At 42.1% G+C, this 71,667-nt stretch overlaps 3 protein-coding genes across 6 annotated transcripts; 2 read left to right on the top strand and 1 right to left on the bottom strand.

The window, feature by feature from the left end:
* The first annotated feature begins 25,006 nt into the window (after window positions 1-25,006).
* Window positions 25,007-31,478, top strand: hnrnpa3 (heterogeneous nuclear ribonucleoprotein A3). Of its 4 annotated transcripts, none has more exons than XM_084544878.1 (11): window positions 25,007-25,184; window positions 26,354-26,476; window positions 26,607-26,753; window positions 26,840-27,050; window positions 27,140-27,229; window positions 27,333-27,407; window positions 28,053-28,100; window positions 28,291-28,422; window positions 28,550-28,666; window positions 28,751-28,821; window positions 28,924-31,478. In XM_084544878.1, the coding sequence occupies exons 1-10, from the start codon at window positions 25,179-25,181 to the stop codon at window positions 28,804-28,806; spliced, it is 1,005 nt and encodes a 334-aa protein (XP_084401004.1). In that variant the 5' UTR covers window positions 25,007-25,178; the 3' UTR covers window positions 28,807-28,821; window positions 28,924-31,478. The 4 variants fall into 4 exon arrangements, with proteins under 4 accessions (XP_084401004.1, XP_084401003.1, XP_084401002.1 ...); XM_084544877.1 differs by having other exon boundaries at window positions 28,291-28,434; window positions 30,188-31,478; XM_084544876.1 differs by having other exon boundaries at window positions 25,008-25,184; window positions 28,291-28,434.
* Window positions 31,479-32,138: 660 nt separating this feature from the next.
* On the bottom strand, window positions 32,139-38,680 carry nfe2l2a (nfe2 like bZIP transcription factor 2a). The gene is made up of 5 exons (XM_084544875.1): window positions 38,494-38,680; window positions 35,328-35,594; window positions 34,957-35,049; window positions 34,696-34,863; window positions 32,139-33,768 (listed from the first exon to the last, which is right to left on the bottom strand). The coding sequence occupies exons 1-5, from the start codon at window positions 38,530-38,532 to the stop codon at window positions 32,536-32,538; spliced, it is 1,800 nt and encodes a 599-aa protein (XP_084401001.1). The 5' UTR covers window positions 38,533-38,680; the 3' UTR covers window positions 32,139-32,535.
* A 4,736-nt stretch (window positions 38,681-43,416) lies between these two features.
* Window positions 43,417-70,999, top strand: agps (alkylglycerone phosphate synthase). Its single transcript, XM_084544153.1, has 20 exons — window positions 43,417-43,634; window positions 47,085-47,174; window positions 48,288-48,378; window positions 48,478-48,598; window positions 48,699-48,773; window positions 49,748-49,819; window positions 51,364-51,443; window positions 52,935-53,015; window positions 54,133-54,258; window positions 54,546-54,654; window positions 57,798-57,925; window positions 58,727-58,778; window positions 60,194-60,270; window positions 60,355-60,467; window positions 62,055-62,124; window positions 63,087-63,148; window positions 63,990-64,079; window positions 65,252-65,351; window positions 65,449-65,506; window positions 69,349-70,999. The coding sequence occupies exons 1-20, from the start codon at window positions 43,447-43,449 to the stop codon at window positions 69,468-69,470; spliced, it is 1,905 nt and encodes a 634-aa protein (XP_084400279.1). The 5' UTR covers window positions 43,417-43,446; the 3' UTR covers window positions 69,471-70,999.
* Window positions 71,000-71,667: the final 668 nt, after the last annotated feature.

The raw sequence follows: 71,667 nt of genomic DNA, 5'->3' as shown, positions 1-71,667 counted from the left end.
AGCTAGACGGTTGAACTTTTGATCCCACTTCACTTTACAGTAAGTTTACATTCATGTTTGACACATGTATATGAAGTATGCCGACAGTCGGCAGTCTCCCGGTCCCTATTTTTCTTTCAGTGCTCTCCACTGAGGAAAAGCCACACCGGTGGTAATCCGTGTGTGTCCTCACCTTCGACTGCTTGCCTTTTTTTGACTGTAATAGTTCAATCTGAACTTTCATTTTCGGGATGTTCCACAGAAAACTGTCCAGCGAACCTCAAGAGCAAGTCTTAAAGGTTATCGTGCTGTCACAGTTCCAAGAAAAACTGCAAATAATCCCTCCACTGAACGGCAAGTTTCTCGTCTCAAGCATCAGATATTTTTCCTGGGTACTTTCAAGGCTGTGTTTTTAAGCATATAGATGCTTAGAAAGATAAAATACAATAGAATGAATTCATAGAACCTAAGTTACATCAATAACTCCTGTTTCCCCTCCCTACTTGTTGCTGTCTTCATCACTATGATCCAGCTCTGGCAAACCAGTCACGACTGGTTGATGTAAAAACTAAACCAGAGCACCAGCACTGAATGTTATCACAGAAAACAAATCTAAACTCCTGCAAAATACGGAGACGTTTGCTTGGCACAGATTACCTTAATCAGCATCGTATGAATTTATTTGGCAAAGGCTCTAATGTAATAGATGTAGATTATGCATGAAATTGCGTGGTACCAAAATATCTCTCTCTAAGGTCTAAATCATCCTTTTCCAGTGTAAAAATCAATTAAAAGATATTCATCAATTATTTCCTCCTCAGTGGTCATTCTCTTAGCAACAAACTATTACCATTAATTGGCTTTAATAAATGTCGTTTTATTCTGTTGCATGTTGGAACAGGAAAGACGTTTTGTCTTCAGCAATCCTCATACATCCTTATAGTCCTTATAAAAGGGTCACAGAAAGCATTTTTCATGAAACGAGCCAAAAGGAGTCATTTGCACCAAATACAATGTGTGAAATAATGGTAACATGCCCTGTGAGATTTAGTTGTGAATGTGTGGCAACCTCAGTGTGACAGAACTAGAATGGGGCGCTCCGGATGCCCACATGTCATGTGCTACACACCCTCATACAGCAGGAGCTCCTGTTAAGGTTATTTTTACTCCGGCACCTGGAGGTGTTACAGACTTGCTCCGGCCTGCACATTCTTTTCCCTCAGCACAATCAGGTGTGAGAGCAAGTGATCTTCGTTCACTGCAATTAAGATTCTGCCTTCATCTTCTCCTGGTACACAATTACTGCTCTGCCGCTGTTTGCTCTAATTGCTCTTTCTGCAGGGATTGGTGGGAAGCCAGTGATTGTGATGGGTAGGGGATTATCTCCTTTCCTTTACTCTGGCCCCTTAAAAAAAAATCATCTGTAAACTCCCCGGTGTAATTACGCAGCCTCATGATTAATTGTCTATTGAAATTAGCGCGGGTCTAGCTTTCATTTTTACTGCAACGAATATTAATTAATGTTAACTCTCCCACATTCTTTTTTTCGCCCGTTCTAAAGCACACCTTTTGAATATTCATTGTGGGCTTGAAAAATGAACAAAAGCCGGGACTTTGAATCAGAGAACTGACACTTGGCTATCACAGAAAAATACAGATCTGGAATTAGAAGATGCTTTTTTTAGGCCATTAATAATATTTACAGGAGGTCGACAGGTGAGGAAAGCAAGCTCTTATTTAAATCACATCTCATCTGTTAGTCGAGGGGGTGTCAGTGACTATGCAAAGCGGCATCTCGGCTTTTGTTTCCGTTTGGAGAGGGAAGACTGGTCACATTTAATTCAGTTTGTATTTATTTAACCCTTGTGAGAAATGACAAGTTGAATAAGTGCCGTGTAATCACATTCAGCATATTGTCGTGCAATAATGCGTAGAAGACAATGTCACCTTGAATAAAGCATGCAGTAGGAGGATGCATTTGCGTAATATGGAAATTTACACTAAGGTCTGAATCAGATTAAAATTAGAATATCTCCATATTCTATCCAGTAGGGAGCGCTCCCATTGGCTCGGATGGAGCATGGCTATATGCACGCGTCACATATGGGTGCAACATAAACATTCATCGATTGAAAACATTGATATTCATGTCAAATTACGTCTTTTATTGCTTTTAGCTATGTGCACTACTCCCACTGTTTGGAGCTTGTGTATTTAGGACATTTTTTTATATTGTGTGTTGTGTTTGAAGAAGTTTATCAGCCTGGCCTTGTGGGATGCTTCACCAAATGTGAGCCTGACAGAACATCATGTATGGGATACTCATTGGTCTGAGCCCAGTTCGTTACCGTATTCACACCATACTGTTCACACGCATGACACTAGTAAATGCATATCTATGGCCATTCTCAGGTTAGTGTTTTAGTGATTTAATTACATATTTCTTCAGTAATTAACCGACTTTTTCCATATCTCTGCTTTAGATTTGAGTCAACCATCCCCAGTATGGTAACTAATGTGTGTAACACTATTCAAAACGTTGCACTTATGCACTTTTAGATATGTACTTAGGTGCAGAAGACCATCATTCTAGCTTGAGCGCTTGCATGCTCAACATTATGTTATGCTGTCGTCAAATCCAAGCGTCGCCAGACCTTGACACTGTTTATTCCTCGTGCCTGAGAGTCCTCACGTTCTCCAAAAACTATTAAAAACACACCAAAGAGTCACACTCGTTGTTTATTACAACGAGCGCAGACATACACCATGTTCGTTGTGTTTACACGACTACGCTCATCTTAGTGGTGATTTACGTCGACGGCAATGAGAAAGGGAAGGCACGGAAAAGTCATTAGTTGTGGTCTTTGCACGGGATTTGTTGACAACGAGAAAAATATGGAATAACACCAAAGCAGTGCTTTAATTTGGCTGATCACATCATTTCAGACCATTTTGTCTTTGTCTCCCTTGACTTGCTCTCTCCAATTACAACCCCCCCTCCTCCCTTGGCCTCTTTGTCTGCGTGTGCACTGAGAAATCCGGTCGACCTTCATCTTGCCTTGCTCAATCCACATTCAGATAAAGGGATCATACCCGGTGGATCAAACTAATGTCTTCACCCCTCAGCGTCTCCGAACGGCCGCTGAATAAAATTGCAGCTGCTGTGAAACGGCTGTGACATAACTTGATCCACGCAGTGACGGCGCACACCACCGCTTGCTCCCTGCAATATATCAGTGCCAGGAAACAGTGGACGTGGAGACACGCTGATTGAATCAGGGGCCACGGAGGCCCTGGGGAGGGTTCATCTATACCAAACCAGCAGCAAACGCACAAGAATCCCTCCGACTGTAACGTTGTTTAAGGACTTAGAGGTCATTCATTCATTCAACTTCTTCCTGACTAAGCACACAAAAGAGAAAAGTATTTTTACGGTCTTCAGATGTTGCAAGGACTGCAAGCCAAATTATATCAATTGAAAGTTCATGGTGCTTTGTGTTATTTTTGCGTTACAGTTTTGTGTTCCTGAGTTTGAATGGCATGTATAAATTTAAATGAAGCAAATAAAAAGTTGTTTTGACTCGAGAACAAACATTAACTTCCCACCTTAGCGGTTTAAAAAGACATTTGATTTACAAAAACGGAGCCATCAATTTATTTTCTACGAGTATAAACAATCTGGTATTTATGACCGTCACCCTATGCTCCTGTCTTTATGTCTTTATGAGTCACCGACAGTTACGCATTTCACTGTGCTCCCCGAGGATAAATGACCAATAACTTTTGACAAATGACAGTAGAATTGCCTTTAAGACGGAGATAATAGAAATCTGACTCTCAGGTTTGGCAGGTCATGCTGTGGGCTTCAGCATTTTTAATATGAAGATTGCGTTATTGTCCAATAAAAGAGTGTGATTGCAAAATTGACAGCGGTATTTTTGCTTTAGATTTCGCTGCTTTGGGAGCAATAAAAGTGTTTGGCTTTGTCATAACAGCGAAGATGCCAGATAACAACATTCCTCATTCCATGACCATGAATACAAATATGCTTATTTAGAAACTGATCCTGTGTTTAAGGAATGATTCACGCTACATTTTGTTCATGTCCGGTGTGAGTTTATATGACCGCGGAGATCTGACATCAAGTTGAGGCTTCACATAAATATTTAAATCACTTGTGTATGTGTATGCAGTGAGACAAAGGGCTTCCTGGTCTGGTTACATAAGTGAGTGACGTATTAATCAATGTGTGGACGACTGAGCTGAATGTGTGGGATGAGCTGAGGATTTCAACATAATTGCATACTACTACAATATGATTTGCAGGCAGTTTAACAGATGAAGCAATTACAGCTGTGCTCTGTTCATCAGCACAGCAACAAAACAGGACAAAAGGTGATTGTTGAGCAAATTTGTATTGACTAAATCCTCATGACATTATGTTGGCACCTGCAAGGAATCCACATTTATTAAGAGTCACACTGAAAACATTTTGGAGCTGCTCTCTGAGAAAATCACATATTGATGTGTTCAATAATCTCACGCAGTCATTTTCTTTGTTTGACTTTGAGCGATACTGTAAGCCACTTAAATTAGTCGTTTAAAATTTCTGTTTTATTTTATTGGCCAACTGGTCATTACAAGCTCTGTGCAGTAGTGCATCTCTCTGAAAATACGGTGGGTTATTAAACTGCTCCCTAATATGGTAATCTGTTAATTAAACTGTCGTTGTCTCAGAAGTAATAATAAAGCAAACTGATTTAAAAGAAGTATTCTCATTTGCGATATTACAGCTGATGGAGGCTGTACATCACTCATGTTTCTGTACCTGTGTCTTCTGGCTGCGAACAAGGACAAGTGACTAATTTTCCTTACAAGTGTTCGAGCTCACCCCTCCCAAAAAGAAAGCAGGCCCATCCCATCTTCTGCACCGCTGTGACCCCGATCCTCTCCGGAGTTGCACTGCGCCGTAGTACCCTGTGTTGCCATAGTTACCTCCTCCTGGCTACTTTGTAAGGTCACCAGCTCTGGTGAGCTCTTCCCTCAGAGAACAGGCATAACTAATGTCCTGCAGGTTCAGGCTTGATGTAAATAGTCTCAGTTGACAGCCTACTGTACAAATACTCAATTACGTCTGCTTAAAGGAAATGATTTGTTGTAACAGCGAGCACTCAACTTGTGTGACATCAGCGTTGCCGGGGCAACGCCGGCTGATTGCAAAGGCTGGAATTAGGTATTGATCAGAGGAGGGGGCCCGGCGCCAGTGAGGGACTGGAAGCGATCCGCCACTACGATTTACAGGGGATGGGGGTGGGGGTGAACCTGCACACTTCGCCCCAGCTCAGAGAGCTGAAAACCCCTCAGGAACCAATTTACACACCGCTACAGTGCAATATCTGCAGCAGTCAATAATGGAAATCTGATGCCCCCCTCTGCCATCAATGTGACCGCTCCTCTCCCTCTCGTTAGAGCACCTTGAAAGTTCTAGGCCAATCCATAGACACAATAGATTTCCAATGGTGTAGGGATATTTTGACTTTGCTATTCTCCGTGTAATTACACCTCTAAGTAAGGTTGCTGCCAGAAACGCAATCTATCCTTTATGGTGCTCATAAAATAAGTCCTTATTTAATTTAATCACCATCAAAAACATTCTCCACTTACAATATTTAAGTGTACTCACAGCAACATAGTTTATTCCTTGCTCACAAATAGTATCTTCACTAAATAGCTTCAAAGCTTCATTGTAGGAGAGTATGGGTTTTACAGCATTGTATGCATTTTATGCATTTAATGTGTAAATGTGTGGTATGTTCCTGCTTATATCAACTCAGACATGGAGGAACTAGTTTGTAAATAATACCAATGTTTAGTTTCCTTTGCATATATAATTTGATCTTGTGTTACTTTAATGGTTTATGTAGCACTGGATGTCAGTAGTAGAATCAGCAGAAAAAGAAAATATCATAACATAATAACAGTATGTTAGCGTGATATAAAATGGGCATGACTCTTTGGTTACAGTTGGGTTTCAAAATTCACCACAGACCCATCTACATGTGGAGTTTTCTCATGTTCATGTTCCTGTGGTTTTCCGTGTGGTTTCCTTTCAGAAAAAAAACACATACATGTCAGGTATCACCAGAGTCGACTGTGGTCTAACAAAATGTTTCTTTTAGCCGAACCACCCCTCGAAAGAACCAGCTGTTGAAACCTGAATGCTGAAGACTGATTCATGCAACCAAGAAAAAAAACAAAACAAAAAAAAACAAGAAAGAAAAATCAGAAACTATTTTTACTTGATAGACGTGAAGCAATCAAAACATAATGTGCCACTGGCTTAATGGAACCAATCATAGTCTTGACAATAAAAAAAAAAAACTCCCTCTCCTGGCAGAGCTCTGTAATGCAATCCACAGTGTGAAGTAACACCCTGTGACATCTGAGGATGTTTAACCCTGCAGGGCTCTTGCAGCCAAATTTCCTCCGTCTACCATGGGAGACTTCTGTGCTACAAAAGATAGAGCTGTCTCTTTTACATTACGCAGACCTGGGAGATGTCATCCATTTGTCTCTTCACAGGAATCGATTATAGAATATATTTGCCATAATGTGATATATTCATATTAAAGTAAAGCCTCAAAGGCAACAGAGACGGACACTTTAATAGAATCCAGCTATCAACAAGAGTAAATTCCAAGACCTCGATGTAATGGAAAAACTGCCTGTCTGATCTTCCCAAAGCTCTTGTGAGGAATCTAAAAGCCGGATCGCTGCTGTTGTCAGATTGTAAACTGGGCCCCCTGCTACAGGGTGTTCAGCCACGATACTCAGGGGATGGGGGCTCACTTATGCTCCCTCCATGATGTCACCAAATGCTCACACGGCTTCAAAATTATGGCGCTATCATCAGCAAAGCAGTGACAGCTTCATAAACTTTGATTTAATCGGACAGGAGAAATTGAACCATTATATGGCATAATCTACAACTCTGGGAAGATATAGCTCAAATGTGATATGAAACGGCGCTGATTAGAATTCATACCTTTGACTGCAATCCTTGAGAATCTAATCTAGAAAGCAGCTTGTAACGAAAAGTCTTCATAACATGACCACCTGCTTTTTGTGTATATGTGTGTCTGTGTGCACGTGGGTCTGCATGCCGGGGCATCTATTAATTTTCTTCTGTTTGCATAGTATTATTGCACGCTGGCTGGAGCTGCTAGTTTAATATGTTGTGCATCTTTTTTTTTTGTCTCATTCCTTATAGCAGATTCAATGTCATCTCTTTGTTGTCTCAAAATGCAATCAATGAAGGTCTTCCTACCCCATCTACTGAAAGTCAAACCCAACCTATCTAGGGCCACTCTGAGCTGTTCTGTCAAATCTCAGAATCAAGCCCATATTTCTTGGAGTCATGTTGTGCTAGTCCTCACTCTAGTTTGTGTGTGCTCTCGCACCTAATATACAAAAGATCTATTGAAATATGCATGAGACCCATGATGCCTGTACTAAAAATACACTCAAATAGGGAATACATTGACAGCTCTGTTATTGAGCTCTCCTTGAGCTTTCTCTGTCACAGCAGCCACAGATCGCTCTCAGGCCTCATGTATTATCAAAAGCACGCAACACCTCTCTCTCTCTTTCCCTCTGACACAGACACACAATCTATCTCCTTCCCTCACACTCACTTCTATCTTTTTTTTCCTCTACCTTTCTGTTTCTCTCTTCACCTGCCAGTAACATACACTTGCACACTCAAGGGCTTGTTTAAAACTGCCTATGTTTTCAAAGGTACTTTTCTCCTCAAAATAGTAAAATTAAGAATGAGTGGCGCCAGCTGTAGTTCAGATTTAGCAAAGTTAGCGTTTACTGTGTGGACATATATATACAGTATAAATATATATGAACATGGTGTACCACACAAGCCAGTATAAGGAGATGGCTATTAAAGCTACAGTGCAAAACGTTTGTCTCCCCCTTCTGGCACTGAGTGTAATTACAGAGACATGGTTGACTCGTGCATATGATGTATGTGGTGAGTGCAGCAAGGTTGACATTTCTGGTCAAATTAAACAAATTAAAAGTTTTTTCAAAGGCCAATGTAAAAAGAAAAACGGCAGCTAAATCTTTCCTCAGAATACCTTAATTTAATTTTGAGCATCACAAACCAGGCGATGAATTCATAGTACCTTGGAAGTTACATTCGTTTTATTTCGTTTCTCTGACAAAATCCTTGTTGCTGTAGGCTACAAATTGCACGCAATCATTGGTGAATGATGAGAAGCACTATGCTACCAGCTCAGTTATGTCGCCACAGACGCTATTTTAAAACTGCAACAGGTACAGACTGCAAAATACTGAGATATTTACCATGGGCTCAATATCTTTATCACGATGTTTTGAACCCATTTGGCAAGTTAGCTAGTTAAACTTCATTGAATTTAACAGATTGAGTAAAAGTGCAGCACTATAGCTTTAAATATTAATGCATACTATGTACCATACGTAACTTTCTGGCAACTGACAAAGCTAATGTTAGCTTGCTAACTAGCTTAGAAAAATAAAGTACAACACACACAATATTTGTCTACAATGTATATATAAATAGATAGAAAGATTGAATTTCCTTCCTACAACTAAAAAAATTATTTCACAGACGCTTAAACTTCTTTTTTACATGGTTGTTATTGTGCAACACGATTCAGTAGTCACTGATAACTACTAAAGAAAGGACAGTATGCATACTTAGGAATGGCTGGAGTATAACACAAAATAGCTATGAACATTTTGAAATGCCCCAAAGCACCATGTGTATAAATGTAAAGAACAGTTTAACCAGCCACCTTCAAAGAACTTCCAACAATTATTCCTATAACGCAGTCAAGGCCCGTTTTTACTACCAGATATGATCTAGAGGGCAGTTTTATGCCACATTAGGCGCTGCTCTACCATAAAGAACATTAAGGGGATAGAAATTGGCCACCACTATGCACGAGCAGACACTTTTTATTTGACATAGTCTGACATAAAAGCACAAGCCCCCTTGTTTTGTTGGTTCTGTTAGAAACATTTATTTTTTTCGAACATTATCGCAGTAAACTGCACTGTAGTCGTGTCCACGTTGATAAAAGTGGGGGTGCTTTGTAGTTCGGACTAAGGGGCCAAATTGGTCAGCATCAGTACCAGCTACACCTCTGTAATTGGGCAGAATTTAGAAAGGTGCTATGAAATACGCCCTGGAAGTTTAATAAGTTCCAGAGTCCTAGGCTCCAGGTTGCTGCTCCCAAGGTGCTGGTCTGAGTTAGCCTACATTTATCACATAAACATCCAACACCACTCCTGCTAAAGCAGACAAATGCCTTCCTGCTCTGCAACCCCTTCCATGGCCATCAGAATCAGGGCAACAAATCCAGCTTTAATAGTTATCTATGGAGTCTCTCGCATGCAATGAACACCCACATTTATTTCTCTGCTTTCTCCCGATGAGGGTAAGTGGATCAATTAGTGAAGACTACAAGTTCAGCATCTTTACACATAGTATCAATTGTTAAGTTGAGCAACAGCAGGTCCCCAGATTATCTCAGATCTGTACCTCCCCTCACTCCCATCCCTCCTCCGCTCCCTCCTTCCAGATCCAAAGCTAGCCTCATTACAAATGATCCTCTGATACACACAACCTTGGCACACACCTTCGCGCTAATGGCCCACAGATTGATTTTTAATTAGTAACACTTTTGGATGGTGGCCAGCTCAAATGGACTTTTATGAAAAACTAATCACCTTTTGGCTTTAAGTGTTGAAAGGTGTAAGTAGACGGTTTAAAGCTTTAACGGCGTTCAGATATTCACGACAAATGAAAACTATTAATTATTCACCAGTTTACATTTGTATGAATTATAGAGGTAGCTGTATTTCTCAAAGGAAAGAAGCTGCATGTATTGCCACACAGAGCACAAGACGACCTTATAGTTCTTAAAGTTCTGAGCAGAGAGGACGACCACGGAGTAGGAGGAAAGTGGGTCAGGTCAGATATCGTCTTAGGGTTGCTAAAAATCTTCGGGCCAACGGGATGTCACTCCACATTACGCAAGCAGGTCAGATGAGCCCGAAACTGTGTACCCTGCGAGTTCATCTGGCATGGGTTCATTATTAAAGTGCGCCCAGCTTTTGTAAACTGGGCCAGTATTTATGATGGCAAAAAGAGACACGGACAACATCTGCAACATTTTAGGCCCAGATGTGCACACTGTGATTGCTGGGTCAAGCCCAGGGAGTCTGCTGCAGAGGAATACTCATCCTTCACAATCCTGCAGGAGCTGTATTATATTTTATGTGATTGTTGCTCCTTGGTATTATTTCTCATCACTTTTTCGCCTACTGTCAGAAATGGGTTAAACAACAGACAAGAAGAATTTACAGTCATTATGTCTCTTAATTTTATAAATGTGTTAGTTTTTTTTTCTCTGCTTTGCTTGAGGTTTCTCTCCATATGATTATTTTATGCATTTTTTAAAGTTACTGTGATTTTGGGCAAGATGAATAAAAAGATTTTGACTTGACACTGTATAGCGTCTTTCATAATTGGTCCCAAATGTTTCAGCAGTGTGTTGTGGCAGAAAAAAACTATTAGTACACCTTATGTTTCAAGACATTTGCTGTTCTTGGCGAGAGTGGAACTTTCTTTCTCGGAAATGCGTCTAAACTGAGAAGAGCGGGGCGTGCAAGCGTGAATTTCTGAAGCATGTTCTTGAAATAAACAGAGGAGACAGGGTTGTGCATGGGCAACACATGTTCCCTTCATTAACACTGCTGAGAAAGGGCGTGCAACATGTTAAAAACCTATAAGCCATGCACATGAAAAGCTGCTGGAGAACAAACGGACTGGCAGAGACTGCTGTGTAAAATAAAATAAACTGCACATTGCACTGGTTTTATGCACAAGCAGTATGTTTTCATGTGTTTGCTTTATTTGCCTTTATGTGTTTACCTTGCTGGAGGGGGGGAGTCCATAGTATCCCGGGTGTTCAGAGCTATCTCACATTTGTTGCAGCTCACACACTCACACACACACACACTAACACATCTGACCTAACAATCCACTCAACAGTAATTTATCGGTGCGATCCATCATTATCATGTTTTATTATGGCCACCATTGGAGATATAATTCACAAATAGGCACACACTGTAGAGATGACAGTGAGGGAGAGGGATGTCCTTTACCTTCGTCCTCTGCCAGGAGCCTTCAGGAGTCTCTGAGGCCCTGTATGCAAGAAACCCAACCCTAGAATAAGCAGGGAAGCTGGGGAGCAGGGGAGCAGGGGAGCAGGAGCCTGCCCTGTTAGCCCACTGCATTGTGGGCCAGCAGGACTCCCATTAAGAGCCGGAGAGAAAGAAGGAGAGAGAGACACAGAGAACCCACCGCGGTAACAGCAGAGCAGTGTCCGTGCCATGTCACATGACCACCTTTGTATTCGGTGGCCATAACTCACTGCTTGTGCACAGGGATTGATCCCAGGCTGGACACTCCCAGGAGAAGCCCTGGCACTCAGTGGAGTTTGATCCCTCAGATTAATGCAATAGGGATTCCAGGCCTTTGTCTCAAGCCAAACACTTAACGTCCCCCGAATTTGTATCCAGCAAAGGTTGAGTCCCATGTTTATTTGGGTAATGAATTGCTGTAATTAATGCACCTATTGATTCCCCCTCAGCGTCTCCTACAAAGGCCAGTCCGATTTCTAATTTAAAGGGAGTAGGGGTGTTAGCAAGAGGATGAGAAAAGGGGAGGAGAGTCCAGTATAGGCAAAACAATTGCACTGTGTGCCCGTAGAGTGAGAGTGTAATTGTTCAATGAATCACATTTGAATGCATTCAATTAAATCCTTCAAGTTGTGGGTTTGGTCTGCGCGCGTGCTGTTATATCATTTTGGTTTCCCTCTCGCGTGGTAATAAAAATGTAAATCCTTGGAGGGCATCTGAGAGCCGATGAGGACGTTTGCCAAGTGGCATCTCGGAGCTCCGGTGTCACGCTAATAACCACAATGCAATTTTCTCACACAAACAGGCAAGAGTGCATTAGCATATAGTCCCCTGGAATTATGACACTACTAATCTCCATCACTTCGTCCTCTCAGAGGAGTCCAGGATGTGCTCTCGCAAAAACTGTTACCGTTTTAAGTGAAGCACTTCAAGGACAGGAAGATTTCAATTCTGGAAATGTAATCCAGCGATCGCACCATGATAGAAATGTTACCTTCCTTTCAGATTGTGTGTGTTCCGACTTATGAGTCTTTGATCTGAGACCTTTGCATGACTCCTTTAAATGCTCTTCATGTCCTTCCCCTTGCCGTGAGGCTGTGTGGCTGTGGCCTGTGTAAACACCTGGCCACCGCCGCTGTGAAACGTCTGACCACAGAACAATGAACAGCCACCTGGTCCATCTATTATTGTTCGCTGAGGTTCACCTCAAGAATTGCATCCCTCCCAACCCCGTGAGTAATTACAACAAAATAAGCCTTTGACCTTTGATGTACATTGGAAAAAACTTTAAGGGAATATTGTCAATGTGTGTGTGTATTGATCACAGCTGTAATTACAACTAAATACCTTGACAGTCGAGGGGTGGCGGTTTGAAAGATGTTGACTGCGATGTGATAAATTACAGCACAGAAAGCAGATAACATTACTCTAATCATGAAGTAGTCCATTAGATTTGTTCTTGCTTACCATTAAGTGTGATATTTAAATAGGTTTGATATTCAAGGAGAGCCCTGACTGTGTGAGGACCAACAATGTAACAGACCTACTTATTCAACTCATTAATAATACACTTTAACTAAATCATGGGCAGCAGGTTCAGTCTATTGCTCGGTTTTCAACGTTCTAACAACAATGATGATGAATAATGATTCATTCGAACATCCTAGATATTCTAAGAACCTATGGCATGCCTTATTAAAGACAAAATAGGTAGAAGACTAATTAAGCTGACCGAATAGGAATGACGGCATGCCCAACTGCCAGAGCCAAGTAAGGGCTTGAAAAATGGCTCCTCTGCAATTTCAATTAATCAGTTGTATTTTGCTTAATTTTGTTTGACGTTGGCAGAGGAAACGTCCTCTGGGAGTATCTGTCCTTTGACCACTAATGCTTTAGTAATTCTTCCATCAGCAGAAGCCATGATTGAAACAATCAAGTGTGTGTGTGTGTTTCTGTGCGTCCGAGAGTGAGCGTGCACAACCATTCGGGGGAAGTATTTGTCCCCACTCGTATCTCTTTCCTTTTAGCCTACATACGGTGACGAGGATGGAGGTTGATTGCAAAGCCCACACAACAGAGAGTGGAACCTGATTAACCTTACAGGTGACTCCAGAAGCATGTGACCGCCACCGCTTCCCCTCCTCTCCGACCCCTAGCCCAGGAAAGAGACGTTGAACTTAACCTCTGCAACAGTGATGAATTAACAATAGAACAATTCAATGCCCCAGTAATTACAAAACACTTTGGACAAGGCGACATTTTTCAGCTCTGCCACACAGGTTTGTCGGCATTGGTGGCTTTCACCTGGAATGCTGGGGCTCTTTGCTCTTCCTAACTTTGTTTTCTCTGACGCAGATTAGATCTGCCACCCCATTACAGATTCATTTTCCTAATTTTTCATGTCTGCGCCGCGCCCCATCTGCACAGGGCTGATAATTGTGGGGACCAGCCCTGGTGATTAACATCAGCAGAATTAATTACGCCCGCCATTAAGGCTCCAGGTTGCACACAATGATCAAGAGAAATTAACTTTCTCCCAGGCCCCTAAATCATCTCACCTTCAAGTGGAGTGATGGCAAAGAGACAGGCCTAGAGTCCTGGACCCCGCTCGGCACCTTCTTAACCAAACATGAGGTGCGCATCCTGCCTCCCACCAAGGAGATTATAGCGGCGGCTGATGGGTATCAATTACGCCACCTTATGTGGTGGGATGAGCGAGAAGTGTCCAGGGTCTGGTGACTAATGGACCTGGGTTGGAGCCACCCTGCAGCTGGAGACCAGGGAGCTGACTGTTTCTCTGGCCAGGGAGTACCCGCCAGATGCTGAGCGGCTCAGTTCATCGGCCTGACACGCAGGTATATATATGCACACCACATTTGACTATGCACTCAGGAGTAGGGTGGGCATGTCATTGTAGGTTAGCCAGGGAAAAGACTTTGTAATTCATTCCTAGTCAGAAAAAAATGAAGTTTCTCAAATTAGAAGGCAACAGTATATAAAAGTTTTTTTTAACCATCTTAAGATATCATACTGTTATTGTATGTATGACTATCCATAAATGAGTGTAGTGCCTCAGAAAGAGAGAGAGTGATGTGTTTGTAAGCTATGCTAATGGAGCGGACCCCATGCCCCCGCAGCAGGGAGAACAGTGGTAATGTCAGTAGGAGATAAGCAAATTGCGTCTGTATCATATTGACTTGTCAAGGTTAAGCAGTGTGAGCAGGGGGAGGAGTAGGAGGCAAAAACTCTTCATCCCTCTCACTCCCTCGCTCCCTGACTCCTGAAAAAGATGCATGAGAGGTGGGAGAAGAGGGTGAGGAAGTGAACAAGAGGAAGAGACGATTCAAAGGAGCCGTGCTCCATCCTCCGAACTCGCTGTCCTGTGGAGATAGCAATCACGCAGAGCGGGCAACAGACACACGTTTGTATAGGGAGGGTTTGGCTCTCTGCTCTCGTTTACACTGATTTGATTTAGCTCCACAGGATCTAATTAAGCTCAGACCCAAACCTCTCCGGAGTTTCGGCAGTCATATTGTGAATGTCAGGCTTTGAGAGACAGCCATGAATGATCAAACCTGTGCATGTGTGTGTGTGTGGTTTTTTTTTTTGTTTTTTTTTATGAAAGCACATCACAGTGATAGAATAATGGCTGTCGATGGATATATGGTAATAAAAACTGACAGTTGTTGCGCGTCAGGGATCATATAAATTTTAATGACAACAAATGCAATGCAGTGTAATAAAAATAATAACCAAAACAGTAACAATAATGACTCTGCCAAGTTAAGTTGCACAAAAAAGTGGAAATTGCTGTGGAAAAAAACAAAAAAAACAAAAAAAAAAAACTCCACTGGCTGCACTGCCTGAGGTTCATCCCATGGTGATTGTCACAGTGCTTCGCTTTCCCTCTAATTAGCTGTAGCAGCTTTGCTTGAATTCGGTGTATAATCCCCTGGATGAGGTGCAGTCAGCATCTTTCCTTTTCCTAAAAGCACGAGAGGTGCAGTATCATCAACTCCATCTTCGCTCCAACACTGCCTCTGGATGATTTAATAAGGTTAAAAGACTAGTCAGCAATTACCCCCTGCTCAGTGGAGGAAAACTCTGAAACACAATTGCATTACAGCTGTAGATAAATGCCAGACACCACATCCACAAAGAAATTGGCTGCCTCCGCCTTTTGTAAACCGGGCATAAAAGAGCTTTGGATTTTGCTAACAAGTTATTTCACTTTAGATTCCTTGAGCGCGTTAGCGTCTCGATCCCAGAGCCTTGTAATGGTCCGAGTGAGACAGTCCAGAGAGTGTCATAGAGTGACATTTACTGCCTCTGCTGTGGGGAAACAGGTAAGCAGAGCACACCATCTACAAAGTAGTCCCCTTTGACACCAGCACTCTACAAATCAGGGCTGAAGGGCAGGCCAGAATGGGGGCACTGACACAGAGGTCCTTTAGAGTTCCAGCATGACCCAGGAATGTGGCAGAGCAAAGGCAGCTGGGACAGAACAAGCAGACGTCTGGGATTTGTCTGGCACCATGTTTGATTTTTGCTAACGTAAGACAACTCAAAGGCAAAGACGAGCCTGGTCAGTGCCTGTCCCACTAAGCCAACTCTTGCTTCCCAGTGATAAAAGTTTCTAACTGGGTTACTCCCTCCACCACAAGAAGCTTGAAAACTGTTCGTGGGGGGTATCAGCTCCAGTGAAATTAGTCCTCCTAGTTCCACTTATTAGATAATACTTCCTGTATTAGTGGGCCAGCGGTGATAGCAGGCAGATTTACAGCTCTCCGCGGCAGGCAGCTTACTTTAACATGGGCCGTGTTAACTCCGCTCATTAAACAGAGGATGTCATCACTCCACGCCACCGCTGCATGTTACATGTCACACACATCCTCCATAGGCCAGCCTCTGTCCACCCCCGTCCACAACATCCTCTAAATCTGTCATTGCCACCTGGGCTAGGGTCCCACAGTTGACCACACCGCCCCGCTGCTGCTTTGTACATGCATGCAGAGGGGAGAGATACACAGGTGTTTGTGTGCATGAGCGGCGCTCGGAGCACTGCACTCAACCACCCACCCATTGTATGTGTGGACGGATGTGTGGGACAGCGGTCGGTCCGTCCACATGGGGTGAGGTGTAGGCGCGACGCTCATTACAGACCCAACTCTGTACACGGGCCAGATAAGCAGAACAGGACAAGATAAGGAAGCGTGGCTGGCTATAGCAAAGTGCAGCCAGATATTCTGATGCCACCGCCAGATGAAACTGCATGCACTCGCTCTCTAAACATTTACTCTGTTGTTCACCCATGAAAGCATTACTTTAAAAAAAAATAAACCTACTCACTGCTGCATTTTAATCACTGCAGAAGAAAGTGACTTGAATGTTGCTGAATCTGCACATTTCTGTTTTTTTTACTTTAATAAAATCATGTAAAAACATTAGATACAGAAGATATTTCTGAAAGACTGTCCACTTTATCTGTCATTCTACAAATCAACAAATTTCACATATGAATCTGTAAGTTTTAATACCTCACAACTGCACTTCTGCACAGCATTTCATCATTATTTTTCACGTTCTACAACATAAGCTATATTGAACATCGTATTTAAAATAAATATTTCACAACTTCTTGGATCTTAGTTCTAATATTATTTGCTTAACATGAGAGAAAGGAGCTAATAGCAACGGGCTTTTGGATTAGCTTCAACCTCATGCCTAAGGCTCCCTCCAAAGTTCTGTTTAAGCATTGCATGTGATTTATTTCCAGAGCACCCATATACCTAAAACCATCAAACCATCAACCTGGAGGGAGTTTTCAGCAGCGAAAAGTGGTCAAGCATGCTTGAATTGCACCGTTATCCATATAAATTTTAGATAATAAAGCAATGTTTTGATCGCTTTATGATTATTTCTATCAATTACAATTCGTCTCTAACAAATGCAATAATTATTTAAAGATTTCTTTTATCATAAATCACCGCATGTGTATGTTTTCTTTTCTATTTCTATCACATTTTGTTATTCTCACATTTAGCATTCTGAATTCATTTTGATTATTAGCATGTGTTTGAATATCCTAGAGTACTTACAGAACACCATTTGTATACCTAGTTCAAATGATTTGTTCATGTCATGTTGATTGTGGACATTGTTTGATAAGAAAAAAATATTTTCATAAAATCCTAAAATGCCTTGAAATGCGTTGTTAGTAATCATTCCTCTAACTGGATAAAAGACCGTGGAGGATTTGCCTGGGTCGACTTGCAAAATGACCCATGCCAGCACTGGCTATTATACTACATTAGTCATCGACTCCTGGGACCTTATGCAGACCTTATGGTTATTCTTCTTTAAATGGAGTATCATCTAATTCATAGCATTACGGAAATGTGTGCGTCTGACAGCACATGTGGCTTCTGTTTTTCTTTCTGGGTGGCAGTGTTAAGGCTTTGGGCGTATACTGTATGAGTGTGAGCTATTTGTTGTGTGTTTATGAATCCATGCATTGGGTTTGCGGATGCATACGCTCGCTTGTGTGTGTGTGTTCGTCTCTGTAAACCAATATTGGATCACCAGGTGCAAAGGTCATAATTCAGCCGCTTCATAGATGCAGATAGCACTTACTGTAACCAAGTGGTGCCATTAGACATTGTGTCTGCTGAAATTTAGCTGTTCCCTCTCATCCTATAGATTGCACCTCTCATCATCAACAGTACAATCATTCTCGGTGATAGTAAAGCACAGGGGAGGGAAGAGGAGCCGGCCCTCCAAGATGGATGCGTGTTATTGTTTGTGGGATGACAGTGTGTTTCAATCAGGTCCTCTGTGCTCTAATCCCAGGTAGAGCTCTTAAAGTGCTGAGTCAGTTACTGCTTCATCGATCCATCACAGTGGGTTAGTAGTGGGCAGGTGTACTCCCCAGCTCCCTGGAGACTGAGGAAACACCTGCCCTGCACTGCTCGGGACTTCATCATCCCGCCATTCCTTTGTCTCGTTCTGCTGGGAGCTCAACGTCGGGCCACAGAAAACTGTGAAAGCAGCACTTTTGTGGTCGTTTGTTGCCCGTACACAAGAATTAGGAGAAGGGAGACATGGTTTTCCCTCGCCTCCCACACCTGCCCCCTCCTTTATTTCTCACCCAGGATGAAGGGACATGCACTGAATGGACCGCACACAACTGCCGTATGGCTGCACAGATCACTGAGAGCTTATGCCGCTTAAACAGAGATCATGCAGGGTAACACTACCCAAATCTTCCTTTTATTATACAGTCCCCGAGTTATCAGAATGAATCCTTTTTTTCCAGAAGCAGTAGGACAATGAATTTGGAAGTACGTCGAGAGAAAGCATAGTGGTTATTATTACATCTGAGAGAAGTGCGGCAGCGAGGGCTGAGAGTCTATGTTTCTCCTGCTGCAGGCAGTCAATTAGTGCCAGAGGGAAACACAGCACTCCTGTGTTGCTCTCTGCTGAGGAGCTGTAAATAAAGGTTTTTATTACACCACACTATCTGCGGCTGTCCTCTGGACATCAATAGGCCAAAGCAGTGGACTGTTTCCTCGTATAATCACTTCGCTCCCTTCTTTTTTTTCCCGCTAACAGTCAAAAGAGAGAGCTTAGAAACTCAAAAAAAGGGTCACGGAAATGCCTGTAATTCTATCAATGCATTCTTCATTTCTGAAAGGGATTGACAAAGCAAACCACCTAGAACACTTTATTGCTCCCTCAGAGCCTTTGCAGAAAACCTGCGATTTAAAAACTCTTTGTTCTGGCTTGTCTGACTGTATCAGTGCAGAGTGCGAGTGTGCCCGTGTATCAGGCTAGAGGTATACGTCAATATTAAAAAGCGAACTCATGTTCGTATGAACATCAGTCTCAATTCTTTGGGGTTTAAAACAAAACACACCAAACTAGAACAAGACTTATGTTACTTATTCTTAAATTATGCTAATAATAAAAACACAAAGACATCCTCTAATTTTGTAACACACATTATCTTATACAAAGTCCTCATGGGGTGTCCCTTTATTCTACAGTAGTCCTTATTCAGATAGTTAGAATACATCATAGGAAAAGGATGCAGTTTTACTTATTGAAAACCACACTGATGTTTACTACTTTCATAGATTTTGCAGTAAGTATCAGTGTCTAAAATATATTCATGTTTATTAAGAACAAGCAGACTGTACTCACTAAAGACTCTTTTAATAATAATAATGCTTCATAATGCAGCCATATTCAACCAAAATAGTGACAGAGGAGGTAATTACGGTTTATGATGAACAAAAAAACCCCACATGATTTTGATATGTTTTTGGTTTAAAAGGCAAATCATTGCTTCTTGGTTGAGCCGTGTCAATAACATGTCGTCTTTCAGCTTCCACAGCACATATACACGCATGTACGTGACAGAAAGAACCGAAATACAAGGCCACAGTAACCAACTTTAGCTCTTGTAAAGTGAATGCCGATTCTATTTATATTTGGTGTGATTTACACCCAGTTTCCTTCATGCAAGTGAACAGGAAACAGATGCTAGGAATTGTTCTGTCCCTATATTCCTCAGAGAGATTTTCAACACCAACATGTGAGGTTGGCTTTGTACTTGCATGCGAAAAGGTAGTAGACAGTGACTAAATTGACTCCCTGGCTTCCCTGCTCTGAATCTCCATTTCCTCAGAGTTTCCACTTGCGCACGTCCGTCTGCCCAAACCCAGGTTATGGCAGGCCGGCCTCCCCAATGCAACCGTGGAGCCAAGTCTATGCTTTCTCAGGACAAGGTCAAACCTTAACACCCCGTGCACCCCAGGCAGTGGGAGGTAGCGCTTGTGAAGAACACTGAGTTCATAACAATATTTCAGTGATAAATGATAAGGTAAACAGATATGACTTGTGTTATGTATTATATTACTGTAACCCCCTTAGAAATCATTGCTTTAAATGAATCCATCATTTTGCCACAGTCTCCCTAAAGTATGATTGTTCCTCGCCACAGCTAATAGGTCAATAATTAAAATAATAATACTAAATTATTACATTTATAGTTGTCCTCTGGATATCAATATCAAAGCACTGGACTGTTTTTTCATATAATCACTTCTCTCTCTTCTTTTTTCCCGATAAAAGTCAAAGGAGAGAGCTTAAATAACTCAAAAACGGTCACAGGAAGTATGCTTGTTCTTTGCAGCAGCTAATAGGCCAATAATAAAAATGTGTTCCCCGTAATTACATTCATTATGAAAACAAATAGAATCAACTATAATTAAGGTTTTGAGATTATTGCATATAATCAAGTGCCCAGACATGTGACACAAGGGGGAAAACATTAATTTAGTATCAAGGAATATTGTTTGACATTTACAAGGTGATATGATTTGAAAATAAAAGGGCCATCTTTTCATGGACCATGGTGCCATCTAGAGGACGCCGAAAAACAAGAAACAACATGGCCACTATGTGAAAGGTCATATTCTTATTTATTATTTGCCTTGAGCACATTTCACGTGTATGGGAAAAGGTGAGGTGGTTGAACCCTGGTAATGTTTTATTTTATTTTTGTATCTATATATACGTGTGTGTGTACATTTGTCAGGCTTTGAAGTTCTATTATGTGTGCTCCTGTTATGTGCAGCATTATGACATGCTGCCACCTACTGCTGGATCACCTCCTGTATGTAAAACTGATCTGAGGAGACAATCAGTGCAGCATTCCTATCACCATCATCAAATAAGGATGATAAAAAAGGTCAACTGCGCGGTTTAATAACACCTGCAATAAGGTGAGCGTGTGTGTGCGTTTTCCTGCATGCTCCTGTGTTTTCACCCCTGATAAAAACGAAGGGGGGGGGGGAAAGGTTATATTCATCTCATCCGTCACCTCACATGATTTGCAGCCACTGGCTCCTCCCTCACAAGATTTACTGTACATGAAATTTTTGCTGACATGGTACTCTTCAGCCGCTCCCCAGATATATGGCGAACCATAATTTGGAGGTGTAAAATGGGTATAAAACCTGTATTAATTATTTAATCGTGGTTCTACGGTAAGTGCTGCCTTTTAGCCCAGGCGAGGATGTCATCCCCCTCCATTTTAGCGGGTCGTTATATCACTCATTTGTCAGTGGAAGAAATTACAATCAAGACCAAGATTGTACGGTTGTATGGTAAATCAGGGCAATCCAAGACTTCTTTATGGGTGCCATTAATTAATAATTGTATTCATTTTTTACTTCATTTGATGTAAATGAACAGCTAATTGCATTTAAATTTTGCTCCTCTGGCCCTGGATTAGTCCAAAGACCCGGCACACAGCCCTGATAAATACCCCAAACTGCAGTCATAAAACAAAATTTGCATATATAAGGAATAAAAACCTTTTTTAACTGGTTTCCTAAAATGGCGTGTGAAAGTAAAAAGCACAAGGAATCGAAATGTGCATGGCAGGCAGCAGTGTGTGGGACCTGCGATATATCTTCGTGTCAGGGGGCAGTTAGGTACAGAGACTGAGGGGTGTGATCAACAACCAAACAAACATGTTGTCCAGAGGTGAGGGCGAGGAGGTGTGCACAGAGCATCCATCAAACTACATCTGCGAGAGGCTGATACTGCTCCGTTTACCCTCGATGCACTCAGCTCATCCTCTCCGTGCAAATCTCAGATGTAAACTTTCATTATGAGATGAGTTTATCTGCCATGATTTCCGGGCATCAGTCGACTGTGGAAACAAGTGTCTTGTGGGATATAACAACATCCAGCTTGTCTAACAGTTTTTCTAACCGGAAAATTACCTTACACCTACTTTATTAGCCTGATAAAAGGCCAAATGCCTATGTGTCAATGTAAAAGCTGTTGCCATCTACCATCGTGCATTCTTCAACTTGATTTCTGTCTTAGCTTAGACACTTACACACGCACAGGTGCTCTTCTAGAGGCCTGAATAAACTTGGCAATGGTGTAAAAAGACATAAGAAATACAGAGGATCTTTTACTTATATTAAATTAGCTATAAAAATGTGATTAAATACTTAGATTAAATGAATAATAGTAAAAGAAGTAAAAGTCCATCATTCCAAAAAAAAAGCATATTAGCAAAGTACAAAAATGTACCCAAAGTTAAAGTACTTTATGGAGGCACATTATTACATTACTGTATTATTATACCTGTAATGTTAATGTGTTTGTCACTTTTCAATATTGCATCTGGTCAAGTTGTGTCTAATTCTAACTCCGTTATCGGTAAGTTTTAACTTTACCAAGTTTCCAGATTTACTACATCATGCACTATATATAACACTAATCTCTAGTATAACGATATAGCTGTATAGCTGTCAGATTAGTGGAGGAAAAAGTGTAATATAATTCCTTCTTAATTGTAGTAGAGTAGACATATAATATGGCATAAAATGAAAGTTGTAATATCTCCAGAATCTACAAAGGTACTGGTGCTTCTTTTACTTTCCTCGTTTGGAAATTTGGTGAAACATTTCATGGACTGACAAAGCATCAGTGCATCAGCTATATTTTGATATTTTTAGCTTTTTCATACACCATGATATTGTGATTAAAAGGAAAGCAATGCCGTCAACAAAGTTCTGGTAACATTTGCTAGTTCACACGCAGGCACACAGACAGACAGAACTTAAGACAAGCGTAATGTTTGGATTTTTTTCCCGACCATATGCTGTACTTCAACGACAGTGACACAGGCTTCAAATCACTATGACATCCATCTTACCAAAGAGCTACACCGATGCAAATGGACAGAAATGTATTGCCCTTTATTGTCAGCAACCATATGACATTATGTTCACACATAGTAAACCTTTCAAGCATTAAAACATCCACTCCAACAAGTTGTAAATTGTCCGTGATTTTCTCTTGCACGTATCTGTTAAGATAATAGTAATAGAAATAAAATCAGTGTTGCAATCCATGAAAAATAAAAGAATTATCTCTAAGCAAATACAGTAAAGGCAGTAGAATAACAGGAACAAAAACCAGGCCGGCTCTTGAATTTGAACTATGGTCTGATCATAAATACTCATCATTAACAGTGTCAGAAAAACATTACCCTTTTTATTGGGGCTGTATATTCCTCACATACCACAATAAAGTTAATGACAGACATTGTCCAAGCCATAAAACAGTCATATATTTGGAGATGCTGGTCAGCTTCAACAAGGCTCAGTTGCACCTGGCTCATAGATCACACTTATACCCAATCAAGTATCCTCGTCACAGAGATCTAATTTGAAAATACCGATGTATGTCTTGTTCCCACAGCTCCAGCTGAAAGCAGTTTAAATATTTTCATTTGTGTTCTGTGGATGTGTGGTCTGAAAACTGCATGCCGTGTGAAAATAGAAAACTGAACAGCATGAGTGCCACAAAATGACATCTTGGAAGCACAAAAACACTGCGCTGAATATTTCTGTCTGTGACATTGGCGTGTGTGGTGTTTATTCCACTCCATGGTCACTTGTTATGGCCATAATATTTTTGCTTTGTTGTTACACATCCCACTGTGTCTTTTCTCAGTCTAATGCAGACTTGCTGTGTTTGTCATCATAATTTGGAGGCGTTCCCTTTTGCCAACAATCTGTTTTTACTTTGTTTGAATCTGACGCACTGGCACATACCTGGTACTATAAGACCCAATCTCAGGATGCTGCTTTAATTTGAACACATACATATAACAAAATTAGGTTGAAGGAGCACAAATACCTTTATTCTAGGCCATCAGTTGCTGAAACTAGTCCGCTTTATATGTGTGATTTTAATCAGTTTTGATGGACAGAAAACAGGAAAAACACATTAAGCGTTAAGAAACAGGAACAGTATGTGTGGTCACAGCAGCACTTGCGTTACAGTTCTTGAAAATACTGTGCATGCAGAAACTGCCTCGAAACAACCACAGCTCCTCTGCAAAGCTCCTTTAGAGGTCATGTCTTGTAGGGGTTGGTAGGGCATTGTGTTTCCATGTGGCTCATCCCCTTCACACTGTGCATGCAGATTCCAACATAATGGTGGCTGTAATCAAATCACCACAAACTAAGTTGCCTATTATTCCACCACATGAACACGGGTTGCACTGAACTCAAAGGGAAGTATATATCACACTGTGCAAAGCATGGCATGTCAGTGTCTCTTAGAGTCCCACAGATATTTTCTTAGCCCCAGTGGCCCCATAACAAGTTGCTTCATGTTCACTTGCTTTGCGGCACAAACATGACATTAGAACAGTAATGTTGAATATGCAGAGCTTCTCAATGCTCGTTTATGTCTATTTTAAACCACAATGTCTGCATTTTTCTCTAAAGTGGACTGGGATCTGCTTGAAAGATTCAGCCTCTGCATGAAAAATTGTTCAAGGCGTGTTCCTCTATCACCGGTAGATGGCGCAAATTATCACAGTTTTCATTGGTGAAATCTACTCAGGAAAAAAACTATTATTAAAGAACAGAGTGTACTCACATAACTTTGTAACCATCTTTGATATATACATCAGGTTTTGTGTAAATGTGTGTATGCATGAACCATACACGCCCACACTGAGCACCTGATGATTGTAAACCAAGACGAACTTGAGAGGAAGCTGATCTCGCGAGATTAGATAAAAGTGTGATAGTTGTGTGGTGACGACAACAAGAAGGGTTCTGATTGGTTAAAGATAGCTCACCGGTGAAAGTGGTTCAGCGAGTCACCTGCCAAGTGTGTTTCCTTCTAAAGTTCAAAACCATTTCCAAACAGTTTCCAAGAGTGTCAAAACTGCCCCAAAATACCCAGAATAATAAGAAGAGTAGTTTACAAGTCCAACTATTCATGTTCTGTGTGCAAATCCTCTAGACTAGCCCTAATGCTTAGCTAACAACCAGACCGTCGCTGTCACGTGATCATATCCGATCTGCGTCAGGGTCTGCTGCAAAATGGAGGTGAGGTGCTGGCGAATATTGTATATTAAATAAGGTTATTTGTTCAAATGCACGGAAGCCACGGCTGCACGTCAACGTGGATGTAATACCGGGGACAAGCTGAATTGTGGTGTTGTTAATCTGTGACTTGTTAGGAAGATTCAGAGCTGTGCTCAATAGCTAACGCTGCCGCTAAGCTAATGGTGGCCCGAAAGCGAACTATGTGGCGTTAGAGCAGTGTGTTGTATTTTAGGTAATTGTTATATAAACATGGTTGCAGGATATTTTTTGAACATAGTGTGTTGATATGGTTTCGCAGTGGCACAGTGGTCAACTTGTAGCTGTCCTGAAGTAAGCTAACGTTAGCTTGAGTAGCTGGCGTTAGCTTGAACCGGACTGCAGGCCTTAGCTTAGCCGCACGATACTACGTGTAATTTAATATTTGTCTGTTTATTTATATACCTGGCCATAGACGGTTGTGTTTTGTAAGCCAGTGAGTAATATTACGGTCTGATATCAAAACCGTAGAGAAGCTTTTTTTTTCTGCAACACCCCGCGGGGGGCGCACCCTGCCACGCACACAATATTATTACAGTTTTCAGTACTTGGAGGTTGATGGACAACGCCTAGCTGTCTGTTAAAACTAAATAACACTGAGGGGAAACATCATTTATATTCACGACTGATCATTACAGCGGTCACATCAATCACTCCAAGTCATTAGGTGAAGGGGCAGACTGCAGAAACTCTTGTTGATGCCTTGGATCTCTTTTTTTTTTTGAGGACTCTCCCTTCATTTGTCTGACGTTTCCCTTTTGTCAGTGGATTTAGACTTAGAGAAATATGTGACTAGTCTCAACCATGAAAAGCGAGTACGCCCATCTGTAGGAGAAACGGATTTGTTCTGTCAACCAACCCACAAGTTTAAGGAAATTCATCAAATTGACAACATCAATAGGTTCAAATCAGCTTCATGCATTTGCCATCCAGTAGCATAGGCTTATGTTATTTAAGCTTTTGTTACCTAGGCTTATGTTATGTGCCCCATTCTCCGAATCTGAAATATAATTTTACTGTAGATGTTTGTTTTTTTTTTTGTTTTTTAAGAAATGTTTTAGCTTTTTACAACAGTTTTGGAGGCGTTATTTTACAGTGGTAATCACATTTTGTCCTTTTTTTTTTCTCTACAGGACCGTGAAGCTAAAGAACCGGAGCAGCCCAGAAAACTCTTCATTGGCGGACTGAGCTTTGAAACCACGGAGGAGAGTTTACGGGCCCATTTTGAACAATGGGGAACTCTCACAGATTGCGTGGTTTGTAGTTTTCTCCTAATCTGTGGAACGATGATCTTGGATGATAATGAAATGATGTAATCCTAGCTACACACTACTTCTGTTCTTGTGCTAACATTTTTATTTTTTTATGTCATTGCATCATTCGTAGGTGATGAGGGATCCCAGCAGCAAGCGATCGAGAGGCTTTGGCTTTGTAACATACTCTTCTGTCAGGGAAGTCGATGATGCCATGAAAGCGAGGCCTCATAAAGTAGATGGTCGTGTCGTTGAGCCAAAGAGGGCTGTGTCCAGAGAGGTACAAAAATAAAGCTAGACTAGAGAGCGCATACAATAATGTACTGTTGTTGTTTGCTCTGTGCTCACTGATCTACTCTGTTTTAGGACTCCAGTAGACCCGGTGCCCATCTGACGGTGAAGAAGATCTTCGTTGGTGGTATCAAGGAGGACACAGAGGAGTGCCACATTCGGGAGTATTTCGAGAAATACGGAAAGATTGAATGCATTGAGATTATGGAGGATCGCCTCACAGGGAAGAAGAGAGGATTCTGCTTTGTCTCTTTTGACGACCATGACACTGTCGACAAAATTGTTGGTATGCAGTTGTTCTGCGTTAACTTGACATTAGCGTTGGTAAACACGTCACAGTGCATGAGATCATTGTGTTTCCTGTTTGTCTTACAGGTCAGAAATTCCACACAATCAACTTCCACAACTGTGAGATAAGGAAAGCCCTGTCAAAACAGGAGATGAATTCATATTCTGGCAGCAGGGGTAAGCATGCTATCAGTGATGATGAAAGTTGTATTGCTCTTATTGTGTGTACAGGTCACTCATGTAATAAACAACTTCAGAATGACACTTATCTTTATATCAGGCAGGAGCGGAGGATCAGGAAATTTCATGGGCAGAGGGGGTAATTTTGGAGGCGGCGGTGGCAACTTTGGCCGGGGTGGGTATTATTTGCATGTGAGATGAAACTGTGTCTGGCCTAATGCAAATACACTTCGTAGTGATATTTACACAGTGTCCTGCAAAAGTGTTTTGACATTAGAGGGACAATGCTGGATTTTCCATTAGGCAAAAGACCAATTTATATATTTTTTTTGCATTGAAGTAAAAAACTAAAGCCCGTCTCTCTTGATTTGTTCTCAATTTCCCATGCGTAATGTAAAAATCAATGAAGAGGATGATTTCAGATCCAATTTTGCGGCCGCACTGAGACTGAGAGAAACAAAGTAACACTTACAGTTGTAAGGCAAGCAACTACGTGGCACGGGGCTGTAACTGTCTGGTAAAACCAGTCCTTCAACTTGGCCTAGGCCTTTATCTGTTTCGCGGTAATATGCAAACAAAGTGATAAAAATGTCTTTTCAACATGGCAGACATGACACAATACATTGGTTACATTTGTGGTATGTTGACAGTCAAAACAATATTAACGTATTTAGCGCGTGTTTGAAAGTTCAGTTATAAACGGATGCCATGAACTGAGCGAGTTTATGGATATTAGGCTGGACGAAATCTCATCCGTGACGAGGCAACAAGATTTAACTAATAAACACACATTCTATATTTTGCCATCCCTGTTTTTTAGGTGGCTATGGTGGAGGTCGCGGTGGTTACGGCGACGATTTTGACAATGGTGAGCTGTTAAAAGGTGTTAAACACGTTCTTCTGTATTCCGAAGTCAGATGAATCATAACTATGGCTGTGTCATAGGTTTAAAATTCAAGCTCCCTTACAATACACCAGTAATAAGATGCTTTACAGCAGTGTCACTGTAACCACTTATTTGGGTTACGATGTTGTGACTTTGCATTGTTTTTTCCCAGGTCCAGGTGGAAATTATGGTGGTGGACCGGGGTATGGGGGTGGCCGAGGGGGCTATGGAGGTGGCGGTGGTGGCCCTGGGTATGGCAACCAGGGTGGTGGTTTTGGTGGCAACTGTGATGGATGTTACGGAGGTAATGACGGAGGTAACAGTTTCATCTACTCCAGAATTTTGAGGGAATTTTGTATGTTGAGCTTTAGGAAGAGTGCACAGAGACACCTGAAATTAAGCCTTGCCTTAAAATTCACTTAAATCTTCAGGATATGGAGGCGGAGGAAATTACAACGACTTTGGAAATTATGGGGGCCAGCAGTCCAGTTACGGGCCCATGAAGGGAAACAACTTTGGTGGCAGAAACTCAGGTGGACCCTATGGTGGTGAGTTATTTAATCAGAATTAAAAAATCATTATGTAACAACATCACATTAAGATAATTCGTCGCGGTCAATGTTTAACTACAGGTGGCTACGGCTCTGGCGGCGGGGGTGGAGGTGGCTACGGCTCGCGGCGATATTAATTGTTTCATGTTTTGGTAAGTTGCATTCAGTTCCGCACCTCCCATCAGAGCACAGTACAGAGTGAGCCCATGAAAGTGCAGAATAACTGTTTGTTCTATCCTGTATCCATTCAACAGGCTTCAGTTCTTAGCAGGAGAGGCGAGGAGGTGAGCAAAGGAATTGTCAGGAAAGCTGCAGGTTACTTTGAGGCAGTCATCTGAAAGCATTAGAGGAACACACAAGTCAGACATTACCGCAGCTATATCGGAGAAGTTTATGGAAGAAGGACTGTATACACAAGACATGAGCGCAGATGATACCCTTCCTTAACTGTGATAGATGTTTCCCTACTGAGCAAATTTCTTTTCCTTTTGTGCGTCTGAAGTGTGTGTATTGTGCCTATGGTATCAGGGGTAAAGAGAAAATTGTTTTTTTTGATCTAAAGTCCGTTCTAAATATCTTTCTTTTTTCTTTTTTTACATGGGTTAGTTTTCTGCTGGCCAATTAATCTTATGTCTTTTAACCTGGATTTTGTCAAATAGCATAGTTATGTCAGGCCCTTAGATAAACTTAGAACTGCGCATTGTTTCTTTCTTGAAGATATTATGATTGCAAGTGTCAAGTGTATTTTGATTTTGTATGTAAAGCACAGTGTGTAAATCCTTAATGGCACCAGTGTCAACAAATATAAAGCAGTCTGGATTAGAATTAAGGGAATCCCTCACTCCTCTTGTTCCCAGAAAAAAAAAAAAAAACTCTAGATTGTTCAAATATTTTGAATAGCTGAAAAAGATCGAATAAAATTGTGTAGTAAAGTAACACGAGGTTCAGTGCATCATTGGTTCAGAAAAAAAAAAAAAAAGACTTAAATTGTATATTGTATGCATTTACGTGTATCAGGGTCAATGAAAAGGGAGTTTGGGGTAGTCCTAGAGAAGGGCCCGTGCACCACTTTATGCCAGTGTGGAGTGAGTTAAATGACAGCCACAAGCACCTGCAGTTGGGCCCCTCAGCAACGCTAGTGTGGAAGATGATTGCAGATGACTGTCAGACAGGACGCCTTCAGCCCCAGCACAGTGGACCAGTCAGCATTTTGAGAGAGAAGGGAGAAGGCAGCATCAAGCACAACGCCCATGGAGGAAGCTTGCAGTGTCGTGCCTGGTAGTGAGCATCTATTTCTCTTTCAAGGCTAGCTAAACTCTCCAGCAGCTGGTGCTAGCGAAGAAAGACTAGGTCCTGGACACACTGGAGATCCCCTTGAGTCAGAGATACCGCAGTTTTACCAGCAAACATTAGATTTGACACATTAACAAGGAAAAAAAAAAAAAAAAAAGGGAGTGAGTATTTCACAAACTTGAGAAGATGGAGCAGGTAAGAGTAACCACTTTGCTTGATTTACAGATGTGGAAAGAGGCATTCTCTTCTTGCTGAAAATCTGTAAAGACCTGATAACATGGAAGGTTCTGGATGGGTAAGACATTTTTTAAAATATTATCCAAGGCTGCTCATATTGTAATCTAACAGCGCATATTGTAATTGAGCAAGGCGTAGGCCGGAAGGTGTTTTTAAGGTAAACAGAGGAGGAGGACATCCAGTAATTTTTCCATTGTAACCAGAGTGTCCGTTGCCTGACTGTTTTGCCGAGGCAAAATATGGTTTCATATTCTATTATGCTTACTGTCAGCCACTTCGCTCAGATGAAGTTGACAGTAATAACAGCAAGAAACGAAAGAGCAACGTTTTCATTATTTGATCAGTGATTAATGATTGAAGTTTGGTTGATAAGATGTTAAGAAATGCCAATCCACAATGGTCTGGCCAGCAATCCAAATATATTACATTTCCTATAATATATGCAGAACAAATCTTCCCATTTGAGAACTTATAACAATCAGAAAATTTTGTTTCCTTGTTGAAAATTAAGTCGATGCGTTTAAATCTTAAATGTAAGGAGAATATATACGCTTTAAGCTCAAGGTTTTGCATCAAAAAAAGGTTGTATATTTTAGTGTGAATCCTCACTCAGCATTGGCGAATGCAAGATCACGGCTCCAAAGGGCCGCGCAAATCTCAGTTGTGTCATCCAGTAAATAAAAGTAATGGAAAAAATGGATCTGACGTCAGTGAGATGAGCTAATGTAAACTAACTGCATCACCAGAGAGCAACTGTGGCCCCAGGTTAAAACTGTTGATAAATTTCACTGATGCCACAAGTAGTTAGCGCGCTGTCCCAGGAGGTGTACACACAAATGAGTTTCACTTTTAAAGGTCGGACACGGTGCTGACGAATAGTTCCCGAGTTCAGAGTGAGTTCATGTCTTGTGGGAGTTTCTTCAGATTTTCATTAAAATGAAAACTTCCCCCGGCTGCAGCTGAATGATTCTAGGGTCGAGGAATCATTCTGTCATTCTGTTTGTGAAATGGAACTTTTACACATTGGACTCTTTTGACTCTTTTTTTAAGATTTATCCGTGTCACTTTTAATTAAGCTTTGATCAACGTCAGATTTTTCAGATTCCACGTAGGTCGAGGCTGCTCAGGTTTAAAAAAAAAAAAGTGCCAGCTGTTTTCTTGTCAGTGGCAGGACTAGTATTTCTACAGAGGAATCATGTCAATGAATTGTTTCTGTGTTCATGTGCAATATTGTAATGTGTGAATTTTTTTTTTTTTTTAATAAAAACATTTTCCACGAGATGAGTGTTTTATTTCTGGAAAGAAAAACACCTTGAGAGCACTATGCTGTGAATGTTTGTCTTAACTGTGGACTAAAACTGTTATCAGACAGGAATTTATTGTTTGATCTCCTTCATTTACAGATGTCCTTGAGTTTATTAACCTCCTCCACCGTTTGGTTTGCCGCGAATATAAAAAGGGGCTTGGTGATCAAAGGTAGCTCCTGTGTGTGAAAGTGTGTGCAGAGGCCACGCCGATTGATTGCGCAGGGCTTTACCTTTGAATATGCTTCTCTGGCGGACCATTGTGAAGCTGTCGGGCATGGTTCACGCTGATCATACTCTGCTATGACACGACAATGGTGCTCTTTGTCATTTGTCATATTAAATAAGAGTGGGTGCCCTTTATTTTTACAGCACTTTCCTAGAATGAAAAGATTCGGGTCACTGTACAAATAAGTAGATGGTGAAAGTGGTTTAATCCAGCGACGTGTTTCTTTCGCACGAGATTCCTTCTATTTACTGTTTTGCAAGCCCTCTCTAAAGCCTTCAAGTCAAGTACAGACTTGAACATGTGGTAAGTTACGCAATTGCTCTTTCAACTATATCCGCCTGGCATCAGTCCATTATGGGCTACAGCAAGCCACACGATGTCTCACAGAAAAAAAAGGGAGGCCGCATGCCTATATGAACGGTTTATTTAAAAGCACAGAAGTCGGGTTTTAAAAAAATAAACTGGGCAGCAAATCATAAAGAGATAGTTATAAAATATGTAACATTCATTTAAATGATCATTAGCATACAGAAATATGATATATACAATATATTTATATATATATATACACACACATACAGTAACATTTTCATCATTCTCAACAGCAAGTAATGCTTATATTTACAAACTATTGGTTAAAGAATCTGTGAGAGTATCCGAGTACAAAAGAAGTAAAATATCAAAAATATTACAACATTCAAGAGAAGTAAGCGAAAACTATACAATAGTTCTGGACTACCAATGCTTAAAGCTGAAGGACTACAAAGTTATTGCATAGTATACTATGAAAACGCAGTACCAAGTTACAAAGGAGATATGCGGTTGTCTTCACTCTTGTAAGTCTTTTTAACGCGTGGGACAAGAAAGATGCTTCCGTTTGTCGACTGCTGGAGGGAGTAGTCCGATGGGGAGTAGGAGTTCCCCTTCTCGTCTCTCAACAAGCCAAAGACCTCCAGGTACAAGCTGTTCAGCTGCCGCTTCATTTCCTTCAGGTTTGTGATGTTCTTGTTCTTCTCACTCAGCAACCGCTCCTTTTCGTCCTTCAGCGAGTCCAGGTCCGTCTCCAGAACCACTATGTTCTCCATCTTGCGTTTGCGGCAGTTCTGGGCGGCCACCTTGTTCTTGCCGCGGCGGCGGATGTCGCGGACCAGGGCCAGCTGGGCCTCGTTCAGTTGGTGCTTTGACATCATCTCGTTGAAGTCGTCAACGGGCAAATTGATAATCATGTCAACAGTGAAAGGTATTTTGAGGGCCTTGGCCCTCTGCTCGTCTCTGGAGAGACGCACGTCAGAGCGTTTCTTCTTTTTGTCTTTGGTGAAGGGAGCGTTGCTATGACCACTCTCTTCTTCCGGGTCTACCCTGTGCTGTTTGGGTTTCTTTTCCTGCTGCTCTTGTGAGTCCCCAGTGAGTACTGAAATTGACGATTGGAGATCATCAGGTTGGTAATTTAATGAAAACATCTCTGAGTAGTCAGATTCTGCGCTCCCGGGGTTGTGGTCCATCTCATCCATTTCTGAATCACTGTAACCAAAGGAGCCACCTCCATATGCAGACTTCGACGGTGAACTAGCATTCGGACTGGAGTATGAAGAGATTCCCGAATCTGAGTCAGGCAGTTCTACTGTCAAATTTTGTTTACTACTGTCAAATGACTCTCCAGGAGAGAGGCTGTAAAGATCCATGGATGTGAAGGGGCATTTGTTTGGGACATCAGACAAGGTGGTGCTCTCATTTCCTTCGAGGTCGTGTTGACCGTTGCTCCCCTCCAGCATAGTGTTGGGGTAAAACATGTCACAGAAGTTGTCTGCACTGTAGTTAGCATCTAGCTGAGGAGCTTTCACCTTCATCTGGCTGAGGTCGTCAGACGGAGCCATAGTGGGAACAGAGGCATCAAATGTATTCATAAACTCTGCAGGACTGACGTTTAAACTGTCTGTTTTCCCATCTGTGAGACTGGTCATGGGGTAAAAAGAGTAGTTTGTATTCTGCACTTCAGGACTGCTTGGTGTGTCCTCCATTGGCAAGTTCAGGCATTGCTAGAAGAAAAAACAGATGCACAACAATTAACATAAATACAACCGAAAGAGAAAGTACTGTTAAAATATACAATTAGTTTTGGGGAATCATAAGCAATTATTATTATCTTGAGACTATATATTGAAGAAAATGTGCTGTATTAATTTTAAACATGAAAAGATGCATGGCTTTATCTTATTATCTTTAAAAATACAGGGTTTCAGTTGGCAGGACTTGGGCCTGGGCCAGACAGCCGTGCAAATCTTTCCAGTTGGCTGATATGTGACAAAGACTGGTAGAGCTGGTTGTAGCAGGTAGCCAACCGTGATTTCCATGTCTAACTAGATGTTCGGTTGTTAAAATCTCCCAGCTTCCTGTTACATAAAGTTAACCGACAGCTTACACTCAAAGCAGCTTACAATAACTGGAACAAAATTCCACACAAGTCTTATTTCTGCAGTTTGAGCCATATTAGCAGCTGGTCAGATCAGTGCTGTTTTAAGGTAAGGATTATAGCCCGTCCACACAGTGCTCCACCCTTTTGCTAATGCAAATAAGAGGTGCCTTAAAACCAAACTGATAAAGCAGCAATTGACAAACTACTCTGTACAAATCTTCACCTTTCTGCCAGTAAGCAAAGATTTTAAGACTGATACACTCTCTCCTAGTTCTGATATACAAAGCAACTGGCCACTAATCATAAAAGTCACCTCTCTCTCTCTCTCTCTCTCTCTCTAACGCTTTTAAAGGTCCCAACAATGAAGCCTACTCACAGTGTAATGAGCTGTGTGCACCTGTCTCTCTCATATGAGACCCACCTCCCGTAGGTCAAACAAAAAAGTGTTTGTCCTCTCATGCCAGGCTCCGGCCATTCATGCATTCTTTGGGCATTTGTTCCACAACACAGACAGCCATTTCACTGAGGCGGTAGAATCTATGTATTATACCTGCAGTTCAGGGAGGGACAGAATCTCCATCCAGGCCTGCTCCAAATCAGGAGACATCTGACCTGGAGAGAGGCTGGCTGGTGACACGGCTGGCTGCTCAGGGGACATCATGATGTTGCTGCTGATAGGCAACGAAACAGCAGGCGTGTCCAGGCAAACTGAAGTGTTCTGTGAGACAAAAATAAATAAATGAATGGCAGTTTTTATACAAATACAAGTTAAGGCTGTCAATTTGTGGTATAATTCCTTCTACATGCTTACCTCTGGTTCATCTAAGGGAAATGTCTCTGCCAGTAGCTGCAAACATTCATCAAATGACATGGCACCACCATTCTCCTGTATGAAGTCGGCATTCTGCAAGAGGAGTACAGTACTTGCTATTATATTTAGCACCTTACATTCTTTGTGGCACACTGTCTTTTCAAGACAGCAAAAGTTAATATCTATAGAGCTTAGGTCTCTGTAGAGTAGTCTCTATAGCAGGCTACGCTGATGCAAAACTGAAAACCCACCTGCGTTTCCTTAATTATACAGGACTAGGAGGTTTCTTAGGTATAAGACAGCCGGAGCCTATCAAATGAGGAGGGAGTGGTTCACTCCTGACATGGGTGATAAGGAGACTGTTCCCGTACCTGAGTAACCTCTAGAGGTGTGCCAGTCGACTGCAGCGGAGCGCTGGGTGGCACGCGAGGTATGTACTCTCCCGTCTCCTCGTCGAGCTGTAGCTGTGCCAGCAGGGCTTTCTCCTGCTCCCGGACGAGATGCAGCCTCTTCTCCTCCTCCAGCTCCCGCTGCCTCTGTAGCTCATGCTCTTTCTGACGGTGGTTGTAGTCAAACACCTCACGCCTGGCACCCAGATCAATGTCCTGCTTCCACAGTATGTCAATCAGGTCCATGTCCTGGAAAGACAACCGCAGATGTGTTAGAGAGTTGTGCGCGGCCACGCGGCCCCGCAGTCGGGACGCGATCGGAATTGGAGCAAGGAAGAGTGTCCCCGTCCCGAAGCCATTGCACCTGCCACACCCAGTTCCTCGCTTTCTGTTCACTGACAACAGCAGTGGCACTAATGTCAAGGGGGAGAAGCTGCATGAATAATAAATGCACTTCTCTCTTTTCCCTGTTGCCACCACACACCAGCACGTATCCTCATCTGATACCCTTCCTGAGGCAAGTGGTCATTACCCATCCGATTACAGGGAGGTGTGAATTCGTCTGTCGCGTTCAAACTCACAAAAAGTCAAGTTTTTGATTTGCAAAATACTTCATGTTCAATTTTTGTTTCAATTTGCAAACAACTAGTTTTCAAATAGTTTAGAAGATAAGTTCAGGGCGTGGTTTTAGAGTACATTATCATCGTAGAATAGGAGTACTATTATAAAGGGTGGTGAAATGTAATCACATGTAATTACAAAAGTAAATCTCTTGATCGGTTGCCAAGCAGAATTACAAGATTGTTCTCGTTTTCTGCCTTGCTATGTCTCCAAATAAATACCTGCTGCTTTTGATAACAGATCTTAGAACAATGCTGCACGACAGTCTTGTCCTACATTTTTATCTGCACATTTAGACTGAGCGCTGCTGGCAACACAGAACATTAAGCCCCGCACACAAACATCTCTGAGGACATTTTAATACCGCTTCCTGCATATTTCCCCTCGTAGGCCGAATGTTAGTTGGTTTTTTAAACAAGAATGTCTAAAGATAAATTATGATGCTCTCTTCTCGGGCCTTTTACAAGAATTTATTTACAGAAGGAAAATGTTTCACAAGGCCCGAGGATGTTGCATAAACCCAAGACACTGGTTCACAAGGAAACATCATGTGACTTGTTTCTTCCTCAGATGTAACTTATGAGATAGGCTTCATTATACGCGGTTATATGGCCAGAGTAGACATAGCCTGGAGGACGCCAAGAGGGAACTGGAGGAAAACAAAGCACAAAGCAGAACAATGCACAATGTGGAAGAGGATGTGGAACTGTTTAGAAAATACAGAAATACAATGTTTGTCACTTGTTTTTGTGTCATTAAACCTTAATATATATATAAACTAAAAAGGTTTATATATAAACTAATAATAATGGCATAGAAGCACCTATACATATTTTAAGACAGTGATGACACTTATTGTGACTTCAGGCGCTGGAAAATAAAAACCCACTAACACTCATTGCATCAGTGTTGCATCAGAAGTCTGACCACTAAAGGATTACGCATTACCAAGGCTGCCTACAATAAATCATACCACGAGTGAGAGGTGAGCACACAACCAGACATTATGGCTCCTGCAGGAATGTAAAAGTAACCTACAATGCCACCGTGGGATGTGTGAACACACTTATTAAGGATCATTTCCACCAAGAAAGAACAAAAAAAAAAAACAACACACTTGTCTGTTGGTCACACCTTATTATAAGCTCATCAGACGGGTCATACAAGTCCTTAAAAAACAATCACATGCCCAAAAAAGGTCTGGTGCCTACATGACGGAATTTTAATCAGCGCTTTCACCACCACTGATAAATGCTGCTTTTATATAACACCGCAGAGTCAAAGTAACTTATCACATTCAGCTCATAACCTGCTTTAATGGCAAATCGATTGTGTAAATGTGGGCGTGTGGCTCGAGTAAGCTATTTCTGACACGGCTGTCACAAGACCTGGATTGGCACCAGAACAAGGAAACGAGCTCAGAAAAAAAAAACTCCTCAGATTTCCCACAAATCTCCGACAGGCGATAGCAGCCAAACATGCAGTCGCCTTAACACGGATACAGGATATGCAGGATAAACAACAAATTGCCAATTTATCCAGATACGATTTTGATATCCAGCCAAAGTAATAGCTAACGGTTGCTCCCCATACAGGAGTGTGTGTTCTGTTAGCGTGGGTTGTTCATTTACCTCCCTTCAGCTAAACACAAGGGCCCTCAAAGGGGACCTGACTGGTGGTTTATTACACCTCCTTTCATCACAACTCACTGGACGTCCAGCCTTGACCAAGGATGATGAAACACAGCTGCGCATGTTCCGAAACATCCATCTAGGCCCTCATCAGTCAACTGTGTACTTCCACTGACCCTTTCTTGTGACAGGTTTATCCCAGCCATGAAGGCCCAAACGACAAAACAAGAAAACTATCAAAGTTCAACATTCAACATATATGAACATATCTAGGTCAGCCTGACTAGGATGAGTTCTGCTTCTTCTTTTACACTTCACATGACAAAGTATACAGACAAACAAGCAGAGGAAGACAGTGGTAACATTATATGCTTTAAAGAAGTCACGCATGGTGGTTAGAAGCTCCACTTTATCAGATATGGGATCACATGCTTGGACGAAGGGGGAGGAGGGGGGGTGGGGAGGCACAGTTACGAGAAACGCCTCATGAGAGTCCAGCTTTTCTGTTGGCGAAACTTGTCAAGATGAAACAGAATAATGTCATTTTATTCTGAAAATCTACAACAACACTAAGATATACAGCTGTTATTTTGATAAGGCTTGATTTTTATTTCCTGTCGGGGAAAAGCCTCTTAAGCGGATGACTTGCAGAACCGAAACAGAGGACAACCTTAGTGTCTGTAACTAAACAGAGCATAACGACATTGATATTTCTACAGTATAACCCTTAACCGACGCCATTACGGCCATAACGTATGAGTTACTTCATTTCAAAGTTAAAAAAAGAAAAAAAAGTTTACCTGAACTCTGTCACGCTATATAAAAAGGGAAGTTGGCAGTCAATGAAAACAAGTTTATCATTTCTACCAATCAGTTTCAAGAAATATTCTATTTACCTGTTGACTGGAATGCATCGCCTCGGTTTCCATCATCATGGATGTGTCTCTGTTAAAAAAAAGACGCCTTATGACTTTTAAATGTGTGTATTATTCCTCAAATGGCAGAATAAAAATGGCGAGCGGTCCCGAGCCGATATAGTCCTTCGCAGCAGCTGAGCTAAGGGAAATATTGCTTCCTCCAAATCTAATGAACATTACGGAAATGATGACCCCGCCCACCGAGCTGCGGAGCCGGGATCGTCCCCCTCACGGCGGCCTATGAGGCTGGAGATGAGCGCCGTGTGCGCATGCGCGGGCAGCAGCCGATAACAGCAAGTTAACACACTACTCCCCGAATAAAAAATATTACACAACGTATTAGTGTGACTTTGAAACTTTTGTCAATTCTTAAATAAATAAATTACTACCTCTATATTATGTCGGCCTATTTGTAAGCGTCCACAAACCAGCTCATGTGGAACTAAAACCTGTTTTAACGTTTATATCCTAACTCCGTCACAGCAAAAGTTTGTTTTAGTGCCGAGCGCCCCCTGCTGGCGTCTGTGTCCGGTGTGGATCTAGGAGACCCTGGGGGCCCTGATGTCCCGTGGGTAAGTCACTCTCTGCTGCTGGATGACCATCACAAAACTGTGAAGAGAAAGTCAGACGGAGCACTCCATTATAGTAAAAGCCCTGTATTCAAAGTTCAGCAGAAGTATTGGCCATCTTTGTCAAAGTAGTATGATCCCTGTCAGTACATATAATTTACATTATTATAATTGATGTATTGAATTGTAAGACATTCTTGGTTGAGCTGGAGCGTATTTCAATACTTTTTGGTATAATGCAGTGTGTTTTATTTGTTATGTAATCACATGTAGGTATAGCATGAATACAATATTCCCTGTACTGCATTGCTTACAGGTTGGTTATAAGACATGGACATATTCTAGTAAAGTTTACCCCCAGAAGTGCAGTACTTGTTACAGTTAATAACAGTACTTTGGACCTCTTTGGTAGCAGGCTATATGTTTATTTTAATTCACATATACTGATGATGAAAGACTGTTATAATGCTTATTAGAAATGTCTCCAAATAACCAGCATGTAGGCTACTAAACATAAACCGGTATCTAACAGCTGAAGTGGTGACAATTCAAAAGCTGCAAATAAATTGATGTTTTGTGCTAAAGTATGATGTTGAGGTTTGGTGCTACTTTTTTCTTCTTTTTCTTAAATGTCAAATGAAATATTTAACTTCTTTCACTTTTTGTTTGGCACAGTTACAGAGACGTGTAACGGGAAGTTGTTTTTCAAGTTAATAGAAAGTGGCTTTTCAAGTTAGGGTTTTGCGTATAGCAACACAATGTGATGCAATCTTTACAGGAGAAAGTGTACCTTTAACGCCACCGCTTTTAACTGGCAGCTGGAGCTACTGTTTAGATTCTCCATATGACTCCTCATATAATAAAATGTGCTTCATTGTTATAGATCAACACGCAGAATTGCATAAACATACTAAGCAGTAAGAGGTCTTCTTTTTATTTTTATTTGTATTTTCTATTAACATATGCTGATGCAAGTTTTGTTGAGTATACCGTTGATTAGCCTAAACTGTGATGTTATGTACAATAAGGTCTAAATCCTTCTTCACCTCTGGTGCTATAGATTCCACAGCCCAAGTTATTGGCTCCACATTGAGGATCTCCAACATAAAAACGTTTCTTAAACATTAATGTATTATAATCCAAGAATATATAAACGTATGATTTGAGAAAATACCTCTCCATGAGGATTACTTCAGATATAAGTATATTTCTTGATAATATAACAGAAATGACATTGTTCAGAACTATTTTTAGTAAAAACCAAAATTAAGACAGATGCATGTTTTCTCTTGTAGTAGCTATCTAAGTATCGAGTAGGTCTTTGAGCACCGGTGGTCAAGACAGACAAAAAGCTTCTAAATGACCTCGCTCGATTCAGGAATATATAAGAAAGCTTTAAGAGCAATGGGCTATGGCGAAATTCTTCGCACTTAATTAAATGTGAACCTCTGTGACACCTCAGCGTAAGCAAGAAGTCGTATCGAGATGCAATTAAGTGGCTTTTGAAATATGTCAGGGTAATAAAGCAGACTTAGTCCTGGCTCTAGCACCTATCTGCAAAGAACCTCGCACTTAAGTGCAGCTCACTGTGCCACTGCGCGAAATTACACTAAAAAAGACTATTTTTTCCCCCCTCTCGTGCGCGCTCATGAGCACGCGTTCACGTTTGGCAGCTCCACGTCGACATTCTTCCAGCTGCATATAGTGAACTGCACAGCACTAGGGGAAGAAAAGGTAAAAGCGGCGTCGGCCACCTTACGATTAGAGCGCTGCAAGTCCCACAGACGGACATCAACCGCAGTGAAAACAGGCGTTTGCACTGTGGACCCAGACGTGGACTGCAATGTCCTCTGCTCGATTTCTGCTTTTGCATTTTATGATCTAGACTATTTTCCCCCTCGTGTTGGATTGCAGCTGGTCCCTTGCGTCTACCTATATCAGGTACAGTATGACTTGCAGAACTTACTTCGTCTTAATCATATTACTTCTTTAGAAAATAGCTGTCAAGATTGTGGTTGAGGCAACTTGTTTTGTTGCATTTTTTTTGCACAGCTGAAGTTGGTGCTCATGAAGTGCCAAGTCTCATAACTACCTTCAAACTGATAGAACCTAATACTCCTGGAGCTCAGCTGGCCTCCTGCACTTTCCTCATTGCTATCATATCTATCTACATTGTTTAGTGAATAGCTCATTCTCCTGGGCCTGCTCAATTCAGAAAGTTGTTAAAGCTCAACAGGTAGAGTCAATGACACCTTGGCACAAGAGTGAGACAGTCGTAATAAAGATATACTCCAAACTGTTTGGTTAATATGTTAACTTTGATACAAACCAGATGGTCCAGCTTGAAGAGGTAAGTAAATACATTTTGGGATCTTTTAAGCGAAGGGTGTAGTATAGATCAAATATTGCATGCACCTAAATGATATTTAGACATTTAATCATTTCTGTTGAGCTGACGATGTATAAAAAGACGCCACCTGGCCTGCTTTACCTGGGAAAGGGAGGACCTACCACACAGCGAAGCTTTCCGTAGGCCTGACCCTGAAAACATTCAGGGCTTAGCAGCTTAGCATCTTTCTCAACACCAGCTATTTTCTCTTTCAAAGTCGTAAATTTTGCATTGGAATCAACACAATAAAAGAAAAGACATGATACAACATGACGTCCTGTTTTCCCTTGCCTTTTCTGTGCCTTGCTGCAGGTTAAAGGAGCACCCAGTCATGAGGAGGATAAGGTTCCAGACAAGGGCAAACCTATGAGGTGGCACTGTGGCTTTCCAAATAAAGTTCTGTGATACACTCAGACTCTAATTGCCTGTAGTCAGTGCATTACAGAACTTTGTTTTGGGAGTTTTAACCGGTGGGAAATAAATCATCAAACATCTGGACATTTTAGTGTACAGCACGACGCAATACTTCTGTTGATAAGTGACCATTTTCTCTCAAGTAAAGTTTCAGTTTCAAGCACTTCTCGTGGTCTGTGTCCTTTCTTTCACGAGTTGACTACACTCAATTTGTGTTCCCGTGTGTCGGTTGTCATTTTCTCAGGCTTTGTTTTAAATCATTACTTAAAGAGCAGCTCTGTGTGCCATATGGAAACACTAGTCATGCTGGTCAGGTGACTGAGTGGAGGTGAGGCAGAAAGGTAAACAGTGCTGTCACACTCTTTGAAGTCACTGTTTTTACAACTACACCTCGAAGCTCACACATGAAGAATTTTGAAACGGTGATAACGGTGCAGCAATGAGGTCAGATAAATTCTGATTATTTTAGACAATAAAAAAGATGATGAGTCTCAATCTATTGATTTGTTCATTTTGCATTAGATTTACTAAAGTTGACAACATACAGGTTTGATAAATTGTCAACTTTCTTGTATTATTCAGAGCAAAGTCAAATTTTGCCCATGTGTATGTTTTTCTATTCTATAAACTGTTTCACCCAGAAAGTTATATGGACTGGATGTCTTTCGTTTTCTGCTAATATTTACCCAGACTGACTGTAAATTCCAGTCCCACCAGTCAATAGAGCATATGCAACCAGTCACACGTTGCAAGGCATGCTGGGAAATGCTTTAAATGGTGCATTCAGGTGCCTCTCGTTAGCTCTCTCTTTTTCTTTTTTTTTTTTTTCCACAATGAAGAAAAACGTGTCAGTTGTGTAACCATGTGAAATTCTTTGGTTTTGAGATTAAACTAAACGACAAACAAAACAATGACACACATATTATAGACCTTACCATAATTACAGGCAGAATTGTAATTCCCTCATGTTTCTCTGCTCTGACTTATAATCATGCATGCAATTTCACAAGTACAATTGAATAAAGATTTAAACTAACTGCTAATTCATGTGCAGATTATGTTCCAGCGCTTATTTTGTACGAACTGAACGCAAACATAGTCAATTTATTATAATTTAGGTAAAAGAAAAATAAAGTTCTCATACTCAAAAAGCTGGAACTAGGAAGTATTTAGTATTTGGAATGGAAAGAGACATCAAAACACTTAATGATTAATGTACTGTCAAATGCCAAATTAAAACACAATAATAACACTTTTATTATAAGAAAGATTAAACTCAACATCTGATATTAATTTAAACTTGCACAAATTAACATTTTAAAATATATATGACATGGTATAATTATACTGCAGTGTCCTTGCTGGTCTCGCTCTCCAAATTTGGCGACAAGAAACCTCCCCATTTTCACCTTCTTTAGATTTGCCACTTTTGTGTAATTCATGCAGGCAGAGTGCGACATTTCCTACGGACGTGAACGCAGCACGCTTTCCCTGCGCTGACCTCTGACAGCCGCTCATGGATCCGCTCCCTCCCAGTTCCTTCACAAACACGGAAGCAGCATGGCGTCCAACAGCAGCGGCGGCGGCGGCTCCGACAGGCAGCGGGTTGCACAGCAAAGACTGAGCGTAATAGCCGGTCATTTACGGACGCCGGCGGACGGTGACTCGGCCGTCCTGGCCCCGGAGTGCAAAGCCCCGGGGAGCAAGCCCGATGTCTCCGGCGACGAGAAGACGGTGCCGAGGAGGAGGTACGAGGCTGTGATGGAGCGGTGGGCAAGGGTCCATCCGCTGTGGCTTTTGCTAGTTATCAAGTCAAACATTAGTGGATTGGCAGCCAAAGAAGGCACATCTGGGTGACACGCAGTGACAGACCGGCTTTCCTCTCTCCTCCAAACATTAAAAAACACCGGGGACCTCGCTAATTGCTGATTTCTAGTTAGCCTGTTAGCTAACGTTTCTTGGTTACAGAAGAGCCATTCATTTTCAACGGAGTGGGTGCGGCTAGGTTTAGGAGTTTAGTGTGGTCGGCTCTCTCAAAGTTGGTCAGCTGTAGTTCTCCTTGTAGCCTATAATACACGGTTTGAGTTGTCATATCATACATTTTCAGTGTCAGTGAGGCCGTAAATAGTTCACATAAGTGTTGACAAGGCTGCTCTTCTGTCTGCTCTTTGCTAACTAACTAACTAAGTAGTTTAATCGAAGTGGTGACATTTTAAGAACAGCTATCAAATAGTAGTTACTGTAACTTTTAACTGTCATGTGTTGTTTTTTCATGTTTTATTCAACTTCTGTGGCATTCACTATCTATACGGGAAATGCGTAGTTTACGTAGTTTGTTAGTGACTGCACTTCTTTAATTTAATAAGCCAGGTTATCAGGTCAGTGCGGTTGGATCGTAAGAGTTGGTCCTTTTTATATCTCATAAAAGAAGCAGCGCCTGTTGGATAACATTTATGTAGCTTCATTGTAACAACTGACAGAGGAGACAGTGAAACCTCTGTTCCCTCGGTTGATCTGATTGGCTGGGACAAGTGGTGGTCTGACTTTTCAACCTATTGGCAGGCCACTTCCTGTTGGAGACTCGCCTCCACGCTGTGCTGACATCTAGTGTCAGCCTGAGACCACAGCAGTAATCAGTGTAATCAGCACAAGTATTTGGCCTTGTGGAAAGCACAAGTACTGTTCTGGCCACTGACACACTGATAATGTGGTAAAATATTATGTCTTCTCGACTTCCAGTCTACTAGCCGATACGCCGGTGAAGGTTCTCCGCCATCCAGGTCATGGTATATCTAAAATAAAACGAACTAAAACAAAGGCAGCTGCACTTGTTGAGTTTTCTCCACTCAGCCAAGTAGTTTATTCAGTTCTAACTGACTGATGAGGAGCTGCGTTTGCTTTTTGTTTGTTTTTTTACTGTGAGTTTAAAGTGTACACTACCCACAGACGACCCTGATAGAAAACTAAGCTCCCCACTACTAGTCACTTAGAACTGAAGAAGTTTCCAGAAGTTGAACCAGTTGCCATTGTCTTGGCTTGTTTTTTGATATTAGTTAATAACAGATTAGTAAAATAACTACATCTTTAACCGTTACATCTTTACAACAATTCTATAAAGCATCTAATAATATTTTTGTAACAATTCAAGGTTAGTCCTGCAGTGTGGTAAAGTTCAAGTACGTGCCACATGTCAGATAAGCGCTTTGTCTTGTGCCTTTTGTGCATAAACACATAACGTCTTGCGTGGCGAGGTAAGTTTTTTTTTTTTTTGTGGAAGCCGTGATTTTCAGGTCATGTGGGGCCACCAGACTTCACAGTTTTTATCTGAAAATCATGCTACAACCACAACTGACGCAGGTCGATAACATTGTAGTGATCAGTGTTTACACAAACTGATTTATAAGGAGGTCCTTTTTACCGTTTTAGACCTTTTTGCTGTTAAATCTAATTTAATTCTACTTAGATGTCTAAAACGAAGGTTGCTTGAGGTTCCTTGAAGACGTTTCACCGCTCATACGAGTGCGTTCTTCAGTTCTAACTGGATAGAAAGTTTAGGCTTTCATTTTGTAACATCTGTGGCTTGTGCCCACCTAAACCCCCTTCACCAAGGCCCGTTAACCACCCAGTACTTACCTGCAATCAGAGGACATTATAAACCTCAATCAAGTCCACGACCTGGATGACTCACAGTCTTCACAGACATAAGAGAATAGATGTGTGCAATCTAATCAACTCACACAGAGTTGCCTCATTCTCCGTAAAGCATAGGGCGAGTTCTATGCCTAAGAAAAAGTTGGATTTCTGATGCGACTTCACCTGCTACCAAGGTGCACGGAGGAGGAAAAGAAATTGTAGAAAGGTCAAGAGTCCGGCAGCACTTGGAGTAAATGGAACAACTTTATTAGACCGACGCGTTTCGTCTCGTGGCCTTCACCGGGGTCTCCTATCCTTAGACCAGATTTTGCTCAGGAAAAAGAAAACTTTTAAGGGTGAAACTATGAAGAAACCTCAGGAAGAGCAACAGAGGACAAATCCCACTTTCAGCATAGAAAGGCTCAGCTTATTAAATTAAATTAAACTACCTCGCTAATGGCCTAAAAAAAAAAGTCTGTTGGTAACAGTAGTAGGGACGTTAGTAGTCTGTACCCTGTGACCTTGTCAAACACTTGCTCCATTTACTGATTTTATTCAGTATTCTCAGCAGGTATCACAGCCTATCGGTGGAGCTGAGACTTTATTAAAGTGACTCGGTGTGTCACTCTCCTCTCACTTCTGCAGTCACCTGTAATTTATGGGAAACTCAGTTTTTGGCAGGTATTAATCTTATTAACGGCCTTTACTCCGCTGTGTTAGCATCCCATCACAAGTGACCCTGGAGTTATTTCTGTAGCGAGTTTAAGGTTTGCACCGTGTTAGACATTGAAGAATCATATTTGCTTTGTGAAGCAGGTGATTACATTGAAATAGCTCTTAGACGATAACAGAACAGCAGCATTCGTTTGAGAAATGCCACTGTGCTTTGTATAGCAAGCCATTTTGGGAGGGAACGCGTCAGCATCGGACGTGTAGTTCCCCGACGTGGTTCCTGTTTGTACAACAAAGGACACGATGTATGGCTGGTGTTTATTTGCCATTTAAGTGGATGTTTAAGCACACATTTAGAACTAATAATAAAAAGCTGAGCCGTGTTGAAATTAGCTGCAGATAAGAAAGCCTGAAAGGTGCCGTAAATGTAAAATAGTTTAACGTGACTGAGAGAGTGCCTGCTGGCCTTTCTCTGTTGATCGATGTCTTGTTTGAATATGTGGCTTCTACTTTACTATATGAGCAGTGTCTTCGCAAGCCCGTGTGGAAGGAGTTTTGTAGTGATAGGCACCCAGGGAATATGGTAGGTGCGGCCGTCCGCTGCCTCCATAAATTTACCAACTCAAAGCCGGCCACATATTAGATGAACAGAAAGGCTGTGAATGACTGAATAAAATGATTCAATATTTCTGGAGGTTCAAATATCAAATTATTGTGAAGGAATTTGCACTTTCTTTTTTAATTAAAGAATAAACCGCCACAGAAATGATCTTCACGTACTGTATATTATTCAACTTCCTGTGATAATAGTTTTCAGTGTCATGTCTAAACTGCAGATCGGGAGTTTTTTTTTTTTTTTTTTTATCAATGTGCTGCTGTTTGTTTTTCCACAGGCAGGAGATTATGAAATGGAATGGCTGGGGATACAGCGATTCAAGATTCCTCTTCAATAAGAAAGGTCAAGCAGAATTCACTGGCAAAAGGTAAAACGTCACATCCCAGACTGCTAATCACCTTCTTATGAGTACTACGTCTCATTCATTGCCTCTAATCTTGTTTAAGGCGCAGCGTAAAGCTTCAGCATTCATTCTGTTTGTGTGTCTTGAGGCTGAGCTTATGCGCTGATCTTTTTTGCAGCCCACCCCTGTCTTTGAACCCAGCTTATGAAATCAGTTGCTGTCCCCTTCCTACGCTCACAACAATGTGGTGCTACTGCCACCCAGTGGTTGGCATTTAAGCTAGTCATTGTCATATGAGAAGGTCACCGGTTGTGATTTTCAGCCCTCACAGGCTTTGTTGCTCATCAACAGATACCCTTTTTCAGTCATCCAGAAATAGATCATATTATACCGTAAATAAAGGTATATTTTTTTGAAATAGCTGCAGGCCTCCTGAAACAAAGACTCTTGTCCTCAATCTCACTGCGTATAGTTTCAGTTTAGAGCAGAAACAATGGCTCTTTTGACTCCTTTTCTGTTTCTCCCATGACAAGAGCCCAGCTATAGGTGGGTCTTGTTTTAGAGAGAGACCGTCTTGCCTGTCAGAGTCAACATAGTGAACTGCCACAGTGTGCACGAGGATGTATTCTGGGTAATGAGTTGAGCTGTACAGGATGTTGCACAGAAAATTGCTTCCTCTTGTGCAAGCACTTACCAGAAATTGCCCCATCCCATCTAAAGAGCTACCTGCGTGTTATAAGCAGTGACTTGTATAACCTGATGTCCTCTTCCTCAGCTCTGACAAAGGTTTTTATTTTAATTATAGAGTGTGTTTCATAGTGTCTCAGACAACGGCACACTCCAGTCCTCTTATGGGCCGCCCCAGTCTGTGCCAGCAGCTCAATTATGCAAGGGATGGTGAATGCGATCACACATGCAGCACTGTCGCTGCTGCTCTGCTTGTCTAATAACCTCACTGGACTCAAACCTCTAGTCTTATTAGACACAGACATGCTTTTTCAAATGTATCAGCCCAGTCAAGCATTTAGATTTTTTTTCAATTTTCACTTCTTCTGCTACAAAACTGTAACGCATGAGACTTAGCCAATTATTTCTAATTTCTAATTTACACTGCGCGTCCCCCTTTGCACAATCCAGGTATAGACTGAGCGGCATGATCATCCCCGCCCTCAAAGATTGGTTTGAAGGCACGTTTGGCGCCAATCTGCAGCATAAAAGCCCAGCAGTGGTGAGTGCGGTGCATGTTTACTTGCTGCATCTCAAGTGAATGGGAATCCACAGCGCTTGGTCACAGCCACCAAAACCACAATGGTTTGTTTTGTTTCAGCCCATTCTGAATAACAGTGCTGTACCGCCTCCCGCTCTAAATGACGCCTTCATAGAGGAGCTGAAATCCACAGGTATTCCCTTCTCGCATGACTCAGAAGACCGGGTGTTTCGTGGCCACGGTAAGACAAAAAAAATAAAAAATAAATAAAAAGTCTGTTGATGTCTGCAAACTGTAACGTGCGCAACAAAAATAAACTGTTTGTGCGCTTTTCTTTCTAGGCCATTGCTTACACGAGATCTTTGCTCTCAGGGAGGGGAAACTTGGTCGTGTCCCAGATATGGTGGTATGGCCAAGTAAGTTCAGAAGCCGTGTGGTCGCTGTCATGTTTTCTTTTTTTCCCATCTGTCAGTTATTTTTTTTTTTCCTCCTCCCACGTACCATCGCCGATCCCTCGACCGGCTTAGGTGATTTAAAGGGTTAATCTCCGCAGAGGCTGGGATATTAATATGTATGAGTGGAAGCTTAATAAGAAGCGTCAGGGGGAGGACGGTTGACACCCAATACTCCACAGTCTGGCCGTGCACAGTACACCCATGAATTATGATTCGGAGATTGGTTTTCTCTTGTTATGGCTGGCACTATTTTATCATGCAAATGAGTGTTGACTGATGGCTGAGACTTGATTAGCAGTCTCCCAAATGGGCAGCAAATCACCAAGCAACTGTAGGCATATTCTCATCCACGCTGGCACAGAATGTGAACTTTTACCGCCCTGCAACCCTTTAACCGCATTTCTAATGGCTATTTGTATTCCTCGGTAGTCCATCCAAGTCAAGCTGTGTATTTTAAGGGGATGTTAATTTGTTGAATTGTAATCCGTAGGCCAAAGCTGTGCGTTTAATTGGATGCCAGACCGCACTAGAATGTAAGCATTTCTCACCGCCTCTTAAAGTACTCAAGGCCAGTCAAGCACGTCCATGTAGGTGCTGCTCTTCCCACTCACTCACCACTCCTCTGTGAGTGGATGTGGGTTCCGTGATTGGTTAAAGTAGGTCCGTATTGATCCAGCCACCCAGGAGAGCGTGGCTTCATGCAGCCTTGACTCCGTCTGAGGAAAAGCCCCAGGCAAATCAGAAAATACACCTCTCTGCAGGCTCTAATGACAAAGGCAGTATAAAGATTTATACATTGTCTTCTGTGTTAGGTGCCGTCTATTCTTTTATCTTTTTTACGTGTAATAGCAGATGGCAAATTAAAACACTTCCTTTACGAATGCCTCTGATCTGTAAAAAAACAAAATAATAATTGGTCTTTTGTGTTTTTGCAGGCTGTCACAATGATGTAGTGAAAATTGTGGAGCTGGCGTGCAAACACAACGTGTGTTTGATACCATATGGAGGTGAGTCGTGAAATCAAAGGCGTTAATCAGCACAATACAGGATGTATACAGGATAACAGATGTGTGTTCACGCTTTATGATCTTTATAGTCTATTTTCATCCCATTTTTATGATTTTTCTGTGCTTCAGTAATGTCCCACATTCTATGAATAAGAGTGACAGTGTAGCGGACACTATGCAGAGTTGTCTTGTTGTGTGTATTTTTACTTTATCACCAAGGGTCGCGTTTACCGAATATTTTCCGTCATTGACCGTTTTTATTTTTTTTTTTTTAAATGTGACGGAAAAATCTGAAGGCCATCCGTCATCTGACAGATTGCAATTCACACCCCTGACCACTTGGTGGCGAGTGACGTTATTAATTGGCTCTTGTCTCTCATCGCAGTTTGCGTTCCAAACATCGCGGAACTTTTGTCGGTGCACGATTTCCTGGTACACCGATTACACTGAGGCACACGTCAGAGCTCGGCTAACCCATAGACATATGTATATATGACTATGGGCTAACCATATGTATATATGTCTATGTCTATGCAGCTAACGGCTACCAAAATGGAATTTGCATACCACCGAAGCACTTCAACCCTACGGTACCGTCTAAGAGCTGTTTACGCTAGCAGTCCCATTCTGAGTACGGACAAGACGTGTCGGCAGCCGAAACTTTTTTTTTGTTACCATTTAAAGTCAATACTGTTCTGAAAAAAGTACTTAAAGTTAATGAAATTTTAATGAGCCCTGCGATAGACTGGCGACCTGTCCAGGGTGTACCCTGCTTCTCGCCCGATGACAGCTGGGATAGGCTCCAGCAGACCCCCGCGACCCTTAACAGGAATAAGCGGGTACAGAAGATGAATGAATGAATGAATGAAACTTTAATGAAAATTAAATGCTATTGAATATGTCTTTATTATCATTTTAAAAAAATTAAAGTGACAGGTAAAAACAGATGACGGGATTTTTATGACCCTGTCAGTCAAAAGTGTAGCTCAACCTCTGCATATGATGTCCTTGTAAAAGTATGTTATTCCCTTGTCTGTCTCTTTTCACTTATTACTATTAACTATTCCATGTTGGAATAAATGACAGAAATTGATGGTATTACACCAGTTTATGAGAATCAAACAATCAATAAAAGTCAATCGCTCATTTCTGCAATGAAAACCTGAAGCATCCAGTTGTATCAGAAGAGTATGAGCTATTTCTACATTAAGAAAATGTTTATTTCTAAGATAATCAGTACTCATTATTGCAGACACCAGGAAACTGCGTAGTGCAGTCACACATATGAAAGCTTCCCCTCTGTAACGCCTTTAGACCTTTTGGCAGCGGGGGACTCACAGGTGTATTAATGATGGCTGCATTCCACTCATGGGAGGTCGTGCTTTTGTGCTTGTTGGTTCACTGTCACGGACCACTTAATCTAACTGAGCCGTCATTAATTCCACCTGTACTTTCCCTACTGGTACACGTCAAAATGTCTGCCCCAAAAGAGGGGCTATTGTAACGGTTGTTTCTCTCTCTCTCTCTCTCTCTCTCTCTCTCAGGAGGGACTAGTGTTTCTAGCGCCCTAGAGTGCCCCCCAGAGGAAACTCGCTCCATTGTCTCTTTGGATACTTCACAGATGGTACGTACACGTCTGCGTCTGTACACGTTGAAAGACTGGATTTTGCACTAATGAAAAACACTGAAACCAAATCAATTGCTCTCCAATACATTAAATTATTTTTTTTAATAATAATGAAACTATTATTGTAAAATGACCAGTTTATAAAAAGTGTGGTAATGGTTAACATTATAGTCCTTCTAAATTTTTTGTTGTCTCACATGTGAAAATGGTGATTGACAAAACATGAAATATGACATTAATATAATAAAATGCAACTCAAATTACAGCCTCAAAGTTAATGCAGCACACTATTACCTCAGGTTCAAGATGATAGGTGGTGATTTCAGGGCTTCTCTCCTGATGCTTAATAACATTAAACGTTTATCTGGTCATTGAGTTTTTTTTTAACTTAATATAGCACATTAATATTTAACTTAAAATGTGTCAGTTGGAGCTTTTAAAATAGGTTCAGGGTAGCTTTCTGTGTTAGTGAACTTTCTTCTTTCTGCTTGATTTGATTGAATATATAAAAGTCAGAGTGGCATAACAGGATTAAAATATTTCTAGTGCAATTGTGCAATTTCAGTCCTGTAAATTTACATGTTCTTTTTTTGTCAGTTCTCCTAATTTTTATCAAATCCATCAATATTTAATATTTTCTAATTATTTCCCAAGTAAAAATATATTTTTTGTAACTGTAAATCGATACATTTGGAGAAAGAAAATGTTCATTCGAAGGCATACCCTTGTGAGCTGGCAAAAAGTTTCACAAACATCTTTAAATCTTTAATTGCAGCCACAGTAAGAGTCTGTGAGTTAGTTTAATGTTTCACTGGGACACTTCCTAGGTGTTTCACGAGCCATTATCTAAAATGGTTCATTGGGCATAATATAAAAGCAGTACAGTACATCCCTTTGATCCTGACCCACATTGAGGTGATATACAAGCTGTCTGGATGCTGCTAGCCTACCGCTCATTGAGCTTGGTGCCACAGACATCAGTGACCAGTGTTGTGTGTCAGGGGTCAGAGGTGAGGTGGCTCCAATGGAAGCACATGAAAGGAGCAGTGTGGTAGGAACGTAAAGTTTATTACCTCTGCGGAATAATTGATGGCAGGTACGAGGTGGCCTCCTGTAGGTAGGGGTAGGCCACGCACATAGCGGCCTAATTAGGAGGCATATATTTGGGACTGGATGTTAACCGCGAGGAGATTGTTGACTGTTGTCTCCGTCCTGTTGCCTTTTGTCCTCGGACGTTGTGGTGAAAAACGTACTGTGCTGTAAGCAAACTGTCAGCAGACTGTCTCCATGGACTGCTTTTGAGGGCAGTGTTTATGTCTGAGATATTTTAAGCTAACATAACAGTTGCAGGCAGGTTTACATTCTTGATATATTCTTAACAGGATCTGGTTACCTACATCCAATCAGCGGTTCCACAAACCGCATTAGAAAGAACTTTTTTCTTTACTGCATACAAAGAATTTATATGTCGTCGTTTGCTTGTAACAGAATCGCATTCTGTGGATTGACGAGAAGAATCTAACTGCCCATGTGGAAGCTGGCATCGTCGGCCAGGATCTGGAGAGACTGGTAAGTGCCGCTCAACCATCCGTATTCGTTCACCAAGAGAGCTTACGTTTATATAAAACACTGTGCCAGCCGGCGAGCTGCGTGGACAACCTGCACGCGAGTGGTCACCTTGGTACTCTTCGCTCGTCAGATCTAACAGGGTTTAGGAAGGAGCTCGAGACGGGAGCAGAGCGCCGAAGGGGAGAGATTAGAGAGTGAGACGGTGGTCATGAGCAGATGGCACCATCAAGCTAATTCAGAAAAATGGAGAAGGAGCGGCCGTTTGATGTAGAGGAATGCGTGAGCTGCATCTAAATCAGCCTCCACCTCTGCATTTAGACTGGGCCGGGTTTGCTAGAGCAGATGGATCTGCATCATGAACCGCCTTCCAGAGGAGCGCTGTGATAAAACGAGGCCTGACTTGCCCGCTGTGGTTCTTGGGGTGGGCATTGTTGGTGTACTTAAAGGTCTTTATTATTACTACTTCTGTTAAAGATGCTGTGGTTCGGGGCTACAGCTGCCTTGAGGGGGGTTTGTGGTGACCTACACATTCTTCTCTAAGCCTCAGCGCTGATGAACAGTTTTTTTTAAAAGGTCTTTTATGTGACACAAACATACAAATATCCCCACAAGTACATTAGTATTTTGTCCATTGCGTGTGGCTGCAGAAACTGAAGATGCACCAGTCTTAGCAGTCGACGATGGAGCCTGTATAACTCACAGATTTACATAAACATATAAAAGTTATTTTAATTTACTAATATTATTGGAAAAAGCTTCATCTGCAAGTGTCATAGTTTAAATCCATCATGTTAGACGTGAGATCAGTGCCGCAGACAGACAGTTTGGCACTACCAGATGACTGTGTGATTTAGTCTCTCTGAGCTCTTTCCACTCGGTTTATTTTAGTCTTTTATAAAAATCTATGATGCCATAAAACCAGAGTTTTAACTTTATAACTAGAGCAGTGAAATGCTGCAACAGAGCTGCAATTATTTTTTCCCCTTTGCTTGCTCTTTCTTTTTTGCTTGTTATTAAAACATTCTTGTGGGTTTCCAACATCACTGTTTTCCAAGGATTTCTGGCTGGCTTTTAGCGACAACATCAAACATATGCTCGCTTTCTTTTTTTATCACAGCTTAATGAGAGCGGCTACTGTACGGGGCATGAGCCTGACTCCATGGAGTTCAGCTCCCTGGGGGGCTGGGTAGCAACCAGAGCATCAGGCATGAAGAAGAACATCTATGGCAACATTGAGGACCTGGTGAGTCGCTTGCCCTCCCATTTACCTTCCTGCATGTGTTTGTTCCATACAGGCGGCGAGGGCAAAGAAGTTACTGCACAGTAATTAGAAGGGAAATTATTAGCAAGCCTTTTTCTGGACTTTACCCTCACCTCAGAAATGCAGCGGTCACATCATCGGTTATGAATTTCACTCATGCGGCACATGTGGAAATATTAAAATTATTTTATTTGTGTGACTTTGAAATGTGCTCCGCTGTTTGGATATTTTTGTTGCTAAATGAGTTTTTCTGTCTCCCCATGGAATAGGTTGTCCACCTAAAGATGGTTACCCCACAGGGTGTGATTGAAAAGAGCTGCCAGGGCCCGCGCATGTCCACAGGGCCCGACATTCACCACTTCATCATGGGATCAGAAGGTTTGCTAACTTTCTCATGTGATTTCCGCGCAGACATTGCAGATTTCCTGCAAATGTGGACACGTGTGCAGCAGTTGTATCAACTTGTGTGTTAATGTGTGTGCCTGTCTGTATAATCCTTGGGATGAAACAGTAACATCAGGGCAGTTCTCATGCTGCGCGCTCCATACACATTAACTAGCATTGGTGGGAAAGTGATCTGGAGGCGCGTTAGTTAGGAACCAGCAAGTGTCCTCTGCACCCCATCTGTGGTGCCCTGTCCTTGTGAATGCCCACAGAGAATACTGTGCCATATGCCAGGTTCCCCCAACATAATGAGGAGGTTCAGAGACTCTTGGCATCGCTATGTTAAACAGCTGTGGATACAAACTTTATATTCGCCCTACAAAGCTCAGCAATCTGCTCCCTGACTGGGCGCGGATAGATGCAGAAGTCTCTATTTGTACTCATTAGAAGTGATTTCAGTACCTAGAACACACCAGGAGAACAAAACAAACACGTTTTGAAGAAATGTATCGCTGATACCCTGAAAGCCACTTTGTGATTGTCTGCTTAGACCTGCACAAGCCGGTCATAAGGTATGGAAGATTGTTACAAGGAAAAAAACACCAAGGAAATATGTCAAATAATTGGAACCTCATGAAAAACTTATAATCACATTAAAATAAATGAAGTAAGAATTTGGCACAAGTCTGCATCAAAATTGAATACATAGCCAGGCTTTATTTACTTACTTTGTTGCTGCATCGTTAATGTTTGACCAGTTCTGCTGCTGACCTGATAACACCATGAAACATGTAAAAAAATATGAACAGCAACTTTCTTGACAAAAAGTTGATTGATCATCTCAAAATACTTGGGAAAGAAATTAATTCAGAACAGCGTATCAGAATAATACATATATCACGGAGTAACACACCTTATATATCCAAAAACTGAGCTTTGAGAAGGAATCAGTTTATAAATTTAAAGATTTAATATATTTAGAGATGAGCTTGCTGCTGGCGTCGGTGCACAGAGCAGAGATAGGACAGGACCACACGTCTCATGTTCTTCTGGGAGGCCTAACACCGGAGCTAAGAGGTCACACCAGCGCATGGTCTCATTAAATTTATCTGCCTCCTCACCCAAAGAACCCCATCCTGCAGTCTGATAGCAGGGCTCAACAACAACAACAACAGCAGCAGCAGCAGCAGCAGCAGGGCGTCACGCTAAAACCCTCAACTACGCTCTGCATGTTAAGTGCAACGCATCCATTTTATTAGAAATTACAGACAAACCTCAGGCTTCTCATTCTCTGCACAACAACAGGTCTGCCTATCTCCGTGACCTTGAAGGAGCCTGAATGCAAAGCAGTTCTTCTTCTCCCCCTCTTCGCTACAACCAGTGTAAAGAATGATTGGAATGATCAATGATAATCCGTTTCTCTTTTAAACCCCTCTCAGCCGTGGAGAATATAATGTGAAGCCAGCTAATGCTAATCTAATTTTCAGCCTCGTATGATTGATTCTGCTGTGGCTTCACGTTGGTCAGTGTGGCTGCACTGATGTTTATTTTTTTTTTTCCTTTCATGTCAGAAACTTTCATTCTGTTTTCGTTGTGAGACCCTTCATTGTAAATTGTCCCTCTCTGCCAATACTAATGCTGCAAAATGTTGTTTGTTTAATAGAGATAGTCACGGTAAAAAAAAAAAAGTGGTTTAAACTGCTCTCTAGCATTTCATTGCATTGCATCTGTCCCAAGAGTCTTTTTCTTCTCTGTTCTTATTGCCTCCGTTCAGTCCTCGCTCCCTCACCCCCCTTTACTACCTCATGCTTCAGCTCTCTCTCTCTCTCTCTCTCTCTCTCTCTCTCTCTCTCTCTCTCTCTCTCTCTCTCTCTCTCTCTCTCTCTCTCTCTCTCTCTCTCCCCCCTTCTGCAAATCATCCCTCGCTCGCTCAGCGGCTCCTCCTGCTCTCTGTCAGGAGGGAGGAGCCTTTTCTTGTGAGACCCAATGGAGTCCCATGTTTTGCACCGGGCCACTAGGGAGCAGCATGTGGCATGTAGTGTCACATTAGAGGGCTCATTAACAGCCATAACAGGCCAGCAAAGCCTCCTGATGGACTACGGCTATGTTCATGAGAGTACATCTGTAAATGAACGTGGCCTATTAAAGTAATACAGAACATTCAGGCGAGGGGAAAGCAATAGGCTTGGTTCACAGCGATAAAATTTGCAGAATAGCTCTGTGACTAACAGTTATTTTTATTATTATAGTTTGTTAAATGTCATGAAAAACAACTCAGCTGTTATGAGGAGCCATCTTGTTTTTGTCAAATACAAGCTGTAAATTTTTTGTTTACAGCTATTTGGAACCAGAGTTAGCATTTTAGCTAAATAACTTTCAATCAGTCATCACTCCTTGAACTGGTCCCATTATATTATTAACACCCAATATGTTTTAGCTAAATTCACCTACAAAAAAAAACAGTTGAGGACCAGAGTTAGCCCAGCTGGCAAATCGGAAACTCCAATTGTTATATAAAAAGATTTAAAAAAAACAGTAAAAGATGTAATACTGTAAAGCCTAAAAGAGAGTAAGACTACATGTATTTAAAAAAACGCAATGGCAAGAAAGCTGTTGGTGAAAGAAAAAGGAAAATATTTATTCATAAGATGTGAAACCAGCATGTATCAGATAACCGTTGCTTAGGATAAGATTCATCTAGTATGAGGTGAAGAGCGCCTACACATTGTGGACCAGTAGTAACAAAATGTGTTACCGTGATTGAGCCAAGTAATGCAACTCCCTTCAGCAGCAGCTAATGGTTGACAGTTTTCAGGGTCATGAGGTCGGCCAGAGGTTTCCTCGTACCTGTATATGTGTTGCTGCCGTTAGCCTTGCTGCCTTTGATAGAGCCCTGCTTTATTTCCTCATGCTCTTAAGCTGATAAATCTTTGTTGTCCCCCAGTGTGTGGTGGAAAACCAGATCTACTAGGTGAAATGTGAGACAAAGGTCACGCGAACGACCCTTGGGACGCGTACCAGAGCCCTGTAAAACGGTCTCCAGTTCCGCTCTGAGAGGCTCGGGTCGTATAAATTGTGGGAACCGATATACTTCTTTTTGTTCTGCTCATAATCTCTCTCTCTGTGAATTTGCACAGGAACCCTGGGTGTGGTTACCGAGGTAACTATGAAGATACGTCCCATGCCGGAGTATCAGAAGTACGGCTCTGTGGTGTTCCCTAATTTTGAGCAGGGAGTTGCCTGTCTCCGAGAGGTTGCCAGACAGGTAACATTACTATATAACATGTTGTCTATTGTCGCTGCTTCATCTACATGCTGAATTATTATTTTTTTTTTTATGTATGAGTACTGCAGCAAGCACGTTCTTGTCTTCATTTCATCTCTTCACATACTTTCCTGGAAAATCTAAATATATTTGTAGACTAAATACATGCATGGTCTGTTTAAACTAAACTTGCCCAAACTAAGCTGGCCCAGCAACAACAATCTTCAGCTGTTACACGGTGGAAGCTGTAATCAGACGTCTGTGTTGAAACTGCTAAGGCGAGGCAGTGACGGTTGAGTATGCGTTCACGACTTGGCATCCAATATCATCTCGTCAGATTTAGCCCTCTAGGTAGTGCTTTGTGTCCATTGTTGGTATATGATAGGTTCAGTATATACCGCGGTCACCCTGTCATCTAACAGCCCTGAAAATATCTAAGCTTGCATAGTTTTGCTAGGTACTGCTAAGCACATGTGTTCAACCAGTTTATGAGGCGTCTGACATCACTGCTTGGCCTTCATCTGTGCTCTGTAGTTGATTCTAGATATTGAATCAGTAAATTCCCACATTTTTTTTTTTTTTTAAAGTTTCCTCTCTGCTTTTGTGTGTTCCAACCAAAACACTACATATTTATGAAGATAACTGAAGTGACTTGTGGTCTATAGACTGAAAAATCAGGACAAGAAACCAAAACTTCAAGAACCTTTGTGCTGGAAATACCGTTTAAAGCTTCCAAATGACATTTTGCAGCAATTTTGATGCAAACAAACTAATACAAAGCTGCTTTTTTTCCCCCCTCAGAGGTGTGCTCCAGCATCCATACGACTCATGGATAATGAACAATTTAAATTTGGTAAGTTTTGTGCGATCATTCACAATATAGCTTTGTCTATCACTGCTGTTACTATCTCTTCATTGTACAAGAAGAACATAATTTGACCTGGTTGTTATTTTTACTAATTGTTATTTCCTTTTAACTGCCAAATATAAGTTTTAACTTTGGTCAGAGAAAATAGTATAATCGTATTTATGTTGTTTTGAATTTAGCTTCTCATACTGCGTTTTCTGTCACTGTGCTCTTTCGTTTAACGATAAATGGCAATTTTGCTGCATGCATTAATGGCATCCACTACAGCACAAAATTGATAAATTGATTATTATTCCGGCAGAAGAATAGCTGCGCACACGGACAAAGATTTGTAGCATAATGAAAAATAACCCTGGCCAAAATTAAGTAGTTACACTGAAGTTTTATGATGTTGTTTCTTAAGGTCTGGAGGAATGCATCTGGCATTGCTAGAGATCTCTGTAAAGTTCCCCAGTCTCCAGGGATCTCATTATCTCCCCTGTATTTCCACTTTTCACAGAGTAGGCACTTCCTAGCATTAAGTAGGGAAGATGAAGCGACCAGGTTTTTTTTTTTTTTTTTTTTACTAATAACTAAAACTCATGGTTCTATGATACCTTCTTGGGCTTATTAGCGGCCTGTCCTCACTTTTAATCATGTTCGCTGTTGAGTAATTTGATGTATTCACATGTTCTGCTCAGTTTGGGACTACAAGTACAATTTAGCACTGCCTGTCTTGACACATAAGATGAAAAATGGGAATGTTGCAGTGAGGAGTAGGATGTGTTGATATGAAGAAAAACCGACCAAACCACAGGGGAGAGTTAAATGTAAAACTGTGCCCAGTGTAGGTGTAAATTTCTCTCTGGATTTTGAGTATTTAATTAACGACTATGATGGCTGTGAGAGACCCTAAGACCTACAATCAAATTTTGGAATGGAAACAATTAGGACACTAAGTGATGAAGAGACTTGAGCATGGGGGGAAATAAATGAACTGTTAAGTCTCAGCGACATCACCCATGACTTCCCCGCTGTGATTGATAACCATCCCATTGGCCCCAGCCCCTCATTTTCACTTGTCCACAGGCGCTTTTGTGCGTCCGATCAGGAATAAATCAAAAAGTGCGGGTGAGGAAGACGGATATCGCTGTGTCAACCCCACTTCCCCTCGGAAACACTCTGATTTATAGCCGCTGTCGCCGGCAGCCACTGGCCAGTTGTAAAGTTATTCAAATGTTACCACTTATTTTTCCTCCTTTTGTTTGAAACCCCAAATAAACGTGACTCGCTCGCCCCCTCCGAACGCCGGAGGATGCAAACCAGAAGCGGGGTTTGCCCGATGCGTGAAAAGCGACATCAGTTTTTGAGGCCCACTTTTGTGTGAACAAATAAAGCTGACTTATCCCATGTTTTCACAGGTCACGCCCTGAAGCCTCAAGTATCTTCAATTTTTACTAACTTTTTGGACGGGTTGAAGAAGTTTTACATCACCAAGGTAAAAATGATCGGACGCGACCATGACCAGTTTCTTCCTGCAGGTGTTCTTTATGACAAATGAATATACCTTCTTAATTCTCAGTTCAAAGGGTTTGACCCCAACCACTTGTGTGTGGCCACCCTGCTGTTCGAGGGAGACCGTGAGAAGGTCCTGCAGCACGAGAAGCAAGTTTATGACATTGCTGCAAAATTTGGGTGAGTAGCAGTTGCTCTCTTGTCTTAGAGCAAAGATCAATTAAAGGCCAGGTAAAGCAGAGAAATGTGCTCATTTCTTTCAACATGACTTGGAGGCCCAAATGTGACTTTATTTAACCCAACACTATACAGTAGTTGTGTGAAATGAATAGAAAAGCTCACTTCAGATACAGTCTCCTCTTTGTGGACTGATGGATCACCTGTGGATGTCCTCCTGTCAAACCAGCCTTGATGTTAAACAAGGTGTTGGTAGTGATAGCAGAGCGCAGCTCCCCTCAGGACAGCGCAGGGCGAGAGGACACAGCTGGGGAGTGCTCCGCTGCAGTGATTGATCATGAAACCAATCGATGAGGACTATGGTGGAGATCAGTTACCTGCCAGCTCGAGAGGGAACCTCTCTATCTTGGGCCAGTTTTAAACACCTTACAATGACACAGTCTAAGTTGATCGTTGTGCTGTCCAACTAGTTCTTATGATCAATTATTACATTTTATTTGTGGCGATTGTGTCAACAGCATCATGTTTCAACACCTCCTTCCTGTAATTTACCATAAGTAAGAGGTCTGTGTTTGCTTTAAATGATGAGTGAGTTCAAAAATTAACAAAACTTGAAATCAGATTTGACAATGGAACATTTCTTGTTTTTTTTCTCAGAGAGAAATAGGGAAGGGACATAATTAGTGACGGATTTATATTTTCTGCAACTTTTCAATTTTTAGAACATTTTCTTTGGCCTTATGTTAAATATTTGGGAAGCTCCTCAAATTAAGAAGCAGCTTTGGGAGCATGCGGACAGAAACTTGATAAAAAATAATTGGATTTATTAAAAATTCTCGTTTAAAGCTTGAATAAACACAAACAGTGGGATATATACAGTATATGCTGCACACAAATGTAAATTACATTTGCATTTAATCAGGAAAATTGATCCACAAAAGCTAAAATAAATATTGAAGAGAATGTGTTTTGTTTCTATCACCCAGCTGAATGTATGAAAGCAGCCACTCGGTATAAGTCCAGTTTAAACCGTGCACATACTGGGAATCCTCCATAGGCAGTGCCACTGATTGCTTCCTAGATAATGCGTATTCATTATATTTCAGAGTGTTACCGAATGGCTCCATGCCCAGATCTGCAGGTAGCTGGACTGCTGCTCTGGTGATAAAAAGCAATTAAACTATAAAAAGCTTGTCAGTTATGTACATGCAACATCCTCTGTATAATTGCATTATTTCAAATAAATGGTGATCTCCCATCAGATTAAGTGCCAGTGATGGATTAGTAAGGTTAGGCTTGGTGGGGAATGTTTTCCTTTGGTGTTGGGAAACAGGAAGAAGGGTGAAAATCAATATAGTGATTTTCTAATGAGCTTGCCCTGATTAGTTTGGATGGTGGATGAAAATGTGATTACCCACTGCAGGTGATAGATGTGCGGCTGACCTGTGGCGACGCACGGAGCGTCGCATCATTGATCTGTACATTGTTGAATTGACGGGCTTCAAGACGGCTGTTGTGAGGGGGAGCTGTCCGACCAACAAAGCCGAAAGAAAAGAGCTGTTAAATATTAACCCTGTTGTCTCATTCTAGGGGCCTGGCAGCTGGAGAGGACAATGGGCAGAGGGGCTACATGCTGACCTTCGTCATCGCTTACCTCCGGGTGGGTCACTCCTCTGGCTTTTTCTCTGCCCGAGCTGATGGGCAGGTGGGGCGGGCAGGGAGGTTGCAGTTTGACAGCAGATAGGATAGTGAGCAGCGAAGAAAGGCGGCAGAATATGACCCCAGGAGGTCTTTGATTTGATCTGGTCACAGTTGTTGTCAGGGTGTCTAACGCTGAGGTGGGAGAGCGCAGTGGCTGCAGACAGAACGACAATGGAGAGTTGACTTAGGTCAGTTCTGTTAGAGGCCTTTCTGATCATCACAAAAACAGATCAACAAGCGGGGCGTTTACATACACTTTAGTAACCAGGTTACTGACGCCTTTCTTCTGTGATTTTCTTTTTTTTTTTTAAATCTATTTATAAAAAGAACTTTTCTGCATTGAAGGCGAGCCTGTTCCCAGCAAGCCATGTTTCAAATCGCCTTTTTATATGTAGGCATGTGGAGAGCAAAGACTTCTGACGAGTATAATGGAGCTGTGGCGGCAGTGTAGTGGGATGAAGGAAATAAATCTGCAATTTCATTTTATTGTTGTCCAATTAAAGCTGTTAAACTGGAGCCAACACAGTGTCGTCCGTGTGGTATCCTTTGATTTTGAATATTTGAATATTCTTTTTCACTGCAGGATGTCCTTCAGTAGTTAAAAAAGGCTCATCGTAAAATACCTGGTTTGACCCAGCTTACTTGTTTTCTTAAAGAATAATTAAAAGAATAAACTAGGTGGTAATTAGTTGATTGACTCATTATTTCAGCTCCAGTTAGTAATTGGGAAGCTCTGATTTCAAAATAAGATCAGAAGCTGTTCAGGTTTTAGTATTTGACCGACTGCTGCTTTCATATTCATTAAGTAACCAGGTTACTACAGTGCATGTAAAAGCTGTGTATCCTAATTAGTTTTGTCCATGTAAATATAAATGATTTTAACACATCAGCATACTAATGTCAGTATTGTGTCCCAACCAGGACCTGGGGATGGACTACTACGTGATCGGGGAGTCCTTTGAAACCTCTGTGCCTTGGGACAGGTAAACACACTGATATGATGAGCCGCAAGCTTTCCTCTGTTAAATAGCTGCACACATTTATCTCTTCTCACCTCCCACGCGTTCTGCCCTGAGAGAGTCCTCCGCCTTTCTCTTGCTCCGGTTTCCCCTCCTTTCTTTTCGTTTCTCTTTGCCTCCGTCTTTGACATTCACCTTCATGCCTGCCTTCTCCGCCCATTAAACGGCTCCGCGTTGGTGGAGGCTTTGTCTCCTCAACCTACAGACCCGCCATTACTGACAGAAACAAATACAGGGGAGAGAGAGGTCTCAGACTGTAACACTATGTGTGGGGTGTGTAATGTGTGTAATGTGAGCCGCGTATTCACCTCACATCAGTGTGGTTAAATCTGCATTTCCAACATGTTTTCATTATTTTTTATTTTTTTGAATTGTTTTTTTTTCACTCAACAAACAGAGGCACACGCAGCTCCTTGTTGTGTAATATGCCTGACGGGAGAGACCAAGAGATCAGGCACTGAGGCGAGCATATGTGCCTGGCTCATTACCCACCCTCCTCCCCATCCTCCACACTCCACACACGGCTGCACATGCTTAGGACTGGCGGCCATTTCCACACCAGTGGGAATCTCTCCCACAATGGTCGTCATGTTAGTCAGTCTGTCCTCCTCCTCCTCCTCCTCTTCCTCCTCCTTTTTGGCCTCTTGCCTTTTTCAGACTTTTAATAATTTTGCACCACCAATTAATTTATTTGAAACCGTCAACATCTCCGTCACGTTTTCAAATGCAGAAATATCTAAAAATGTTTTGCTTTTTTTGTCGCTGAGGCATACATCGTTAAATCTCCCACTGAATTTATTTCCAGGGTGTTGGACATCTGCAGGAATGTAAAGGCGCGCATCGTCCGAGAGTGTAAAGATAGAGGAGTTCAATTTCCACCTTTATCCACATGCAGGTAATATTTAGGAACAACTGTTGTGATATAAACTGTGTCTCATTGTAACACACACTCCCACAGTCCCACAAGGCCTATATAATGTAGAACAAATACCAAAAAGAGCAGCTGTAGCCTATCTTTGTTTTTGGCGTTTAGTCTCAGCCCTGTTAATTCTTACTAAGGGAACATGTTTTGCCATTTTTAAAAGTCTATGTTTAATTTAAAAGCCTAATAAATGTAATAAACCAGCACGGCCCTGTCACTAAAACAGAAGGAAACACCTGCAGGCAAGAAGCTGTATTCCTAAATTAAACATTTCTGTAAATTTCTCTAAGAAATAATAATAAAAATGTGTGAATTCAACCATTTATTACCAACTTTTGTTACTTGCCAGTAATTCAGAGGCCTTTCATTCAATACCTTGAGAGCGCCGAGTACGCCGTCGGACCCCTGTTGAGTTAGCAGGAGCCACGCAGACAGACAGACGGACACTGTGACAGACAGACGGCGAGCTGGTTGAGGAGCACCAGGCTGCTGCTCACAGATTGCGGACAGATTAGGCCTCCGCCTGATTATGCTGCAGCCATTCATTTCCCGGCTGCAGTCTGTCACATGATTGATTTGTCCATTTAACCTCCAGAGCAGTCAGCATGCCAGGTGATGGGCCATGTCAAATGAACAAGGGCTCGGCACCCTGCTCCACGGCGGGGGAACGAGGCCAGAGAAAGAATATGCAAACAGCAGACGCATTTTAGTCCCAACAAAAAGGTTATCACGGAACACCTGAATTCAAGGTTTAAACAGAAGCAGACAACGTTTTAGGTGTATTTCATCAGCTGATACGTCCTGTTACCTCTGGGTGTGGCTCGGATGATTAAGTAAAAGCATTTTGATGGCTTTTAAACGTGTTACGTTATCAAAGGTGACATGGCTTCTATGCTGCCTCTGCTTTTTGGCAACCATGAATGGAACTGAGGTCAGAGGTTCGGTGAGGAAAGCCAAACCTCCCATTTCACTTTGTCTTCCGATTACAAAAGGGGGAAAAAAAATGCATTTATTGTATGAAAATGGCAGTCCATGACAAAACGCTGCTCTTAAGAGTCATGTCCAAAGAGACGACTGGAGGAGAAACATTAGGGAGTTGTTTTTTTTCCTGCTCATTTGATAAACATGTGTTTTGTTTGTTGCAGGGTGACTCAGACGTATGACGCTGGTGCCTGTGTCTACTTTTACTTTGCCTTCAACTACAGAGGACTCGGCGATCCAATACACGTGTATGAACAAGTGGAGGTAGGTCCAGTTTTATTGCCGTCAGCACTTAAACGGTCTGATCTGAGGATATGTTGAAACATATAGCATTAAATATGTGTTTGTGTTTGCTTTCCAGCATGCAGCTAGGGAGGAGATCCTTGCCAATGGAGGGAGCTTGTCACATCACCATGGAGGTACCCAAAGAGTTTCATAAGATTATCGGGCCGGTTTTTAAAAAGCGCGTGCACACAGTGCGCATAAATCCCGCTGATATTTGCACCTTACAATTAACAGTAGGCTATATGAGAATAGGTCGCGACGACAGCGTGGCGAACTTTTCCCAGCGCGCTCTTCCGTGCCGCCGAGCCGGCAGCCAGTGGTCTCGTAAATGTGCATTTGGTCAGGGATCTTTCATTGCTTCCTTCACATGTCCAAGCCCCGTTCCTGCGGCTCAGATGTATGACTCTGACTCGGCTATTTGTTCATTTCAGCAGTGACCAAATGAAACGTGAGCAGGGGAGGGCGGCGAAACAACTCCGGGCCCCATCAGGGCTAACCGAAACGGCTGCCTTATCTATATTGCCATCCGCCTCGCTGTTTTCATACATCACTTCAGGCTATTCATCACACCTGTCAAAAACAGTATGCAGTGAATCAGCTGCGATATTAAATCACAATTTTTCCTGAAGGCGGGGACGGGTTCAAAATTAAAAGATTGCTAATAAAAAGGAGGCAGCGGGCCGGGGTAAATGATGCTGCCGTTATCGCCGGCTGTATACTGACCTCCAAACGGTGGCCCGGGCCACCCCGAGCAGCATGGGGAGGTGACTGGGGGGGGGGGGGGGGGGGGGGGGGATATTGATGCGGCTCCCGCGTGCAAGGCCCACTCTGTAATTGTGATTAATAACGGTGGGGCTCGCTATCTGGGCGCAGACAGGCCGGTTTGTCTGCCCACAATCAGCGCTTGACAAATGGAGCTAGTTTCGCTGGGTTTTGTGTATCAAACAAAACAGATGTAGTCAAGGGTGGTGAGGTGGGAGGGCACCGGAGGAAATATACATTTTTGTGGCCCTGTATTTACAGCAGGTCAGTGCTGAGCTGTAGGGGCGTAGGAGGGGAACATGGGCGTGTAGAGCGCTCTGCCTCTTTCTCTGCAGGACATAATACTCGGCTAACACCACCATGTGTCGACTGGCGGCTATGACAAAAACTATTTTATCTTTAGAAAGGAGTCGGGTTTCTCAAACTTACTTAAAAGCAGTGTTTTATGTTTGATTATCCGGCCGGTCCTGAAGGCCAGAACACTGGGAGAAATGTCCTCTTTAAGTAGGTCACCGGTGTCGCAGCGGTGAAGAGTTGTTGAACATCTATCACTAGGAGAGTCGTCCATCTATCAACCCTGCGCCGCAGCTTCTCAGCCAATACTCGGCCATATCAGAGGAGCACAGGGACGCTACCTTACCCTGTCTGTAATGCCCTGACCCCATTTGTCAGAGAAACCCGAGGCGAGTGAGATCAGCGTGTCGAGAGGTTGAGGCTGAGCCCAGCTTCTGCCTCCTCCTTCGTATGAGGCTCACGCCGGGGTGCCCAGCATCCTCACCTCACATTGTGTCTTCTTGGAGCTTTGATCTCCCTAACTCTGACCGCTGCAGCTCCACTCAGGTCACCGCACACAGGAGCTAAAAAGACCTGATTTAGTGAAGTTACCCTTGTGCCGTTTGCCCTGAACTTCCCCAGGCTATACAGCATAAGATAAATATCAGCCTTTTAAAAAAGAAAGAAAGAAAGAAAGCCATTTCTGAAATGGCTACCTGCACTTCTTTGCATGTCTCAGCTGCGCACACCAAGCCTGCTGAGATTGATTGCAATAGCAAGCAAAAAAGAGAGAATATGACAAGATAGATGTGTAAATTATCACAGTGATGGAGGCAATGATGCAGTCCCAGCACCTTCTGTTTTCTCTCCTTTCCCTAAGAGGAGGGAGGGATGGAGGTGGGACATGGGGGAAGATGGAAGGAGGAGGAGGAGGAGGAGGAGGAGGCAGAGAGCACGGTACTTTCTTAGTTATTGGGTAGCAGCTGATTGGTCCCTCTGTCACCATCTGGACATTTGTGTGGTATCAGAGTCCCTGGTGACCCTGCTGTCTGCCCTGTTTTGTCAGGAGACGGGCCTCGCTAGCCTCATGGCTGATCCCCATCTGGGCTTCCTGGCCGGACTCTGATAACGTGGCGCTGTAACGCGTCAAGGTGGCCTCCTTCCCTCAACATGCCCTATTAACACGGGGGCTCCCTGCTACTGATGCAGAGCCCGAGAGGGAATGGAAGGCGTGTGAACCCTCCCATCACGCACCTTCCCATTTTCAGGCCTCTGTATCTAATCTGAAGTGATTACACTGCTGACTTCATGTTTACCCAGCAAGCAGCACCTGTACTAAGCTGCTCTGTTCTCAAATCTATCTTTTTTTGAGGTTTGGATTCTAGATATCGTTTCTCTTAAAGTGGCAAGACTTCAGAAGGTTAACATTTACTTTAAATTGAGTTAATGTCAGGCATTTTTTCTCAATTGATGAAGCCAACACAAAGTTTCTTGGCTTTTTAACATTAGATTCTCCTCAGTAATTTTTGTCCAGCGTCCGCAGGATGTCAGTGCAGGGCTTTTTATGACCAAGTGGCATATTTTTCATGCAGTGTGACTCAGGACTGTAGCCTGTAGCTGATACAGTTATTTTAGTCATCTATTCTTCTATTATCATCAATTTTGGATCAGTCTTTAAAGAACTGTTAAAGACGCTCATCGGTTTTGTCAGAGCCTGAGCTAAAACCTGCAGATATTTGACTTACACAAAGCACCCGGAACAAGATAATGGTTTTATTTTACTTTAAATTTACACTTAATCAGTTATTTTTTTGTACATGAATTGACATTTTCTACATAGTAAACGCCATCATAGCTGATATTGTACTTCACTGGTGCTTTTGACAAACGTGCACTTTCTCACTTCACTCAGTAGTGTTACTGCTAGAAATGTTTGGTGCATGTCAGCCCCCAGCTGCACCACTATTCTTCTCTATGTTAAACTATCAAGTAAAGGTAAAAATAATTTTAATGTTTACTTAAATCCTCAAATAAGTCACTGCTTTGGCTTTGGCTTTAGGATTAGGGCTGTTGACCACTGTTGACCAAATGTGCCTTTTACTAACTTCACTTAAAAAGTCATTTTCCAATTTATATATGTTTTTGGCTTTATTATCTCATAGAAGTTGAAAGTTTCTGATTTATTTGAACTTCTCGAACAAGAGTGAGGTTTCCCAGTCCTCCCCACTCACCAGACCTCTAGCTGGCTCCAGACTCTCCGATAAGAACCTGTCGGGTGCAGGCGCTGTGGAGTATGTCGGACTGGACAGCTGGCGAAGTAATGGGCACCCTCACTAGGCTTCATGCCGAAGCCGCTCTCACTCCTCAGGTTGGGGGTTTAGAGCAAGAGGAGGTGGGATAGTGAGGAGTGGCTGAAAGCCAAAGTCCTGCTGACAGAGGACCATTGTGCGGTGCCTCCGCGGTTGGCGTTTGGCACCCTAACCGTGATCAGGCCAGTGTCAGGGCACAGAGCGGCGTTCGGGACAACGAAGCACGACACCCTCGCAGGTCAGCTGGAGGAGCGCGCTCGTGTGCACAATGAGACAGAAACACACACAGAGAACGCCCCGGTGACTCTGGAGAGAGGGAATTGGAGGGAAGTGGTGGCTCAAAGACTGAGGGAGCTGGGGACGGCCCGCTACAGCCGCCAGCCGGCCCCTCCTCTGGGAACACACAGAGCCTAATGAGTTTGATAGTCTGCTGAGCTCCATAAATCATGCCATGCAAAACATTTCTCCTCTCTGAATAAAAGCATTTATCACCCTCTGTTTATTCACTCACTCTCACAAGATTGATTGGCTCCCAGCAGCCTGCTGAGCAATCAGCCGTGCCGATTCCTCTATTTCTCCCCCTCGGTCGTCTTCCTTGGTTTATTTATTTATTTCTCTCCTCTGTCATTCAGTGGGGAAACTTCGAAAGGAGTGGATGAGAGAGACCGTCTCCAATGTCGGCATTGGGATGCTCAAGTCCGTCAAGGACTTCGTGGACCCAAAAAATATCTTCGGCAACAGGAACCTCCTCTAATCTCCTGCTCCTGTCCATCTGTATCTCACAATTTTTCTAAAAGCATCATGTGGATTTTGCATTAATAATTACTCGATATGAATTTAAAATGGACAGAGAGCTCAAGCGTGTCATTCGGTGCCATTTAATGATTCACCCAGACCCTTTCTTTTACTCCACATTGCACTTACACTGCTGTAACAATCATTGTCATTCATGTTGAAGCTCATTTTTACTGTTGTGTTGTGGCTTCTGCCTCTGAACTCGACAACTGCGATACAACTTCACGTGATGCAAAGAAACCATATTTTTGTCATGTTTGCTTTCCTTTAATCACTTCCTAAATATCCTTGCCAACATAGCAGTACTGTTTGATTTTATGTTCCTCTTGAGTGTGTGTGGCACTCCTTTAGTGGTAAGTTCAAGATGAATGCGCTTTCTAAAGCTCTGTGCCTTTCTAAAGCTTTTGTCTGCCTTCCCTTTTCCTACTTGAGTCCCGTGAGTCCCTTGTGAGCGACTTGTGTGTCTCCTCCCGTGCATCTTTTCATGCCCTCCTGCCTTCAGTTGTACTAACCTATTGCCATATGAGACTTGTTTCTTGGACTGAGCGTGTGTGTGTTTGTTTGTACGTGCGCCTCTTGTGATAAACCTTTTCAACTAACCCACCCCCCCCCCCCCCCCCCACCCTTCCCCGTTCTGCGCCACCAAATTAACAGAAACCCTTGAAAGAAGTACAATGTGATTACAAAGAGAGATATTCCTTGTGTGTTTAGTTTTTGTACTGACAATGTTTACCTTGCATAGTTTGTTACTGAGAAAGTGACACGGGGAAGAATAAGCCATTTCTATCATGCCTGTCTCCATTCAATGACTATGTTTTGCAGTTTAAAGCCTCTGGATCCCGGTGCTCACGTTGTACCAAAGACTCAATTCATCAGATCTTGCGGCAGACATGCTCTGAACATGTGTTTAACACCGTAACCACCGCCTTCAAACACATTTACATGCACAGCAAGTTCACTTTTTAATCAGCATATGCAAAGATAACGGTGGGAGCACTAAATAGTGGATGTTCATGACTGTTACATGTTTCATCACGTTCAAGACTCTTTTATTTTTTTTTTGCCGTATAATTGGTGTTCTCCCCAAATTACTCAAACGGTTGAATAGTTTAGTGTTTAATATGTGTTTTTGGAATGGATACTGTAATGTGCTACTTTTTGATACTGGACTTGGACCATTCAGCCTCTCCTTTTGAAGCAAGGGTCATCTTTAAGACAGCTGTTCACTGGAAAATCTTTATTTTTTTCTGATCTATATTTCAAAATTTCCAGGATCACTCTGTTCTTTAAAGTAAAAAAAAAATATTCCCCCCAAACAATAAGGACTATTTCGGGATCCATTTTTTCCCCATGTGTCAAAGATGTGCGAGAGCTTTTCAATGTTACGGCTGTACCCTTTTTGTCAGTTTTCCACTACTCCTAACAACATAGTAACATCTAAGTACATTTTGTCAATGCTGTTTGTGCAATAAATTGAACTAAAACATCCCAGCTGTGGATTTTTTTCTCTCATTCAAAGAGCATAACTCTCCGTCTCTTTGTCACACACCATCTCCAGTTCAGCTCTTCAGTCTTTATTTGTACTGTCAGACGGCGTGAGGAAGGTCAGTGAGCGCCCGGGAGCAGGCTTTTGTTTGCTCTGCCTCCCCTTGCAGCACAGAGGGCTCAAGGTAATCCAGCACGGTTGAATTTAACAGAGCCTGTCTTTTGCTTCCTGACAGGCTTTTTTTTTTTTTCCCCCCCCCTCTCTCTCTCCTCTCTCTTTCTTGATTTTACACACAGACTCATTTGGGAGTCATCTTCACCCACGCAAACACCCACACACTGACATCACTGCCACCTATCAACAGCAATAGAGCGCTGCCTTGAACCACAGAATGCACTGCAGCTATAACACTGCAGTTTAACGCCCGGGATTGTATGAATGGGTGCATCAGGCATAAATAATACACGGGGGATTTATAATTAAGCATGAATTCTCATTAATGACTATCTTTGTATTGATATTGGTCAGATTCATCCATTTGCAGCCACTTGTTCATTTTTTTTCAAACATTATCTTTTTTTTATAAACTCACTAGTCTGTGCATTATTCAAATTGTACATTTCTGCTTTTCATAGTTTCAAATATGTCTCAATGAAATGTGCTTGTATCT

This window comes from Chelon labrosus, assembly GCF_963514085.1.
Source record: "Chelon labrosus genome assembly, chromosome: 5".
Classification (NCBI taxonomy): domain Eukaryota; kingdom Metazoa; phylum Chordata; class Actinopteri; order Mugiliformes; family Mugilidae; genus Chelon; species Chelon labrosus.
Note: the sequence above shows the minus strand (reverse complement) of the source record. Positions and strands in the feature narration are given on the sequence as shown.

Bases quoted from the DNA above. Each gene is read 5' to 3' on its own strand.
- hnrnpa3 (XM_084544877.1), top strand. The intron at 27,051-27,139 runs GTATGCAGTTGT...TTTGTCTTACAG, and splicing joins CACTGTCGACAAAATTGTTG to GTCAGAAATTCCACACAATC. The intron at 27,408-28,052 runs GTGGGTATTATT...CCTGTTTTTTAG, and splicing joins CGGTGGCAACTTTGGCCGGG to GTGGCTATGGTGGAGGTCGC.
- nfe2l2a (XM_084544875.1), bottom strand. From the start codon at position 38,532: ATGATGATGGAAACCGAGGCGATGCATTCCAGTCAACAG. The intron at 35,050-35,327 runs GTACGGGAACAG...CTCCTCTTGCAG, and splicing joins CACCTCTAGAGGTTACTCAG to AATGCCGACTTCATACAGGA. The intron at 34,864-34,956 runs GTAAGCATGTAG...TTTGTCTCACAG, and splicing joins TTCCCTTAGATGAACCAGAG to AACACTTCAGTTTGCCTGGA.
- agps (XM_084544153.1), top strand. From the start codon at position 43,447: ATGGCGTCCAACAGCAGCGGCGGCGGCGGCTCCGACAGGCAGCGGGTT. The intron at 51,444-52,934 runs GTACGTACACGT...TGCTTGTAACAG, and splicing joins CTTTGGATACTTCACAGATG to AATCGCATTCTGTGGATTGA. The intron at 57,926-58,726 runs GTAACATTACTA...TTCCCCCCTCAG, and splicing joins TCCGAGAGGTTGCCAGACAG to AGGTGTGCTCCAGCATCCAT.